Source organism: Erpetoichthys calabaricus, chromosome 4, assembly GCF_900747795.2.
Source record: "Erpetoichthys calabaricus chromosome 4, fErpCal1.3, whole genome shotgun sequence".
Taxonomy (NCBI): domain Eukaryota; kingdom Metazoa; phylum Chordata; class Cladistia; order Polypteriformes; family Polypteridae; genus Erpetoichthys; species Erpetoichthys calabaricus.
Window position 1 is genome coordinate 306,526,261 of NC_041397.2, and position 72,089 is coordinate 306,598,349.

General features: G+C 39.2%; 2 protein-coding genes across 2 annotated transcripts; both read right to left on the reverse strand.

The window, feature by feature from the left end:
• Window positions 1–11,954: 11,954 nt before the first annotated feature.
• On the reverse strand, window positions 11,955–12,884 carry LOC127527597 (olfactory receptor 1468-like). The gene has a single exon (XM_051926705.1). The coding sequence runs from the start codon at window positions 12,882–12,884 to the stop codon at window positions 11,955–11,957; it is 930 nt and encodes a 309-aa protein (XP_051782665.1).
• Window positions 12,885–33,964: 21,080 nt separating this feature from the next.
• Window positions 33,965–39,387, reverse strand: LOC127527355 (olfactory receptor 9Q1-like). Its single transcript, XM_051925909.1, has 2 exons — window positions 39,155–39,387; window positions 33,965–35,001 (listed from the first exon to the last, which is right to left on the reverse strand). The coding sequence occupies exons 1-2, from the start codon at window positions 39,219–39,221 to the stop codon at window positions 34,040–34,042; spliced, it is 1,029 nt and encodes a 342-aa protein (XP_051781869.1). The 5' UTR covers window positions 39,222–39,387; the 3' UTR covers window positions 33,965–34,039.
• Window positions 39,388–72,089: the final 32,702 nt, after the last annotated feature.

Here is a 72,089-nt window from a genome sequence, read left to right on the forward strand (position 1 = left end):
TGTTTGGTGGCTAGTGCACATAAAATCGAATTTCTGTTTGACAATGTCCTACTCTATTTGTTTTCAGTCAACCCTGATTTTGTTAGGTTAAATAGAAATGTGTCCGTATACAGTAACTCGGACACACAGAACAAGTAATTTACAAAAATCAAGAACACCATAAGAGGAGGGTAGACTTGTTTTCCAGCTGTGCCAATGATTTTCTAGCTTAAGTAAGCAAATTATTCTTATGGGGTGTTATTTCTAAACATTGCAGCTGTATTTAGTAAATGAACTACAGTATAAATGTCTAATGTTATATTTCTCACTATATAGGGAATAAATCATACTTTACACAGCCAGGGAAACTGAATGATAATTGGCCAGTCTGATTACAAACCTGTTAAAAAAATAAATAAATAAAACTTAAAACACTTAAACGAAAACACTTATTCACTGACTGTATTAAACAAATATATAAAGGTACCTTTAGGATGCTTCTTACAGTTTCCAGTTTCTTTACTGAGTCTGCCAAATGCATGCAGCTTGTTCATCTTCTAAGTATAAATTGCCTTGGTAAGTTTTGATCCTAATTATAATCTTTTATTCTTTGTGCCTCATTGACTTTTAAATGGCTATGTTTGAAGAATATGGGATTAAGTCAATGGATGCAAAAGAAAATTATTGCATTAGGTATTTTTCATTTTTTCATTTATTGATAAAACTGAAAACGACAAAGCCCGAGACGTCTTAATATTTTTACATATCTCTCTCTGTGTTCTGGTTTAGTGCTTTTATTAGGAGAAAAGCACTCAAGAGGGTTACTGCTCTCTTTTCTCTTGTGACTTCTTCAATGACACTGGGATTTCTACTAATAACGTAAACTGATTATATATACTGTAGGGGGCGCAAATCCTAGATATAACCTCACAGACACAAGTCCTAGATACAAAGAAGAATTTATTTGTAAAGAAATGCCTCAACAAAGGCTTATTTTCACATTAAACAATTCATCCCAAAAGGTATAAAAACACTCGATCAGTCTATCAAGTGCTTCCGGTAGAACTGTTTGTACTTAGAACTACAATTACCTCACTGTAAAATTTCATTACAGTTGCAATATTGCACAACCTGAGGCACTTTATGAACCATTTGCACTATCTGCACTACATGTACACATATATTGTACTTATGTTTTCATATTGTATATTTTTCATTGTTTTTTTATCATATTATTATTATTATTATTGTTATTTTATAGGAAAGTAAGTTTATGGAGAGTTTGCATATTGAATCTCACTGTACCATACAATAACAATAAAGGAATTCAATTCAATTTGATAGAAGATCGCATCACAGATGATGATGACTGGCTTCTAAGTCGATTTAGATTTCCACGAACTATCTTCTTGGAGCTCTTGTAAACAATCTTAATACATAATTCGCCAGTCTCCTCACTCACTCACTCACTCACGTCCGTCCGAAGCCGAATGCGCAGTCGCCTTCTGCGCAGCTGCACGAAAAAACTGACGAGACCGACATTGCGGCAGGCGGCGGATTTACGGCCGCGAAAATTCAAAGAGAAAGGCGACTTCGATTAAAGCTCTAGAGGCCTGAAAGCCGATTTCGACTACAGCTCGAGGCATAATTACGCATTCATACCAACATCGCGGCAGGCGGCGGATTTACGGCCGCAAAAATTCAAAGAGAAAGGCAACTTCGATTAAAGCTCTAGAGGCCTGAAAGGCGATTTTGACTACAGCTCAAGGCCTAATTACGCATTCATTCAATACACCTATATCAGGTTTGTGGTGCTTATACTTATTACTGTTCAACTCACATACATAAAGCACATAGAAGAACACATACAATATGCAGCATTTAACGTGCTACTTTAGTTATGATGGGATCTGAGAAACTTTAGTAAATTTAACATTGATTTTACGATTAAGTTTACAACATTCTATTTTAATGACAAAATAAACTACGAGATTAAAGTGGACATTTCAACCTTTTCTTTTTCTATTCTCTGTACGCTAATACACTTCCGTAAAACACTCAGACAGTAGGCTATGACTTGCCTTTTCACAACAACTTTGATAGCTGACCACTTCTTTTTTATTTCGGGCACTGTGCGACTTTCTGAAGTTTTCTGTAGTTTTAGGAGATTGTCTTTCTGAATTCTGGCATGACTTGTAAGAACAGTGTAATATAGGCAATAATTTCAAAGTGCCATTCCTTCAACTTAACGTTCGAAATCAACAATGGGAAATTCTAGAAAGTTGATTCTGTTCATCTGGACATCGTTTTTTTTCCGATATGTTTCATCACTCATCCAAGTGACTTCCTCAGTCTCAGTTGACTGCAGGTTTCTCCAACCTTATAAATAGTACAGTACCTTTGCATAATGACCAAAACTAGCACCATTGACTAACAATGGGCCATGTGATCAATGATATGCAAATTGTCCATTGATCAATGGCCATGAGTATCATTCACAGAGAGTTGGGGAATGGCTGCAATCACAGCATTGTAAGATGGTGAAAGATGTACCCTTAGGCTCCCTCTTCGGTTCAGAGATGGCCTCCTTGACTCCTCGCTCAAACCAGCGTTCCTCCCTGTCCGGGATGTGCACATCTTCATCACTGAAAGAGTGGCCACTGTCCTGTAGATGTAAACAGACTGCGGAGTCCTGGCCTGAAGAGGTAGCTCTTCTGTGTTGTGCCATTCGCTTCGCCAGCGGTTGTTTGGTTTCCCCGATGTACGATTCACGGCAATCCTCTTGGCACTTAACTGCGTAAACTATATTACTCTTTCTGTGCCGGGGCACCCAATCCTTGGGGTGGACCAATTTTTGCCATAGTGTGTTTTGAGGTTTGAAAGCCACCAAGACCTGGTGTTTTGAAAAAATGTGTCTCAGCTGTTTCGATACTCCTGACACATAAGGGATCACCAAAGATTTTAGTTTAGACAGCAGTTGTCCTTCCTCTCTCCTGGATTGCTTAGAGCATTCTTTAGGTGTCTTCCCTGCTTTGACAAAATGGGAAAGTGTGGCAGAATAATTCTATTTGTGAGGCTGAAGGAAAACTCCCTTGCTCTTAAGACTGCTCCAATAAGAATTTGTTAAGAATGATCTCAGCCAAACCTTTGTAAGATTTGTCGCAGAAACTAAGTGTGTAATCCTGGAAGTGGGCCTGTTCGAATATGGCAGTGTTGATTAGGAAGAATTACTAGAAATCCTGGAAGTTTACAGTTGTATAAAAAAATCCTTCAGTAAACAAGATTTTAAAAATCCTGCAAGAACCGACTCATATAAAACACTCAAGAACCAGCATATGTAATTGAACAGTAGACAAACATGCTCATATCTATAAATGGTCAGATGTAAGACCTCTCATCCATATATAACTTGCTTGTGGCTGAAATGGGTTATTAAAGAACACTAATTTTTCAGATAATTTAATAATAATACATTAAAACTCAGTTTTAATGAAGTCCTCATCTTAACAATTATTTTTTTGATCCTGGCCAATTTCCTACGCAACTAATGTTAAAAAAAAAACTCATTACAGCGAAGTCCACTCTATTTGAATAATTCATTAAAACAAAGTAGTATTTCATGAGAAGGCAGCAAAACACACATCTTTGTTCTGTATTTAGCCCAAAAATCATGATTCAGGAGCTCCGTTAAACAGTCAATTAGTTTGCACATTTATGTCCATTGGTTAACTTGACCATTGTCACACTCTTGCAGCTGCAGAGCTCACAATGACACTGAATCTAGGGTCAGGATAACTGTCAATCAAATTTGACTTCAGCTGTACTTGCGGAGCTATGGAGATTGAGGATTCATGTTTGGCTCGACCTTCGGCAAAAGTGCTGAATGCTGAGCTTCCCTTGTGTCTATGCTTCTTAAAAAGATGTTTCATCTATTTGTCCACATTTTACCCTGTGATTTGAAAGCATCTTTGACTTTTGTGCTCACAAATTTATGCATATCATTGTTATTTATGAAATGCAATCTTCATTTCCTCAAACTTCTTATTATCATCTTTTTAAGTAAAACTTTTCCAGCAAAAAAAAAGTGACACACAAAAGAACAAATGACAGACAGAGAGTAAGTTGCTCCCTCTGGACATACTGTATTAAAAAAATGTAAAAGGATTCATTAAAAGACCTGAAGAGAATTAACTCATCACTTATAATAAATCTCTCTATTATAAAAAAAAAATCTTTCGACGAGACGTGATCTTTTGAAAAGAGACAGCGAGACACTTTCAAGTCCCGCGCGACGGACAAGTCACGTCATACTTACAAGCTTTGGAAGCAAGTCCCGTGATACACATGCAGAGCAGGTTAGAGGTAATGGAGGCAGGAAAATTCAAAAGTCTCAAAAAAAATGAGAGTAAAGATTGCATTAACGCAAACAAATGGAAAATATTACTTGGTGAAGAGAAAAGAGATCGCATAGTGTTTAAGGATGTCTGGGGGACAAGAGAGACAACCCAGAGAGACAAAAGGACAGGTGCTGTACAGGCTTTTAAACATTTGAAGTGCCACACGAAATGCAGATCACGTGGCACAGCAGCAGCAGCAAGCCAGCAGCTGATCGAGCAAAGATGAGGTTAAAAAACAACTGTTATTTGTTTCCCATTGTAACACCATTTAAGAGGGGTTTCAGAGGATCAACCGCGTCTCCTTGGAGTGTGTTCAGCCCACCTCTTTACAATGGCACGTAGTGATGGCGGGTTAGGCCGGTGAAGTGCAGATCACAAGGCATGGAAATAGCAGCAAGCCAGCAGATGATCAAGCAAAGAGGAGGTAAAAAAAATGTATTTGTTTCCCATTGTATCATCACCATTTAAGATGGGTTTCGGAGGAGCGGCCGAGTCTCCTTGGGGTGTGTTCAGCTCCCCTCTTCACAACGGTGTGTAGCACTGGCGGGGGGGAGGGGGGGGGGTATGGGTTGGCGAGTGAAGCAGGCAGGGGGCAAAGGTAATCTAGCTTGCTGTACCTTTATTAACCAGCAAAGGACTCTGCCCTCGCAGCAAGAGATCATTCAAGACTGGTCATAATATAAGCTCTATGTAGGTGATGTGTTGTGGCCTCACAGGGGCAACTAGGGAGAACAACCAATCTGTCCCTCTATAGTACACCTCTGTAGAGGGATTAATATGCAGGAATTTCTGGTGGTGGGGCTTCTTTAATCAATGCAGTCATATTTACCTTGTTTTAAATAGATACTTTATATTACATTTGGGAACCCCTTTCTGCCTGCATAATAATTTAGATAGATAGATAGATAGATAGATAGATAGATAGATAGATAGATAGATAGATAGATAGATAGATAGATAGATAGATAGATAGATAGATAGATAGATAGATAGATGTAAAAGGCACTATATAATAGATAGATAGATAGATAGATAGAATAGATAGATAGATAGATAGATAGATAGATAGATAGATAGATAGATAGATAGATAGATAGATAGATAGATGTAAAAGGCACTATATAATAGATAGATAGATAGATAGATAGATAGATAGATAGATAGATAGATAGATAGATAGATAGATAGATAGATAGATAGATAGATAGATAGATAGATAGATAGATAGATAGATAGATCTTTATTGTCATTGTCACTTTTTACAAAGGAACAACGAAATTGAAGGTGCAATCGACTCAGTGTGAGGAATAAGAGTAAAAAGACAAAAAGACAAGAAGAAAGAAAAATAATAACAAACCAAATAGTAATAAATATACAAATTGCACTTGTTGACTTAAGGTCTATATTGCACATTGGTAGAATAATATGGAGCAGTTTTATTCTGAGTTCAGGGCCATGATTGCTTTCAGATAAAAGCTGTTTTTAAGGCGGTTTGTCCTGGCTTTCATAGCTCTGTATCTCTTGCCCGATGGCAAAAGCTGGAAGAGGCAATGACCATGATGTGATGAGTCCTGTGAAATGTCTATTGCTTTTTTGCGGCTACGGAATGTGTAGATTTGTTCCAGAGTGGGGAGGGTACAACCAATTGTTCTCTCCGCTATCCTGACGACCCTGTGGAGCGCTTTCTTTTCTGAGGAAGTGCAGCTGCCGTACCACACACATAGTCCGTACGTGAGCACACTCTCGATGGAACAATGATAAAAAGCAAGGAGCAGATTTTTTGGGAGGTGGTTCTTTCTGAGAATTCTCAGAAAATACAGTCTCTGCTGCTCCTTCTTTAGCAGTTCCTTGGTGTTGGCGCTCCAGGTCAGGTCATCCTCCAGCTCCATACCCAGAAACCTGAACGCCGGGACCCTCTCCACACAGGCCCCGCCAATGATGAGTGGCTGGATGTCAGTTTTGTTTTTCCTAAAGTCAATAACAAGCTCCTTTGTTTTTTTGTTGTTGAGGAGCAGGTTATTGACTGTGCACCACTCTGACAGTCGCTCCACCTCGTCCCTGTATGCTAGCTCACCCTCCTTGCCCGAGATGAGTCCGACCACCGTCGTGTCATCCGCAAACTTTATAATCTTGTTGCTATGGTGAGTGGGGACACAGTCATATGTGTAGAGGGTGTAGAGGAGCGGGCTGAGCACACAACCCTGCGGCGTCCCAGTGTTGAGGCTGAGAGCAGTGGAGGTGTGGGGACCCAGCCTGACCCTCTGGGAGCGACCCGACAGGAAGTCCAGTATCCAACTGCAGGTGAGTGATGGAAGTCCCAGATATGCCAGTTTGGACACCAGTCGTTGTGGGAGGATGGTGTTAAACGCCGAGCTGAAGTCTACAAAGAGCAGTCTGGCGTAACTCCCCTGCTGCTCCAGGTGGGTCAGGGCAGCATGAAGGGCTGTGGCCACAGCATCCTCCGTGGATCTCTTTGCTTTGTAAGCAAATTGAAATGGGTCCAGGTCTGCTGGCAGGCAGGCGATGATATGACTCCGCACCAGTTTCTCAAAGCACTTCATGATGACAGATGTGAGTGCCACTGGGCGGAAATCATTCAGACTGTTCGTGTTGGATTTTTTCGGCAGCGGAACAATGATTGAGGACTTGAGGCAGGATGGGACAATGGCCTGGGACAGGAACTGGTTGAAAATCCTGGTGAAGATTCCGGCCAGTTGATCTGCACAGTCTTTCAGCACCCGTCCAGCCACACCGTCGGGTCCTGCAGCCTTCCTCGGGTTCACCTTCCTCATCACCCGCCTCACCTCACACTCTTCCACTGTGAGTATATTGCTGTTGTGAACAGGCTGTTGTGATGGAGCAGCTGTTGGTGTCGCCTCAAAGCAGGCAAAGAAGATGTTCAGCTCCTCTGCCAGAGAAGCGTCTCCCTCAGCGGCCAAGGAGTTGCTGGATTTGTAGCCGGTGATGTGCTGGACACCCTGCCACACCTGCCTGGTGTTGTTACTCCTCAGATGATCTTCTATCCTCCTTCTGTATGCTGCCTTGGCTTGTCGGATGCCTCTCTTCAGGTTCTCTCTGGCTACACTGTAAAGAGCCCCATCCCCAGACCTGAAAGCAGTATTCCTAGCTTTCAGCAGACTCTGGACATCCCTCGTCATCCAGGGCTTCCTGTTAGGATAAATCCTTATGCGTCTGTCCCTGGTGACGTTGTCCGTGCAGAACCTGATGTAATCCAGGACTGCCGTAGTGTGGTACTCCAAGTCTTGGTGATAGAAAACCTCCCAATCGGTTCTCTGGAAGCAGTCCTGCAACTGTTGGGAGGCCTCCTCGGGCCATATGGTAACAGTCCTGGTCATAATGGGAGCTTGTTTCCTGAGGGGAGTATATGCAGGGATTAGAAGCAGAGATGTATGATCAGACTGGCCAAGGTGTGCTAGGGGTTTAGCCCTATAGGCCTGTCTGATGTTTGTGTACAACTTGTCCAGTGTTTTTACTCCCCTGGTTGCACACTTTATGTGTTGATGGAATTGAGGGAGAACTGCTTTCAGATCTGCATGATTAAAGTCCCCAGAAATGATGTGAACAGCCTCAGGATACTTGCTCTGTTTACTGCTGATGGTGTCATGCAAAAGCCCCAGAGCCGAGTTAGCATTTGCATCTGGTGCTATGTACACAGCAGTTAGCAGTATAGCATTGAATTCACAGGGGAGGTATATGGGTCTGCATTTAATTGTCAAAAACTCCACATTTGGAGAGCAGTGTCTGGTGACTATGGTGGAATTTGTGCACCAGCTATTGTTCACAAAAATGCACAGCCCCCCTCCTCTCTTCTTACCGGAGTGCTCTGTCCTGTCTTGCCTGTGTGCTGTGTGGCCTGCTATCTCGATCACCGTGTCCGGTATGAGTGGATTAAGCCATGTCTCCGTGATCAGCAGAATGCAGCAGTTCCTGATGATCTTTTCCGTTGCAATCCGCAGCTGCCAGCGACCTCACATTTGAGGAGAAAATGCTTGGAAGCAGTGGTTTGTGTGGCTGCTTCCTTAGCCTCACTAGCATCCCGCCTCGGCACCCCCTCTTTTGTTTACGTTCTTTGCGCCGCCGCCGGCTCCTTGAAGCTGGGGAGCCCGGTGTTCGTGCAATGTCGTCCGGAATGTTGTGGACGCAGAGAAACTCGGAGGTCGAGCAACTCTCGCTCCGTAAACCGATAGATAAAATATCCTGCCGGCTATACGTTTATTTATCCAGGCAGGGTGGAAAAAACACAATCTGAGTCGGAGAGCACACAGCCGCAGCGTCTAAGCGCGCCGCCATGATCATGATCACCAATCTACTTTCAACAAAAAAGATAACAGTGGCATGTCTTTCATTTCCTAGGAACATCTGAGTACTAGGGTGTTTTTCGAACAAAGATTTTTAGTGAAGAATTCTTTAGTTATGTGAAATTAAATCAAATGTGAAAAACTGGCTGTGCACAAATTTGGGTCCCCTTGTAATTTTGCTGATTTGAATGCCTGTCACTGCTCAATGCTGATTACTTGCAACACCAAATTGGTTGGATGAGCTCATTAAGCCTTGAACTTCATAGACAGTTGTGTCCAATCATTAGAAAAGGTATTTAAGGTGGTCAATTGCAAGTTGCACTTCCCTTTGACCCTCCTCTGAAGAGTGACAGAATGGGATCCTCAAAGCAACTCTCCAAAGATCTGAAAACAAAGATTGTTCAGTCTCTTGGTTTAGGGGAAGGCTACAAAAAGCTATCTCAGAGGTTTAAACTGTCAGTTTCAACTGTAAGGAATGGAATCAGGAAATGGAAGGCCACAGGCACAGTTGCTGTTAAAGCCAGCAGGTCTGGCAGGCCAAGAAAAATACAGAAGCGGCACATGCGCAGGATTGTGAGAATGGTGACAGACAACCCACAGATCACCTCCAAAAACCTGCAAGAACATTTTGCTGCAGATGGTGTATCTGTACATCGTTCTACAATGCAGCGCAATTTGCACAAAGAACATCTGTATGGCATGGTGATGAGGAAGAAGCTCTTTCTGCACTCACGCCACAAACAGAATTGCTTGTTGTATGCAAATGTTCATTTAGACAAGCCAGATTCATTTTGGAACAAAGTGTTTTGAACTGATGAGACAAAAAAGCGCTTTGCATGGTGGAAGAAGAATACCGCATTCCAAGAAAAACACCTGCTACCTACTGTCAAATTTGGTGGTGGTTCCATCATGCTGTGGGGTTGTGTGGCTAGTTCAGACACTGGGGCCCTTGTTAAAGTCGATGGTCGGATGAATTCAACCCAATATCAACAAATTCTTCAGGATAATGTTCAAGCATCAGTCACAAAGTTGAAGTTATGCAGGGGTTGGATATTCCAACAAGACAATGACCCAAAACACAGTTGGAAATCTACAAAGGCGTTCATGCAGAGGGAGAAGTACAATGTTCTGGAATGGCCATCACAGTCCCCTGACTTGAATATCATCGAAAATCTATGGGATGATTTGAAGCAGGCTGTCCATCAAATGGAACTGAACTGGAGAGATTTTGTATGAAGAATGGTCAAAAATACCTCCATTCGGAATGCAGACACTCATCAAAGGCTATAGGAGGACAGCGTCTAGAGGCTGTTAGATTAGCAAAAGGAGGCTCAACTAAGAATTGATGTCATATCTCTGTTGAGGTGCCCAAATTTATGCACCCGTCTAATTTTGTTATGATGCATATTGCATATTTTCTGTTAATCCAATAAACTTAATGTCACTGCTGAAGTACTACTGTTTCCATAAGGCATGTCATACATTAAAAGGAAATTGCTACTTTGAAAGCTCAGCCAATGAGAAACAAAAATCCAAAGAATTAAGAGGGGTTCCCAAACTTTTTCATATGACTGTATGTGATAACTAACAAATTCCTAATGCAAGAAATTGCATTAGGCAAAATAATTCCTAATACAAGAAATTGTATAAGGCAGAAGAAAGAACAAATGCAACCATTTTTCAAACAAAGAATGTTCTCAAGTGTTGATCTGTGTCTTGATATTGCATTAGTTGTGAAACTCATTATTTATGGGAAAAAACATATTTATATATGTATTAGCCATCCCCCGCAGCTCTGCCTGCGTAGTAGTAGTAGTAACAGGAAAGTGAGGAGGGTCCTGCCCAGCCCCCTACTCCTGATGTCTCTGTCTCGGATTAGCGAGATTATATCACTCCTGCAAGCAAACTATGATTCTTAGCGCGATGAGAGAAGTTGCAAAATCAACGAGAATGTTCAATCAAATTAACAAAAAAAACCTAATTTAAATCCGTTAAGTAGTTCTTTCGTTCGCTAACTAAGCAGAATTAAAGTTACACCCCGAGGCTGTCGCATGAGTGAGAAGAGCCCTGCCCCCCTCGCTGCAGCCTACTGTGTCTCTCTTGGATTCACGCAAATAAATCGGTACCGTAATCGAACTATGATACTTAGTGTGATGAGAGAAGTCGCAAAATAAACCGGAATGTTCAAGCAAATTATAGAAAAAAACCTAATCTAAAGCCATTAACTAGTTCTCTCGTGAAAAGCAGCCAGACAGACAGACAGACAGACAGACAGACATATATATAATAAAATGGTAGAAAATATAGTCAGAATGAGAGTTCTTTAGGGCAAGTCAACAGGAGCTCTTTATTGTTTTGAAGGTGCATTTTATAACCCAGAAAATGGAACTGACATTAGGACACTATTTATTATGGAAGACAGCTTAAATGGAAAATATTTAAACACTAAAGCAGCTTTGAGTCCTGTGTGTCTTTATTTTCGTAGTTTACAACATCACTAAAAATGAACAAGCATATCTTTTTAACTATGAATAAAAATAACAAAATTTACAATTAAAGAAGAAAGATTTAAAAAGCACATTCATAAATGAAATGTCATCAAGACAAAGATAAACAGTCAATCTAAAAATATTTAATGAAATCCAAAAGGCAACACATTTGATTATACAGTGCTCCAAGGCTGTTTGGTTAGCTAACACCTAAAAAGGCTTAATCTTGCTCCAGATGCATTTTAAAGGTTATTACGACTTCCACTTAAAATCCACAACTTGGCAGTTTCCTCCACAATCCCACAGTCCTTCCTGTGATTGCTTTAGTGCACTTCCTGCTAATTTCTATCAGCATCCTTTAGTCGATGACTCACCAGTTAACCGATCGATGCTTTTAACAATTTTGGAAACAGGCAAATAGTCTTCTGTGATCAACCAGGCAGAGGTTTAATTTCCTTTGATTGTCCATTAGTTAAGTGATGATCTTGCGTGCAATTCTGGTCACCATGCTTTTAAAAGAGATGTAGTAACTCTAGAAATTAGAGAGAGAAGAGCAGCCAATACTACTAATGTGGACTCACACAAGATGTGTTTTAAAAATAACTTACACTTGTATTTGCCAAGGATTGGTTCCACAGATTAGTTGGCTTTAAAACCCAATAACATACTATCTTACGATCTTCAATATCAAAGAATCTTTTTATCATTTTATAAGAAACTACAGTTCTATCAATTTATGGACTATGTATTTTTTTCCTTCTTCTAGGAGTTTACTGTTTCCTAGTAAAAAGTCTATGAATGCTGTTATTAATTTCTTTATTCCTAAAGCTGTAGATAATGGGGTTCATCATAGGAGGCACTACATTTCCAAGAATAAACATAACATTGTAAGTTTCTGTTGATATCGTTACTCCTACTCCTGTCAATATGTAAGACAACGAAAGTGGAACATAAAAGAGTCCAATCACTAGCAGGTGGGTCACACATGTACTGAAAATCTTACTTTTCCTACCTGGTGAAGAATTACCCATTGCTGCCATTGCAATACGACTGTAAGAAAGGAGAATTAACACAAGTGGGAAGACACCAGTGGTAGCTACAGCAGCAGTCATGAAGGTTAAGTACTTGGGATCTTCAGTACATGACACACGGACCATTGTACTATAATCACAGAAACATACAGGGAGGATATTGGTGCGACAAAATGAAAGCTCACCAACAAAAAAGAGGGCAGGTGATTTGAAAATGATTCCAATGATATTTGACACTAAGACACTAATGCCAACTTTTTTATTAGTAATGGCTGAAGCGTATTGCAAAGGGTAAACAACAGCTATGTAGCGATCAATGGCCATAAAAGATAAGAGAAAGGACTCCATATCTTCAACATGAGGCACAAGAATCATTTGCAACACACAGGCTGCATATGGCACCACTGAAGAGCCGAGCAGAAGGACAGACAGCATCTTTGGGATGAGAATTGAGTTGTTTGCCACGTCTATCGCTGCCAAGGTGCCGATGTAAATGTACATTGGAGCATGGAGTTGAGATCTCAGGATTACTGCCACAATCACCAGTATATTTCCAAATGTGGATATGAAGTAGACAAGTGTGAGAACACAAATCGTAACGTTTTTCAGGTTTGATTTGATGGCACACTGCAGTACAAATTCTGAGACAATGATGGAGGTGTTAACCATCTTCGTAGAATCTAAAGAATAATAAATACAAAGTTCATGATATCCATCATATAACCTCTGGGAATTGCAGTGCTGTATGAATCATAGATCAAATATTAAACACTGAATTAAAAATTAACGGTATATGGCGTGTAGCAACAATGTAAAATATGTAACTGATTGGAAAGTTAAATATTTCAGAATCGAATATCACTTCATTATCCAAAAGTTAATTTCAGACTTTCTCAAGTAAAAAGCTTTAGGATAATTTAAATGGTTTTACTTATTTGAGGACTATTAATTAAAGGGAAATTTAGGAAATCCTTGATGACAATGACCTCTCCCAGTTGCTTTTGCCAGAAAGAAATATTAAAATAAACTCTTACGCTTAACATCAGCAACCTGTTAGGTGTGCTATCTCTCAATAGCTTCAGGGAAGTATAAAGAATTGGAATGAAAATAATAAATATTGTATTATCTATGGATACAATGAAGTATATTAAGTTGAAAATAAATAAATGCATGGAGATGATTAAAATGTATAATTAACAAAATAAAAGAAATGAAAAAGTAAGACCGTTCTGAATATTAACAGTCCCTTTTATCTCCAGAAATGATTAAATGGTAGCTTTCTGGTCCCAAGCTGAGAGGTAGATTTGTGGCTCATGGGGCCCTATGACCAGGCTTTATTGTGGTCCTATTTATTTACCACAAAAATAAAATAATAATAATATATATATATATATATATATTTTTTTTTTTTTTTTAATTTTACTGAATTTATTAAAATCAAATAACATTCCATAAGAGCAAGTCAAGTTTTACAAAGCTAGGTTCAAAACAAATCAACCCCAACCCATGAGAAAGACAGCTAGGCCAACAGAGTAAAACTTTAATAGTTGGAAAAATAAGTAAATTAATAAATAAACAGAATTAAAAAAAAGGGAAGAGAATCTGCTTCCTCAATTTAAATGATTATTCTAAAATGTTATTGATTAGATCTTGCCAGGTTTTGAAAAAGTTTTGTAAAGATCCTCTAAAGTGTGAATTAGATTTTTTCCAATTTCAGATCATGTAATATATATACAGTACCGTGGCTGTTTGTTTGTCTGTCCAGAATTTTAAATCACCTGTTGCTCGCAAACTGTTTGAACTATTGACCTGAAATTTGGTACACATATACTATGTGAAGTCTACTATCCGCTTTCAGGGTGATAACTGACCTCCAAGGTTATTCCTCTTTTTATTTTTATTTTATTTTATTGTAGAATCAACTCTCAGCAGCGGAAAGCCAGGTGGCCGTGCAGCACATGCGTACGGGCACCATTCTCATCTCTATCACCTTCACTGTCACGTCCTCTACCTCTTCATATCTTAAATCATTCTTGAGGCAGATTGAAGACTTAAGTGTCAGCTTAAGTGAAAAATTAAGGAAAACAGACTAAGTAATTGCAACGCAAACACTGGCTTAATCAGTTTTAATGAGAAAAGATGCCGACGAAAGAAGAGATGAAGCGGGCCGCTAGGGTGGAGAAAAGAAGAGCTGCTCAGGAAGCAGCAAGTGCATCAACCTCTGAGCAAACGAATGATAAACGTACATAAAATAGGAGGATGAAGACTAGGAATGCTCAAGGCAAGTGTATTCACTGCATACTGGTATATAATAACATCAGTTACCCACTGACTTAAAAGAGGTCCAGGATTAGGACTAGGATTCTTCCATTTGAGCAAGATAAGTCTATGTGCTGATAATAAAAATAATTTTAACAGGCTTAATAACAGCATTATAGTAACATTTCAAATGAAATGTATTATAAAAACACTGAACTGTACATTTTTCCATAATTCAACCATCAAGGAAAGAATTATATACTGCTGTACTGTATATATGAGTACAACTAATGTAGTAAATCATTAAAAAATCTGTCATCATTGACATTAGATTGAATGTTTCAATTTAAAACCAATATCTGACTAAGCCACTTAAACTGGCTTAGGAGATGTTAAATTTACCTAATTGTAAAAATTAAATGGAATTGTTTTATTCATAGATCCACTCAGTAACATATCACAATGTTTAGCACTGATTTTTTTATTTTTGGAATATAAGAAAAAAATCAAATGAGGTGGATCAGAAATTTTTAAATAAAATACAATATTTTTGATATTACATAAAACATTTTCTAACTTTAGCTTGACCCCCCCTCGTACTTTCCACTTTGTTGTCCACTTCATTTGTCACACACGTACGCATGGGAGGCAGCTAAAGGGCTTGAACGAGAGTAATTGCAAACCAGACAGAGAGGTAGCCGAGTGCACTGACTCTTTTTCTCACCTTTCTGCAGAACGTTCATGGGAAATTCCGCCTGGTCCTGATGACATCAATTCTGGTTCCGACCCCTTTGATGTCACTTCCGGGCAAGAGCCTATGGATGAAGACCCTTCTGGTTTTGACCCCTTTTGTGGTCACTTCCTGTACTGGCCTTTAAAAACTGCCACCTTTCCTCTATCCCCTCAGTTCTGTTCGGGACTCTGATCTGTACACTTCAGTACATCAATTTATTCAATTTTGCAACCAGGAAACAATACATGGGTGGCTGCCCCAAACCTTGCTATGGCTCTTTGTTGAGTTTGTGACACCTTATATGTGTTAGTTCTGTATTTAGTGAGTGGTATCATCTATTCTTGCATTTTTGTCTTGTAGTTTGTACTGTTTTATGTATTGTATTTACCCCATTTTTGACACCCACTGCCTGGAAAGGGGGTTTGTCTCACTCTGAATTGCATTTCCCAAGATTTCTTCCATTTTTCCCTACAAGCGTTCTTTTTTTTGGGGGTGGGGGGCGGAGGGGGTTCTTGTCTTCTTTGGGAAACAAGGCTGGGTGGAGCTCTCAAAAAAACAGGGCCTATTAACGCCCATTGAGGTTTTCCTTGTGTGATTTTGGGCTATAAAAGAAATAAGTTGTCATTGTTGTATACTCAAAGTTGGCTTTTGTTATATTTTCAAAACACCAAGCGCATTGTATTTGCATTGAATAGTGCGTTTTATCTTTAAGATAAAGGGTTTGATGAATCATAATAATAATAATAATAATAATCACCAGTGGGCGGCACGGTGGTGCAGTGGGTAGCGCTGCTGCCTCGCAGTTGGGATATCTGGGGACCTGGGTTCGCTTCCCGGGTCCTCCCTGCGTGGAGTTTGCATGTTCTCCCCGTGTCTGCGTGGGTTTCCTCCCACAGTCCAAAGACATGCTGGTTAGGTGGATTGGCGATTCTAAATTGGCCCGTTTGTGTGTGTCTTGCGGTGGGTTGGCACCCTGCCCAGGATTGGTTCCTGCCTTGTGCCCTGTGTTGGCTGGGATTGGCTCCAGCAGACCCCCATGACCTTTGTTCGGATTCAGCGGGTTGGAAAATGGATGGATGGAAAATAAAACAAACAAAAATATTTTAAATGAGCCTATCAAATTCCTTAAATATTACAAAACTTACCTACTGACCATTCATTCAATTTGCAGAGTTTCTAGTTAATTTTTGCTGAAAACAAGCAAATCATACTCATTCTATTAGTCAAAAACTGTCCTTAAATAATGAATTAATGGCATGATAATTACTTTGAACATGCTACACATTTATAAGAAATGCAGTCAATGGTGATAAACCTTCAAACTGGATACATGCATTGATTAGTTAACTCTGATTAGTTTTTTTTTTAATTAAGAATCTTACTTTAATAAAATAGCTGAATCACTTTAAGATTAGTGTTAAATTATCCAGATGCATTGACATGTATTAAATACAAGCTGAGATACCATCTATTCAGTAGATCCTTGTCTTACGTTAATACGTATTGCAAATAAAGACCTAAACGTACAGCAGAAGTAGCAGTATGTGAATACAGCATGCATCAATATACAAACAGCCTTAAAGACAAAGTACCCACCACCAGTAAAGGCATTTAGCAGGCATCTTGAACTTCGGGCATGGTGCTGCATTTTTCCCGTCAATTAGCAAAGAGAACTATTTCTTTGTTTCAGCAGGAGAAGCAGAAGAAGTATTTTCTTTTGGAGTCATTAGAACAACTGTGATGAGTATAGGCCATTCAGCCGGCATACTACTTGGTCATTATTCCATGTGTCTGTGGTTCTTCGTATGCATAAAAACCTTCCAGTATTTCTGTAAAATCCGTCCTTAACAAGTTTAAAACATGTAATACACTAGTAGCATCTAACATACAAGTGACACTGATCTGGTTGTGTGGTACACGTTACATGATATTCATGAGGAATAAGTGAAAGTACAGAAGGAAAGCATCTCAGTCTTTTTTTGAAAAAAGTATGCCTCTGCCTGCTTATGTCAATTTTCAACATTTGCATTGCTTGGTGAGTTTATATTTAGCTGCCAGTCCACATAAAATGGAATTCCTGTACATCAATGTCCTACTGGACTTGTTTTAAATCAACCCCGATTTTATCAGTTTTAAATGAAATGGGCCCAATATAAGTTTTTGCCAAATGAATTTACATAAATTAAAAACACAGAAAGAAGAACAGCCTTCTTTTCCAGCTGTGCCAATGATTTTTTCTAATTTATGCAATGTGCAAATTGTTCTTATAGGATTTTAATTAAGAATGTTGCAGCTGTTTTCAGTAAATGAAATATGCATGCATAATAGTATACTTTCCACTATATAGGGAAATAAAATACTCTTTAAACTCACAGAGAAACTTGGTGATAACTGGACAATCTGAGTACACAACTGTTAAAAATAAATAAATAAAACTTAGATAATTAAATGAAACATAACTAATTATTAATTCTCTCTATTGAATAAATAAGTAAAGGTACCTTTAGTATGTTTCCTACAGTTTCCAGTATTTTTCCCAAGTCTGCTGAATTCATGCAGTTTGTTCATCTTTTGAACTTGAATTGTCTCAGTGAAGGTTCTTTATTCTTTGTGTCCCCTTGTCTTTTAAATGGCTATGCTTGACAAATATAGAATTAGGTCAATGGATTCACAAGAAAAGCATTTGATCATATATTTTACATTCTTCCATTTAGTGATGAAAATTAACACAAAACAGTAAAGCCCGAGAGATCTAAGCTTTCTGATTATCTCTCTGTGAACTGGTTTAGTGCTTTTATTGGGAGAAGAGCTCACAGGAGACCTGAGTCACTGATCTGTTTTCTCCAGTGACTTCTTTATTGTTAATGACACTGTGACTTCTACTAATACCTTTTATATATATATATATATATATATATATATATATATATATATATATATGTGTGTGTGTGTGTGTGTAATTTGTGCCCCCCTGTTTACCCATGGTGGCCCTAACTCCCCTCACTATCTGTCCACAGGTATATTTCAACATGGTCAAAACTCTGACCCTGATATTTATTTATAGTTATAGCAATTGCTAAAACTACTCGAAATTGTTGTCTATGCAAGATGAATGATAATCTACTTGCTGAAGAATCACCAGTATCTAACTCAATACACGGAAGGAATGTTATTTCTGCTGCATGATCACCTGTCATAAATTTTCCGGGAATTAAATGCTTATGCAGATTTTACAGTTTGTAAGCGTGTGTATATTATATATTGTCACACACGTGCACATAGATTCAAAAGAGGGTAATTCCATGCCAGGCCAGGGGGTGGCAGAGTCCAATAATCCTCTCTTTATTATCTCTGCAAGACCAAACATGGGAAATCCTGCCTGGGCCCGATGACGTCACTTCCGGATTCTGTGCCAATGATGTCACTTCTGGTTCTTGTTCCTGGTTCCTGACATCACTTCCCCTTATCTACCTTAAACCCCTCCAACTACCTTCAGTTGATCAGTTCTGTTTTGAACTCAAACCTGTACACAACTGGGCACTTTATTTTGCTGTTTTGCAGCAAGGCTTAAATATACGGGTGACTGTCCCAAACCTTTGATTATTTCACAATATGGGTACATGTGCACCAGGGGATCATCTTCATGGCACTGTTAACACTAGAATTCCTGAAGCCTACAAAAAAACTTCTAATCCTGGGACACCTTAAATTCCCTCACACCTGCTCATCAGCGTCTTTTGTTTTGCAAATGTGCCAATCAGCACAAGCAGCAAGCAGCCTGCTATCCCATCCTGCACCAACGCAGTTTAAGTTGAACACAAAGTTCTCCCAGCTCAAGTCTGTTTATCTGGGTGTGTGGTGCCTGGAGTTGTATAGGGTAATAATAAATTGTTATTTGGAACACATACATTTCACGTGTGTACTGTGTCTACAATGATATGCGTAAATGTAGGGTGACAGGAGACGTGAAGCAAGAAATGTTGAACACATAACTAGAACATAAACTTTTTTCATGTTCTACTAATAATTGGCATAATGCTGATATGAAGTATGTAATGTGTGAAGACTGAAGCCCAAATATCAAATAAATACTTTCACAAAAGACACAAGTATAACAAAACAAGTGCATTTTTTTCAAGAATTTAACCAAAGTAAAAGAATTTGGAATAGGGTACGACACATACACACCCAACATATATGTCTGCTTGGCAGGTGCAGAGGTAAGAACTGCTATCTCCAATTGGAGAGGTTGTGGGTTCAATCCCGGGTCCTTCACGCATTATCTGTTTTGAGTATCGAACAGCTATTATTAGTACTATTATAGAATAAAAACATGCTTTTGATTTATTTGAGTCTGTAACAGCCAGTGTAAATTTATGGTACTTGTAAAAGATAATGTTTTGTTTCATTATTCACTTTTATCCTCTTAGTCACGTTCACGCTCCTGCCCATCTGACACTGCTAGTTTTCAAATAAAGACTTGCTATAACAGAGGTGAACTCAGAAGAGGAAAAGGGTTCTACATCGGAGAAAGAGAACAGAAGCTCCACACAAGAAACATCCACTGACACATAAGAACAACAAAAAAAATGAAACAATGAAAAAAATAGCATTTTAAGGAAAAAAAATAAAATATTTTTAAAATGGATTATTTAGATTTAAAAGTAATACATTACACATATAAGATATAATTGTTACATACAAACAGTAGCATATTGCTATTTTTTTTTCCTTTTATAATCCTCTGAAGGTGTTTCACAGTGGATTGACAAACAGATGTCTGCTTATATTGACTCTCTTCACTTTCTTCTATAACATCTCTCCATCTGAGTGATGTCCTGGTGGAACCTCTTCTCATGTTCATTACAGACTGCTCCCATATTTTCAGGAAAAAAATACAAATGGGAGTGTATGGAATTGGATTTTAAAGACATTTTCCACCTATGTGTTTTTTTTCTGCCTGTGTATTCCTAAGAAAATTGTGACACTTCTTTTTCAATAGAGGAAAGGTTTCTACTGTTTGCTTACCTGTTACCCAAACCATTCAGCCGTACAAAGCTCAATCATGTCATCTCTTAATCTCCATTTGCTTAAACCGAAAAGGTTCACCTCTTTTAATGTTTCCTTATAACTCATCTCCTGCAGGCCTGAAATCAGCCTAGTCGCTCTTTTCTGGACCTTTTCTAGTGCTGCTATGTCTTTGTTATAGCCTGAAGACCAAAACTGCACACAGTACTCCAGATGTGGCCTCTTCAGTGCATTATAAATCTTGAGCATAACTTCCATTGTCTAGTACTCTACATTTAAGGACACTATATAACCTTACATATAGAACATAGCCTAAGAAGAGTGACTACACTGATTCTATGTCTACAGGAGATGAGTTACGAGTTTTTTTTCTTTGGGTATATTTTTGAATAAAAGTGCACTTGTTTTATTACACCTTTTGTGAAAGTGTTGATTTGATATTTGGACTTCAGTCTTTACACATTATACACCTCACTTCGGCATTTTGTCATTATTACAGTAAGATGAAAAATTTTCTGTTTTAGTTATGTGTACAATGTAGACACAGAACACACATGAAATGTGTGTATTCCAAATAACGATATATTATTTACCCTATACAATTCCAAACACCTCACTGCCAGATAAACAGACTTCAGTGTCTGAGTTGACTTCAGCTGCCTCAATGGGGGGATGAATGAGCAGGTTGCCTGCTACCACTGCTGATTGACACATTTGCAACACAAAGATGCTGATGAGGAGGTGCAAAGAAATTTAAGGTGGCCTGGCATTAAAACTCTTTTTTGTAGGCTTCAAGGATTCTAGTGTAAAACAGTTGAGCGTTTTCAGTTTAAGCAAACAGAGATTAAGAGGAGACCTGATTGAAGTGTTTAAAATTATGAATGGAATTAGTCCGGTGGATTGAGACTGTTAATTTAAAATGAGTTCATCACGAATACGGGGACACAGTTGGAAGCTTGTTAAGGGTAAATTTCGCACAAACATTAGGAAAATTTCTTCATATAGAGAATCACAGACACATGAAATAAGCTACCAAGTAGTGTGGTAGAGGGGATGGCTTAAGGGTCATTTAAAACTAGAATTACCAGAGCCTACGAAAAAACTTGTATATCCGGCCCACCTTAAATCGCTTCTTAAAACCTTTCTCACCTCTCCGCCAGCGTCTTTTGTCATCTAAATGTACTGATAAAGACAAGCTGCCAGCAGCTGGCTATTCCATCCCCCCCAACGACTTAGAACGTAAACACGCTTTTCCCAGCTCTTGCCTTGATTGATTACCTGGGAGTGAAGTGGAGTTTTAGAGTAGAAATAATAAGATTGTTATTTGAAACACACGCATTTCATATGTGTTGCATTTCTACAGTAATCTGTGTAAACACATTGTTAAAACAGAAACGTTTTATATATTCTAGTAGCAATTGACAAAATGTAGGCATAAACTATATAATATATGAAGCCTGAAGTCCAAATATCAAAGAAACACTTTCACAAAAGGTACAAAAAAAAAGCCACCGCCAAAAAAACCTGCCTTAGTGTTATTTTCACTATTTTAGAATAAAAAGATACATTTGATTTCAGTCTGTAACAGCTGGTGTAATTTATGATATTTGTAAAGGTTAGCTTTATCCATCCATCCATTTTCCAACCCGCTGAATCCGAACACAGGGTCACGGGGGTCTGCTGGAGCCAATCCCAGCCAACACAGGGCACAAGGCAGGAAACAATCCTGGGCAGGGTGCCAACCCACCGCAGGACACACACAAACACACCCACACACCAAGCACACACTAGGGCCAAGTTAGAATCGCCAATCCACCTAACCTGCATGTCTTTGGACTGTGGGAGGAAACCGGAGCGCCCGGAGGAAACCCACGCAGACACGGGGAGAACATGCAAACTCCACGCAGGGAGGACCCGGGAATCGAACCCAGGTCCCCAGATCTCCCAACCGCGAGGCAGCAGCGCTAGGTTAGCTTTATTTTTTTTAAATTCACTTTTCATTGTCTCAGTCGCGTTCAGGATCCATCCCTACCGCCCCCCACCTGACACTGCGGTTTTTACATAAAGACGCGCTATAGTTCTGCAGTGTATCACGATACATACGACCGCGTGTTTTTTCCCCCCAGTATTGCCAGTCCCCACGTGTTGCTGTATTCTGTTTCTTTTGTACTCCAGGACATGCAGAGGAAAGCATAGTAAAGAGCAGTAACTTCAGCGCTATATGCAATCATCAGACACTCCCCATCTGATACTACTGTTTTCACATAAAGACGCGCTAAAGCCCTGCAGTGTACTTGTGACTGCATTGTCGTACCAATGCTTGCGAACTGAAGTGTCTGCATGCACTTTTCGTGGCATTACATGTGTATTTTTTGAGCATGCCCATGTAGCTCAAACACAGGAACATATGTTGATGTAAAAGTATAACAAAACGAGTGCACTTTTATTCAAGACTATAACAGAAGAAAAAAGAAAGCAAGTTACAGCAGGCGGTTGATATGACAGCTTGCATGGTGGAATGCTAAGAACTGCTGATTTCCATTCTGTGCTATATAACTTAACATTTGAATCTAATGATTGCATATAGCGCCGTCTTGTTTAGTGTGCGCAAGAACATGCAGGTGGCCAGTTGCTGAGTGCTACAACGCACATTTTAAAAAAAGAAAGAGACAAATATATGTGACGTTTTGAAGAAATCATTTTATGACGTGAATAGTACCAATCAGAAAACATCGTCGAAGTAATGCAATATTATTTGAAAACGAACAGCGTCAGATCGGGTGTGAAGTTATACTGGCGCTGTTTGAGTCAGATCAGAAGCTGAATAAGCTGAACAAGCTCCTGTTCTGACTCTAAGTAAAAAAGCATGAATTAATCAACAGAAATAACCGCGATTGACATTTTAAAGTTAACGATTTACAGTGCATACCAATTTATAAATTCAATGTCCGTTTGAGGAAAAAAAAAACACTTTCTTCAAAGCTGGGAATTGAACTCGCGTCTCTGTGGCACAGTAAGGCAGTGGTGCTCCAAGTCAGCAAACCGTCCTTATAACTTATTTTTTTTCAAGATCCATAACACACAGACAGACAGAGCACTGCGTAATACAGAGACAGACAGGCAGAGATATACAAACAAACAGGGAAGGCACATGTACTGAAAGAAAAAGCACTGAATAAGCTCATCCGCTCTAACATCACCCCTCCCCCCGATCTGACTCTCTAAGTAACAGCGCAAGTACAGACACAAATCAAGTGCATGTGTGTACTGTATAATATTAACAAAAAGAGCAGCTTACTGCTGAAAACGGCAAATATAGGAGTGAGTGGGGATCGAACCAGTACTCTTGATCACACTTGGTGATATCGATCGCGGTTATTTCTGTTGATTAATTCATGCTTTTTTACTTAGAGTCAGAACAGGAGCTTTTTCAGCTTATTCAGCTTCTGATCTGACTCAAACAGCGCCAGTATAACTTCACACCCAACCTGACGCTGTTCGTTTTCAAATAATATTGCATTACTTCGACGATGTTTTCTGATTGGTACTATTCGCGTCATAAAATGATTTCTTCAAAACGTCACATATATTTGTCTCTTTCTTTTTTTAAAATGTGCGTTGTAGCATTCAGCAACTGGCCACCTGCATGTGCTTGCGCACACTAAACAAGACAGCGCTATATGCAATCATCAGATTCAAATGTTAACAGTTATATAGCACAGAATGGAAATTAGCAGTTCTTAGCATTCCACCATGCAAGCTGTCATATCAACCGCCTGCTGTAACTTGCTTTCTTTTTTCTTCGGTTATAGTCTTGAATAAAAGTGCACTTGTTTTGTTATACTTTTACATCAACATATGTTCCTGTGTTTGAGCTACATGGGCATGCTCAAAAAATACACGTATAATGCCACGAAAAGTGCATGCAGACACTTCAGTTCGCAAGCATTGGTACGACAATGCAGTCACAAGTACACTGCAGAGCTTTAGCACGTCTTTATGTGAAAACAGTAGTATCAGATGGGGAGTGTCTGATGATTGCATATAGCGCTGAAGTTACTGCTCTTTACTATGCTTTCCTCTGCATGTCCTGGAGTACAAAAGAAACAGCATACAGCAACACGTGGGGACTGGCAATACTGGGGGAAAAAAACACGCGGTCGTATGTATCGTGATACACTGCAGAAGTATAGCGCGTCTTTATGTGAAAACAGCAGTGTCAGGTGGGGGGCGGTAGGGATGGATCCTGAACGCGACTGAGACAATGAAAAGTGAATTTTAAAAAAATAAAGCTAACCTTTACAAATATCATAAATTACACCAGCTGTTACAGACTGAAATCAAATGTATCTTTTTATTCTAAAATAGTGAAAATAAGAACACTTCTCAAATGGGAGTTGTGCAGGATCGATCTCATGACTTTCTGATTCCCAGTCAGCGACTGATACTGTTGCGCCACGGAAGCAGTGATAGCTAATGAGTGTCAATGTCACACACTAAGGTGAGTTTTTTTGGCGGTGGCTTTTTTTTTGTACCTTTTGTAAAAGTGTTTCTTTGATATTTGGACTTCAGGCTTCATACATTATATAGTTTATGCCTATATTTTGTCAATTGCTACTAGAATATATAACACGTTTCTGTTTTAACAATGTGTTTACACAGATTACTGTAGAAATGCAACACATATGAAATGCGTGTGTTTCAAATAACAATCTTATTATTTCTACTCTAAAACTCCACTTCACTCCCAGGTAATCAATCAAGACATGAGCTGGGAAAAGCGTGTTTACGTTCTAAGTCGTTGGGGGGATGGAATAGCCGGCTGCTGGCAGCTTGTCTTTATCAGTTCATTTAGATGACAAAAGACGCTGGCGGAGAGGTGAGAAAGGTTTTAAGAAGCGATTTAAGGTGGGCCGGATATATGAGTTTTTTCGTAGGCTCTGGTAATTGTAGTGTTAAAACTTGACTTGATGTTATTTTGGAAGAAATGAGTGGATAGTACTGGTGAGCTTTGTTGGGCTGAATGGCCTGTTCTCATCAGGATTGTTCTAACATTCTGTTAAGTTTTCTTAATTGCTTCTGAGCACTGCCAAGACGTTGATAGTGACAAGTTCATGCTGACTACTAAGTCCTTTTTATAAGCAGTACGTTCAAGTTTCAGACCCACCGTTGTGTATTCAAACCTAAACCTAACATTTTTACTTCCTTTTCCTTCATTTACTTCCACTATACTTGGTTTTGGGTTCTTTCCACCTCTGTTGGGTACTATCACTGCCAAACTTGTGTTGGTCTCTCAATCGAAAACCCACTGCTTCTATCCGTATTGACTCTTAGAAATCATTTTTCTTTAAGCTAACTATTCTTGAACTCTCAGCATTAAGAATTATTGGAGAGTCTGGCCATAATATCAGGGAATGGCTTTAACCAAGATTTTTTGGGTGATCAGTTATCTAGTGTGTTGTGATAATGGAATGTTCTCCTTTTCAGTTTGACTGTTGAGTGCTGCCTTTTGTGACCAATCACACAGGCTCCATTTTAATCAATTCCTCTATTTATGTTTATTATTGTTTTTCACTGGGTTGAGGTGGGGAAGGGGTTGCAGTATGTTTTTATATTGTAATTTCATACATTTTGTTCCTTTTGGTATTTTACTTATTCTCTCCAATCAAAGTTTTTTTCACATAAAAGGGTTCTGATAGTAATATGGATTTCTTTCTTTATCTTGCCTTTAAGATATTAATTGTGTTTTTTTGTTTTTGATTTGTTAAGGAAATGTTTATTCTTTGAGGGTATCTTTAGTCATTTTGTTTTAGTCTGCTACTTCTAGGTTTAAAGTTCTGCGTTTGATTGTTAACCCTACTCATACCATTTCTCATCTCATAAGTACTCCCACTGTGTACTTTATGCACTAGTGTTAAAATGGCCATTTCTATATGCACGCTGTGAGATTGTAATATAAAATATTGCAATAATTTTAAATTGTACATGTTTTTAATGTAATTTAACGCCATATTACTGAATAGTATGACATGGTCTAGGACTATCTGAAAATAAACCTGATCCACTTCTCCAGAACTCATTTGTCACCGGTCACACTTTCATCAACTGCAGGATTTACACATGGATCACATTTCAGTTCAGTTGTTGAATGTTCTTTGCAGACAAAGTCATCGCAAGAAGAACATCTGATACGTAAGTACCCCCGCGGTGTACCAAATGCACCATATGGAACTTGCGACTGTGCATCCACTCATAAAACCAGCCGGGGGCACACTGGAAGGAAACCATTGTACTTGTAGTGAATCAAGCTGAGGATAGCTGCCAGTAGGTTAAAGTAAAAGGACATTTGACAAAACTACCTGAGATTGGAGTACAAAATACAATAACATGAGTAGTTATGGGTTAACTTAGTTTGGGTAGTTTCCCTTTGTAACTTCCTATTCCTGTGTCTTTTAGTTTTGTGATTTATTGATTACTCCTGCGTGGAGTTTGCATGTTCTCCCCGTGTCTGCGTGGGTTTCCTCTGACAGTCCAAAGACATGCAGGTTAGGTGTATTGACGACTCTCAATTGTCCCTAGTGTGTGTGCTTGGTGTGTGTGTGTGTGTATGTGTGTCCTACGGTGGGTTGGCACCCTGCCCGGGATTGCTTTCCTGCCTTGTGCCCTGTGCTGGCTGGGACTGGCTCCAGCAGACCCCCGTGACCCAGTGTTAGGATATAGCGGGTTGGAGAATGACTGACTGATGACTGATTACTCCTTATTTAATGCTTAATTAATTACTCTCATATTAAATTAATTTAGAATCAATTAGTTGCCCTTGAGTACTTTTTAAGGTTTTGTTCTGCCTTTTGGGTATAAATTACAACAGTAGTTTATCCTAGTGGCTTCAATGCTCTGTTCAAGGTTTGTCAAAATGGTTTGATTCCTTGAACAAAGTCAGCATCATATGACTGAAATTTCATTAAATTGTGATGAGTAACATTCTGGATAAAAGGCTTTCCTGCAAAAATGTGATAGAATCTTGAATATCACAAACATTTTAATGTCTATACAGCTCCTTCATGCAAGAAACATCAATATGTTGCATTTCAAGCTAAACAAAACAATTGTTCACTAATGTCATAATATCACAATATTTTTAAACTGTTACTAACGCTCCTCTATTCTGTTTCTCTTCTCAGTTGGTGGTACTACTGCTCTACTGTCAGGCTGTTCTCCTGTATATGGAAAAGTCATCTCATATAAAGGAGCATTGGAATCACCAGATGGAAAGATTCTTCCATCAGATTGGAGAGCCAGTACATACTCTGCAATAGAAAACCCAGAAGTGGGTAGGTGGCGAGTCAAGGTCTCCAGGACTTTATTTTTGTTTTTACTTTTTCTGGTACGGTTTTAATCTCCATTGTTGTCATTCTGGCCAGAGCTCATCAATTAATTCATGTACATATGTCGGTTAGCTTCCATTTATGTCTAATCAGTTTCTACCTTGTCTGCATTTATATGTGAACCAGTTCTGTATTTAGTAATAAGTATAATCTGTTATTGTACTTTAACTGAGAATTGCTAACAACACTCAGTGCCTGCATTCAGTGAAGAGCTCTGTACAAAAAATAAGTTGTACTGTGTTGTATTTAGCATAAATACATGGATGTATTTGTGGCATGTGGCATGGATCGTGGACTATCTTACAGACAGACCTCAGTATGTGCATCTCGGGAACTGCAGGTCTGACATTGTGGTCAGCAGCACAGGAGCGCCGCAGGGGACTGTACTTTCTCCAGTCCTGTTCAGCCTATATACATTGGACTTCCAATACAACTCGGAGTCCTGCCATGTACAAAAGTTCGCTGACGACACTGCTATCATGGGCTGCATCAGGAGTGGGCAGGTGGAGGAGTATAGGAATCTAATCAAGGACTTTGTTAAATGGTGCGACTCAAACCACCTATACCTGAACACCCGCAAAACCAAGGAGATGGTGGTGGATTTTAGGAGGACCAGGCCCCTCATGGACCCCGTGATTATCAGAGGTGACTGTGTGCAGAGGGTGCAGATCTATAAATACCTGGGAGTGCAGCTGGATGATAAATTGGACTGGACTGCCGATACTGATGCTCCATGCAAGAGAGGACAGAGCCAACTATACTTCCTTAGAAGGCTGGCGTCCTTCAACATCTGCAATAAGATGCTGCAGATGTTCTGTCAGACGGTTGTGGCGAGCGCCCTTTTCTACGCAGTGGTGTGCTGGGGAGGCAGCATAAAGAAGAGGGACACCTCACGCCTGAACAAACTGGTGAGGAAGGCAGGCTCTATTGTAGGCACGGAGCTGGACAGTTTGACATCTGTGGCGGACTGACGGGCGCTGAGCAGACTCCTGTCAATCATGGAGAATCCACTGCATCCACTGAACTGTGTCATCTCCAGACAGAAGAGCAGCTTCAGCAACAGACTGCTGTCACAGTCCTGCTCCACTGACAGACTGAGGAGATCGTTCCTCCCCCACACTATGTGACTCTTCAGTTCCACTCGGGGGTGGGGGGTGGGGGTAAACGGTAACATTATACAAGATTATTGACTGTTATTGACCTGCCTCGCACTCTACACCTTGCACTTTTTAACTTGTACTGTGTTTTTATCACTCTTTTATTAATATTGTTTTTATCAGTATGCTGCTGCTGGAGTATGTGAATTTCCCCTTGGGGATTAATAAAGTATCTATCTATCTATCTATCTATCTATCTATCTATCTATCTATCTATCTATCTATCTATCTATCTATCTATCTATCTATCTATCTATCTATCTATCTATCTATCTATCTATTGAGAACGCAAACATTATTAACTGTAATGATTATAAGTATCCATCTATCCATCCATTATCCAACCTGCTATATCCTAACTACAGGGTCACGGGGATCTGCTGGAAAGGAATTATGTTTATGCACAGAATATCCATCCATCCATTGTCTCCCGCTTATCCGAGGTCGGGTCGCGGGGGCAGCAGCTTGAGCAGAGATGCCCAGACTTCCCTCTCCCCGGCCACTTCTTCTAGCTCTTCCGGGAGAATCCCAAGGCGTTCCCAGGCCAGTCGAGAGACATAGTCCCTCCAGCGTGTCCTGGGTCTTCCCCGGGGCCTCCTCCCGGTTGGACGTGCCCGGAACACCTCACCAGGGAGGCGTCCAGGAGGCATCCTGATCAGATGCCCGAGCCACCTCATCTGACTCCTCTCGATGCGGAGGAGCAGCGGCTCTACTCTGAGCCCCTCCCGGATGACTGAGCTTCTCACCCTATCTTTAAGGGAAAGCCCAGACACCCTGCGGAGGAAACTCATTTCAGCCGCTTGTATTCGCGATCTCGTTCTTTCGGTCACTACCCATAGTTCATGACCATAGGTGAGGGTAGGAACATAGATCGACTGGTAAATTGAGAGCTTCGCCTTGCGGCTCAGCTCCTTTTTCACCATGACAGACCGATGCAGCGCCCGCATTACTGCGGATGCCGCACCGATCCGCCTGTCGATCTCACGCTCCATTCTTCCCTCACTCGTGAACAAGATCCCGAGATACTTGAACTCCTCCACTTGAAGCAGGATCTCGCTACCAACCCTGAGAGGGCACTCCACCCTTTTCCGGCTGAGGACCATGGTCTCGGATTTGGAGGTGCTGATTCTCATTCCAGCCGCTTCACACTCGGCTGCGAACCGATCCAGAGAGAGCTGAAGATCACGGCCTGATGAAGCAAACAGGACAACATCATCTGCAAAAAGCAGTGACCCAATCCTGAGCCCACCAAACCGGACCCCCTCAACGCCCTGGCTGCGCCTAGAAATTCTGTCCATAAAAGTTATGAACAGAATCGGTGACAAAGGGCAGCCCTGGCGGAGTCCAACTCTCACTGGAAACGGGTTCGACTTACTGCCGGCAATGCGGACCAAGCTCTGGCACCGATCGTACAGGGACCGAACAGCCCTTATCAGGGGGGCCGGTACCCCATACTCTCGGAGTACCCCCCACAGGATTCCCCGAGGGACACGGTCGAATGCCTTTTCCAAGTCCACAAAACACATGTAGACTGGTTGGGCAAACTCCCATGCACCCTCCAGGACCCTGCTAAGGGTATAGAGCTGGTCCACTGTTCCGCGACCAGGACGAAAACCACACTGTTCCTCCTGAATCCGAGGTTCGACTATCCGACGGACCCTCCTCTCCAGGACCCCTGAATAAACTTTTCCAGGGAGGCTGAGGAGTGTGATCCCTCTGTAGTTGGAACACACCCTCCGGTCCCCCTTCTTAAAGAGGGGGACCACCACCCCAGTCTGCCAATCCAGAGGCACTGTCCCTGATGTCCATGCGATGTTGCAGAGGCGTGTCAACCAAGACAGTCCTACAACATCCAGAGCCTTGAGGAACTCCGGGCGTATCTCATCCACCCCCGGGGCCCTGCCACCAAGGAGTTTTTTGACCACCTCGGTGACCTCAGTCCCAGAGATGGGGGAGCCCACCTCTGAGTCCCCAGGCTCTGCTTCCTCATTGGAAGGCATGTTAATGGGATTGAGGAGGTCTTCGAAGTACTCCCCCCACCGACCCACAACGTCCCGAGTCGAGGTCAGCAGCGCACCATCCCCACCATATACAGTGTTGACACTGCACTGCTTCCCCTTCCTGAGACGCCGGATGGTGGACCAGAATCTCCTCGAAGCCGTCCGAAAGTCGTTCTCCATGGCCTCCCTAAACTCCTCCCACGCCCGAGTTTTTGCCTCAGCAACCACCAAAACCGCATTCCGCTTGGCCTGCCGGTACCTATCAGCTGCCTCCAGGGTCCCACAGGACAAAAGGGTCCTGTAGGACTCCTTCTTCAGCTTGACGGCATCCTTCACCACCGGTGTCCACCAACGGGTTCGGGGATTGCCGCCACGACAGGCACCGACCACCTTACGGCCACAGCTCCGGTCAGCCGCCTCAACAATAGAGGCACGGAACATGGCCCATTCGGACTCGATGTCCCCCACCTCCCTCGGGACATGGTCAAAGTTCTGCCGGAGGTGGGAGTTGAAGCTACTTCTGACAGGGGGCTCTGTCAGACGTTCCCAGCAGACCCTCACAACACGTTTGGGCCTACCACGCCTGACCGGCATCCTCCCCCACCATCGAAGCCAACTCACCACCAGGTGGTGATCAGTTGACAGCTCCGCCCCTCTCTTCACCCGAGTGTCCAAGACATGTGGCCGCAAGTCAGACGACACGACCACAAAGTCGATCATCGAACTCAGGCCTAGGGTGTCCTGGTGCCAAGTGCACATATGAACACCCCTATGCTTGAACATGGTGTTCGTTATGGACAATCCGTGACGAGCACAGAAGTCCAATAACAAAACACCGCTCGGGTTCAGATCGGGGGGGCCATTCCTCCCAATCACGCCCTTCCAGGTCTCACTGTCATTGCCCACGTGAGCATTGAAGTCTCCCAGCAGAATGAGGGAGTCCCCAGAAGGTATGCCCTCTAGCACCCCCTCCAGGGACTCCAAAAAGGGTGGGTACTCCGAACTGCTGTTCGGTGCATATGCACAAACAACAGTTAGGACCCGTCCCCCCACCCGAAGGCGAAGGGAGGCTACCCTCTCGTCCACCGGGGTAAACCCCAATGTACAGGCTCCAAGTCGGGGGGCAATAAGTATACCCACACCCGCTCGGCGCCTCTCACCGGGGGCAACTCCAGAGTGGTACAGAGTCCAGCCCCTCTCAAGGAGATTGGTTCCAGAGTCCAAGCTGTGCGTCGAGGTGAGTCCGACTATATCTAGCCGGAACCTCTCAACTTCGCACACTAGCTCAGGCTCCTTCCCCTTCAGAGAGGTGACATTCCACGTCCCAAGAGCCAGCTTCTGTAGCCGAGGATCGGACCGCCAAGGTCCCTGCCTTCGGCCACCACCCAACTCACACTGCACCCGACCTCCTTGGCCCCTCCCATAGGTGGTGAGCCCATGGGAAGGGGGACCCACGTTGCCTCTTCGGGCTGTGCCCGGCCGAGCCCCATGGGTGCAGGCCCGGCCACCAGGCGCTCGCCATCGAGCCCCACCTCCAGGCCTGGCTCCAGAGTGGGGCCCCGGTGACCCGCGTCCGGGCAAGGGAAAACGGCGTCCAAAGTTTTCATTCATCATAGAAGGTTTGAACCGCTCTTTGTCTCATCCCTCACCTAGGACCAGTTTGCCTTGGGTGGCCCTACCAGGGGCATAAAGCCCCGGACAACAGAGCTCCTAGGATCATTGGGACACGCACAGAATATGAGACTGATTTAATTCTGTTATGTGAAAATGCTAACCTCTTGATTTTAACAGAACACCCTGTGATATTATGAATCAATGTGATCGTTTTCTTCACTCTTGCTTAAAAATATAAGAGAATTGTCATTTATGAATTAATAAATAAGGATTATTAATCTAATCAAACAAATATAATCTAGTGAAGATATTAAAATTATAAGAATGTAATCTCTTTATAACTAATGCAATGAACTTTAAGAAAACTGCTTAAAATGGGTTTGTGTGGGTACTGAGAAGGTCACAGTCTTTAGATAATGTAGGCGCCTGGTACTGCTTTGTTTTTCTGTACTCCTATGTCATAAATTAAGATGTCCCCTAATCTATGTATGACCTCAAAATGAACTGTTATGTTTTTTTTTCTGTTCTCTCTTTGGCTAATGAACAAGCTAGGTGATAAAAGGGTGAACAGTTTTTTCTTTTTTCAGTCTACCCAAAACTCAAATCAGTTAGCTGAGCCTTGGGGCAGTCTCACAATCTCTCACCAAGAATAAAAGAATAAAGAAATTGTTTTTATTAAAATTGGTTTTAGACTCCCGTTGTTGATTTCGACTTCAGCACTCACACTATCTATCTAATGAGAATCACAATGAATTTCTTCCTGGTGCCAATGTAAAATCTAAAAGTCTATTTTTATTATTCTAATTAAATGTATTTTGTTATTGAGCGAAACAAGTATTTTAAAGGTGTTTTCTCTAAGTCACCTCATACTTTTGTGTACAGTAGCTGTGCGATAATTCAACTGAGTCTAATAAGTTTAATCTTGCAGAATACGCTGCAATTGGATGTCCCAGTTTCCATTTGAAATTCAATGTGGTGATACACTAATCTTTGAGAAATATTCAGATGGTTGTGAATCTACATATGTAATTATTTTGGTGAAAAATAAATGTTATCCAAATTATGTCTAATAAGAAAAAAAAAATAACTGAATGAGAAGTATTCTGTTTTGTGACGCCACACTGATTTTTCATTTGTGTTTTAAACTCTCACCATCTTCTATTTTCATGTGCTACTCACAAATATGCATGTAATTGGCACAACAGCCCTGAAGATGGGTAGCAACTGTAACTTGTAGATGCCAATCGTCTATAGATCACCTAATACAAGTGACTGTAACTCATATTTAGCAGACAACATTATCATTAAGAAAACCTTCAGAGTTCAATTCCTCAGTGTGTTTTATCAATTTCAGAATACACTTCTGTACTGGTGTGGTTGCCACACAACAAAAGATGTGGTCTTATGTGGTCTCCCACAGGCTTTGTAAAGTCTCAGCATAATATAACTTGATTTCAGTTCAACAGCTTTTCAAATATAATCTAACATTTTATTTATATGTTTCATTGTTTCAACACATTACTTGGAGTTAATATTGAAAAATGACTATTTGACAATCTTAAATGTTCTAAAGTCTAAGCATTAATTTATATTGCAGCCATATAAAGGTATCCATAAGTTTACTAAATTTCAATGTGGGATATTTATTTTATTCTCTCCTTTTAGGAGTTAATGTTTTCCTAGAAAAGAGTTTTTCAATGCTTTTATTTATTTCTTTATTTCTAAAACTGTAGATAATTGGGTTCATCATAGGAGGCATTACATTTCCAAGAATAAACATAATATTATAGCTTTCTGTTGCTATTGTTGCTCCTGATCCTGACAATATATAAGACAGTAGAAGTGGAATATAAAAGAGTCCAACCACTACCAGGTGGGTCAAGCAAGTGCTGAAAATCTTACTTCTTCCACCTGCCGAAGAAATCTTCAAAGCTTCTATAACAATTCGAATGTAGGACAGAAGAATTAAAAATAGTGGGAAGGCACCAGTGGTAGCCACACCAGCAGCCAAAGATGTTAAATATTTGGGATCTTCATTACATGACACTCGGACAATTGTACCATAATCACAGAAACAGAAAGGAAGGATGTTGGTGTGGCAAAATGAAAGTTCACCAACAAAAAAGAGGATTGGAGATTTCAAAATTAGGCCAACAATATTTGTTACTAAGATACCAATGCCAACTCTTTTATTAGTAATAAGTGAAGGGTACCACAAAGGGTAGATGACAGCTACATATCGATCAAAGGCCATAAACGCTAAGAGAAGGGATTCCATCTCCTCAACATGAAACAAAAGAAACATCTGCAACACGCAGGCTGCATAAGGCACCACTGAAGAGTCAAGCAGAAGAACAGAGAGCATCTTCGGTATAAGAATTGAACCATTTGCTAAGTCTATCACCGCCAAGGTGCTGATGTAAATGTACATTGGTGCATGGAGTTGATGGTTCAGGATTACTACCAAGATCACCAGTAGATTTCCAAACACGGAGGTGAAGTAAATGAATCCAAGAACATAAATCGTAATGGTCTTCTGGTTTGATTCAATGGCACATTGAAGTATAAATTCTGAGACACTGGTGGTGGTGTTGCTCATCTTTGCAGATTCTAAAATAAAAAGTATATCAGTTATATAACTTTTATGACTTATACTGCTGTATGAATCAAAGATGAAATAGTAAATGCTGAAGTAAAACTTAACAGTACATTCTGCACACATATACTATACAAAAAATGTGACTAATTTGAAAGTAATTGATTTAAGTATTTCAGAATATGTTATCATTTCTGATTTTTATGTCCATTTCAGCTTCTTCACATGCAAAAAGCTTTAAGATGAGTTTAACATTGTTAGTTGCGAAATGGCTAAGGTTAATGGAAGTCTGAAGTTATTCAATAAAAGTGTTAAGAACTCCTTGAATACGCATTTAGCTCCAACTCAGAATGACCTCTCACCAGTTGCTTTTGTCAGAAAGAAATATTAAAATTGCAGCAACACCCAGGCCTGTGTGATGTTGTAGTCACTTTAGATTAGTACAAGGAATTTGTAAAATAAACAGTAATGGACACTATATCATGTATGGATGCATCAAAAAAAGAATAAATGTTAAAATAGAATAATATATACAGAGAAATAATTTAGTCAGGGGTGGAAAAGCTACCAAAAGTCTACTCAAGTATTATTATTATTATTGTTGCTATTATCATCTTAGAAGAAATATACTTAAGTAAAAGTAACTAACATGAAGATAAGGCATGAAAAGGTAAAAATTTATATCCAGAAAAAATAACTTTGGTACAAGTACAATTTACTTATTTTGCAAAACAATTTACCTGAAATTATTAAATATCCTTAAATTTCCTTGCTGTGAGTAGGAAAGCATAAGCAGAATATACATAGTAGTAATATGTATTTTATTCATTCAAAGGCATATTGACAACATTTTATATATGCCACTAGGGAACAGAAGCAGTGTATTGTACTCTTTCATTCCTTCATTCATTTTCCACAGAGACTTGGTCACCGGGGCAGAAGTCTTAGCAATGAGGCCCACATGCTACATTTCCCCAGCTACACTTGAAAGCTCTCAGTGTGGCATCCCAAGGCATTCTCCAGGACATCTGGGACATATAAACCTCCCAGTCCTATGATCCTGGGGCCTTCTCCTAGCTGGTCATAGTCATAAAACCTCCACAGGGAGACATCCATCTTTATCAGATCCCTGAACCTCCTCATTTGGCTAATCTCGATACGGAGGGTCAGTGGCTCCACTCTAAGTCTCTCCTTGATGTCCGTTCTTCTCACCCTATCTCTAAGGGAGAGCCCAGCCATCCTGCGGAGAAAGATTATTTCAGGTGCTTGTATGTGTGATCTCATTCTTTTGGTCATTACTCAAAGCTCATGACCATAGGAGACAGTAGGGCCACAGATCGACTTGTAAATCGTCAGCTTCACCTTCTGGCTCAGCATCTACAGATCATTACAGCGACTGCAAAACTGCACTTACTGCCCCATCAGTTGAATTTTAAACAGATTCAGTATGCACATACGTACCTACAAAATACTACAATACTTAAAAGAAAATATAAACATTCCACACAGCCTTCTTGGTTTCAAATTGTAAATATTATTTTACCCTCCTGAAAAAAAAATCAATTGCAAAGCGTGTTTTCCTCCTGGAATGACATTTCAAATTATGAAAGCAGGCCAAATATCTTATTGCAAGAAATACACAGTAATATTGGTTTAACCAAAATGTCATTCACACTATCAGTAGATGGGACATTCATTTAACTACTTTAAAAGGTGAAACCCTTCTTTGCCTGTTACAGATTTAGTTTCAATGTATGCCATAAAGGTATCAGGCACTGAGCAGTTGTTCATGGTCAATAAAACTGCATGAAACAACACTGCCATATATATTATATATATATATCCATCCATCCATCCATTTTCCAACCCGCTGAATCCGAACACAGGGTCATGGGGGTCTGCTGGAGCCAATCCCAGCCAAAACAGGGCACAAGGCAGGAACCAATCCTGGGCAGGGTGCCAGCCCACCGCAGGGATTAGCGAAATGAATAATAATAATAATTTTCGATATTAACTAGTTATTTTTATCTGAAGTAAACATTTTAACCTATTTTAATCTTCTAAACCATGTAGAAAAAATCCAAGAGCATTACAATTAAAAAGCATGGTCTCCACTTTTTAAATGGAAAAAAACGGAAAAAATAAACTGATTGACAACAATGTTTAATAGAAAGCTACCAGATATCTTAAACATCATGGAACTTACTTACATTCATTCACTTTTCATATTTTCTACTTAATTTTTTTCCAAAAACAACCAAATCATACTTATTCTATTAGTCAAAATCTGTCCATAAATAATTATTTAATAGAATGATATTCATTTTGAAATGCTACATATTTATAAGCAATGTAGTTAATAGTGAGAACCCCTCAAACCAGACTTAAATTTATCTAATTTAATTAATTTATCTTTAGTGGCAATTTTTTCTGATTCAGTAACATTGATTACTTTATCACTGACTTCATTTATTTTAATTAAATTAAGGACCTTATTTTTTTAAGAAAAATGCTTTAATAATAAACTTTATTGAAAAAATTTCCTGATTTAATCATAAGGAAAACTTTAAATTACATTTTTTTAAACTTAAATACCTTATTCTTAAATAAAATCGCTGATTCACTAGCATTGATAACTTTATCACTGATTATATTTTTTAAAGTTAGGCACCTTTTATCTTTAATGAAAATGCTTAAATAATTGAACTTTGGTGGCAAATTTTTCAGATTCAGTGATATTGATTACTTTAACATTTATTACATTTATTTTAATAAAGTATTTTATTACTTTAATAAAATTGCTTAAAATTTTTAATTGTAGTGTTACATTTTCCTGATTCAGTGATATTGATTACTTTACCCTGATTACATTTTATTTTTAAATTTAGGTACCTTTTTCTTTTAATAACAGTACTTACATAATTAAACGTATGTGTTAAAATTTCTTTTTGTGATACCATTAATTACACCCAAGTTTTGTAATCTCTATTTAGTATATCCTCCTTTCTTTGATCCTAAAAGTACACCAAACTTGCCAGCATGTATACTTTTGCAATATATCAGTGGTGTCCCGAGCTTTGCGCACGAGGCTGCAGCAGAGGCAGTCATTCCACCTCACTATACAGTCAACAGAATTAGCACAAAAGGGCTGTTCTGTATCCAGTGCAGCACAAGCAGCACCAGAAGCCTTTTCTTTGGGTGTCAGGTCACATGTAAATGCAGTATAGTCAGTGCTTGAAGTCGACACATCTTAGTTAACTTTCACGATGGATCCCACCCCAATGCTCTTCGATCACCTGTCATTGTATTGAAACAATGCAACATTGTTTCACTGTACTGGCAGAGTACCAGTGAGTATTAGCACTTCTTCAGGATTCTTAAAGAGGGATCCACCAATTTTTTTATCAAAATTTTACTGTATCATCATAAATAAAGTATTGCTAGTAATTTGACTCCACTTCAAGCACTGAATACATTAATAGTGTTCAAACACTCAAAACTCCCAATGGCCAGATAAGACTTAAACAAGACAAAAAGAGAGTGAAAGTACATAAGGAGAGCATCTCAAACATTCTTTGATCACACAAGTAAAAAAGCATGTCGCTGCCCTCCATGTCGTACTTTTTACATTGCCTTTTCTCTTAAGTATGGCTACTAGTCCACTCATGTGAGTTTAATTGCATCTTACAACAACAATGTGCTGCGGTCTTTATTTTTAGTCAACCCTGAATGAAGAATGTTACAGTGAAATGTGGCCATATAGCTCAGGCACACACAACATGTTTGCCAAATTCATTTACAGGAAATAAGTCAAGTGCCTGGCCTTGTATTTGTCCCTCTGATTTTCTAATTTGAGCAATCAACAAGTTATTTTCGAAGGAATATTTTTAAAAGTTGCAACTGTATTTAGTAAATTAGTTGTGTATGTATAATGACATATTGTATGCTATACATAATAAATATCATTCTTTTATCTCATAATATTGCAACTGCCCCTTGTTTGTCACGGCAAGCTTTATGCACGTCTTGCTGTTCCAGCACTCTCAAGTTAAATGATACAAAGTGAAGGAAGTGAAACTGGGTGACCAGGTTAAAAATAAATAAATAAAATTTTGACATATAAACTAATTATATCTTTCTCTCTATTAAACAAATATATAAAAGTACCTTTAAGATGTTTCTCACAGTTTCCGATGTCTTTCCTTAGTCTGTCTAATGAATGCTGCTTGTTCATCTTCTGTATTTGAGTTGTCTCAGCAAAGGTTCACCCAAACTACAATATGTTTTTCTTTGTGTCTTCTTGACTTTTAAATGACTATGTTTGACAAAAATGAAATTACATCAATGGAAGAGAATTGTTTTCACATATTTTCCATTTCATGATAAAAATGTGTGCTAAACAAGCCATGTGATCTAAGACAAGACGTCTTAGATTTGCACGCATCTCGGTCTTTGTTCTAACATAGTGCTTTTATTATGAGAAGAGCACACAGGGGGCCTGAGTCACTGATCTATTTAAAACTATTTTCTCTAGGGACTTCATTGTTTGTGATTTCTTCTAACAAGATAAACTGCTGTATGTATATACATATATTAATTTTTTTTTTAAATCCCAACTGCCTTGTGTGAATTGGCCATGTTGACTCTACCACTTATTTATTGTGCTAATTGTCATTTAGAGCAGCAAAATGTCACATATACTGTTTATCCCAAATACAGGTAACTTCATTTAAAGTCTAGGCAGTCATTCCACACACCATGAATGACAAGTACCAGAATGAGTCCTTGGTACATATTGGCATCATTCCATTAACTCACACATTTCTGAAAATATTGATTAATAATAGTGGATACAATTTGATGTTTTTAGTTTATTAAGCAGGGAGTTAAACATTTTATGTAATTATGTAATATTCTCTGAGGATAGCCCTAAGGTGAAACCACTTTTGTCTCTATTTGAAAAAGTAGTCAATAAATATAAAATCCATATGATTTATTTTATTATTGGATGAAAACTTCAAGTTTATTGTTGTACACATTGTACAATGAAATTGCTACTTTCATGTCTCCTCAAAACTGCCAAAATTATACAATATCAACAAAAACACCAAAAAACAAACTATTTATATACGTATACACACAAATACAGGGCCCTCCATAACTTTTGGGACAAAGACACATTTTTTCCTTGATTTCCCCCTCTGCTCCGCTGTTTAAAATTACAAATCAAACATTTAGTACATGATTATAGTGCACATTGCAGACTTTCATTTAAGAGGATTTGCATACATTGCGGCCACACAACACTTTTTCTACCCAGTATCCTCATTTCAGGGCACCTAAATGTTTGGGAAAATTGGTGTCATAGGTGTTTGTGATTTCTCAGGCTTCATAAGACACCTCGGCTTGCTTCTACACTTTGGAGTCTGTAGTTGCTATTGTTCAACATCAGGACATGAGTCTTGCCAATGAAAGTCAAAGAAGCCATTATAAGGCTGCAAAACAAGAATTAAAACCATTGGAGACATCGAGAAAACCTTAGGATGACCGAAATCAACTGTCTGTAACATAATGAAGAAGAAAAAATGCACTGCTGAGCTCAGGAATCACAAAGGGACTAGTAAGCCAAAAAGGACCTCTACTGCTAATCCATATTATTAACCGAGAATGGTAAACCGGATATGGATGCAGGGACCTGCCCGTGGACGCAGGAGACATAGTGCGCAGGCGCCACACAAAGCCCCCCTCCCCAGAGTGAAATGGGAGAGACTACGAAGCGTCTGACATGCCGCAAATTAGGCACGAAACACATGCACAGCGAGATACAGAATATAAAAGCAGAAAACACGACAGTTAAACGTCCATACCACACAGCGGGGGCAGACCCGGAAGGTGCAGGCGCCTACATTGCGCGTCAGAAGGCGCGGGACAGTACGAAAGGCAAAGGCGCCTACACAGCATGGTAAAACCCGACATAATATGGAAGGCGCAGGCGTCGCCGCCATATTGTGAGTGGCACTACTGCGGAGTGAAGTTAGGAATAATGTGCTGCTTGGGATCGTACAAAACGCCGAACGCGACCCACTGTCTGAAACTGCGGAGGCAAAGCAGGCACGGGTTCAAACCGAACGAGCTCGACTGACGGATATACGCCTACAACGCGCGTCTCAAACCGCAGAAGCAAAGCAAGCACGGGTTCAAAATAACGCAAGCTCCTACAACGCGCGTCTGAAACTACGGCTGCCCAGCAGGCACGGGTTCAAAACGCCGGGGGTAGGCGAGCGAAGCAAGTAGGGGGCGGAGCCCCCTTGTGACATAAGAATTCTCACTGTGGTAAAGAAAAAGCCCCAAATGCCTGTCCGACAGATCAGAAACAGTCGTCAGGAGGCACATGGATGCTTCAGAGGCAACTATCAGCAGAAGACTTCATGAACAGAAATACAGAAGCCACAATGTAAGAAGCAAACCACTAGTTAGCCACTGTGATAGACAGCCAGGAACCCTGCCCCGCCGGTACGCCTGGAAGAAGGACGGACTGGGACAGCGGCACTTCTCTTCTCTGGGCACCTGGGCTGTCCTTGATCCCTGGGGGACAACACTTCCGGTACACCAGGAAGTGATGACAGACCAGGGATGGTGTATGCCCGGAGTGCTTCTGGGTGCAAGGGCAGCACTTCTGCCACACTGGGGAGTGCTGCTGGAAGTTCATCAGCAGGCACCTGGAGCACATCCGGGGCATTATAAAAGGGGCCGCCTCACTCCATTCGAGGAGCCGGAGTCAGGTGGAAGAGGACGGAGCTTGTGAGACAGGAGTGGAGGCGGCCCGAAGGACCAAGGACTGAGTGCAATTGTGTAAATAGTTATTCTAAATAGTGTAATAAACGTGTGTGTGTTTGGACATTCCGGTGTCATGTCTGTCTGTGGCCGGGCTAACTGTTACACCACCAAAACAGAATGACCAGATTACAATTTACAAAAAAGGAATTCTGGAAAAAGGTCTTGTGGACAGACGTGACAAAGATGAACCTGCTTCAGAGTGATAGCAAGAGCAAAGTGTGGAGATGAAAATGAACTGCCCGAGATCCAAAGCAGACCACCTCATCTGTTAAACAAGGGCACTGGGGGTGTTATGGCTTGGGCATTTATGGTTGCCAAAGGTCCTGGCACACTTCTCTTCATTGATGATAGAAATGCTGACGGCACAATGAATTCTGAAGTGTACAGAAACATCTGCTTAATTTCCAATAAATGCCTCCAAAGTCATTTGGAGATATAAAGATAATGATTAAAACACACTACTGAGGCAACACAGGAGGTTTTCAAAGGTAAAAAATGGAAAATTCTTGAATGGCCAATTCAATCTAATTGAGCAGGCCTTCTATATGCTGAAGAGAAAACTTAAGGAGACAAGCCCCCAAAACAATCAGGAGCTGAAGATGGTTGCATTAGAGGCTTCACCAGAGAAGATGCTCAGCATCTGGTAATGTCTATGAATCACAGACTTCAGGCAGTCATTGCATTTGAGGGATATTCAACAAAGAACCAAATATGACTACCTTAATATACTGGCCATTTCTGTGTCCCAGAGTCTGGATAGCCAATGGAATGAAGCTGATGCAGAACTTGACAGAATGGGCTTGAATGGTACAGTTCCTTCTGCCAAATGAATGTGGAACAGACAGACTGTGGAAAGGATGGGAGCATTCCTTCAAAATATTACAGGTTTTGCGGATGCTATGCAGTGTGTGAACTATCCGTTACAGACCCTTGTGTTCTGAAACACTTCAGTTCAAAAAACCATGTGGTGATGCAGCTAGTCAGTAGGCTCTTGATGCTGCCTGTTGGCTATGGAGGTATTGATGCTAATTGAGTAAATGGTGCTCTTAACAAATTTCTAAGCAGAGCCCTCTGTTGTCCAGTGGGTTGAGGACAGTATGGGCCATTCTGAAATCAACAATCATATCTTTCTTCTTGTCCACATTAAAAGGCACATTGTTGCACTTGCACTATTCTGCACACCAGTCTTCTTATCTCTCATTCCTATTGCTGATAAGACTTGCCACCATTGTGTCATCAGCAAACTTAATGATAGTATCAGAAGTTCAAGATTCAGTTGCACAGGGAAGTGTTATAGCTTAACAGTCTCAACTTCCCTATGAGCTTCTGGGGGTCGATGGTGAATGCTGAACTGAAGTCTATGTACAACATTCTAGAATACATTAAATGTCTCCATTGTTCATGGAGCCAGATCATGAGTAAATGATATGGTATCCTCAGTGGAATGGTTTGGGCAATAGGCAAACTGGAGAGGGTGGTGTGGTGATAGCGTAATTACGTGGTCATTTTTGAGGATGTACTTTAATAGTATTTAACAACTACCCTGTGAGCTTCTCTCTGCCAATGCACTTTGTTCATGTTTGACTTATGCCGTCATTATTTTTTAAACTGTTCAGCCTTGAAAGTAAAATACTTTTGGTTGTTTTGGACATATATTAATCATCTCAGGTTTCTCTAAAATCTCCCTTCTCTTATCAGACATTGAAAAATTACTCACTTTTTTGCAGATGCACTTTAACTTGTAAGTAACCAAATCACAACCATAAACTCCTTTTCCAAGTGATGTTTTCTTTGTCCACTCGGTGTAATTTGTCAAGGCAGTAAGAACATTAACTTTAATTTCGATAGATGGGAGACCACTCTTGATGTCTGGCTAAAGTTCTGGCCAAAGCTGTGATGAATCCAATTGTCATCGGCCAAATCAATATAATTGGCATAGCTATGAGTGGGCTGCCAGTGTTACACACATAAAGTAAAGAGCTAGGTGTTACTGTCAAGGAGAAAATGGAAAATGTGTTGCTTTTTCCTACAATTCTGACTGAGCTAACACCAATAGAGAAGACTGATGAGATCAGGAGGCTGTTAATTTAGACTAGGTGGGCACAGGCTTATAGAAATTTTGGGAAATATGAGACTTTTACTTCTTGGATGGATTACATTTGAACAGGAGGTGGATGGGCATATGAGTTGATTAGCCGGAGTCTGTTTAAACTAGGTGTTTAGCAGAGGCCTGGCATAAAATTTCATGACTTGACCCATTAGAATCCAAGGAGGAATTCAAGGATGAAAGGATGACCTCTTCTTGTCAGACTGCCAAGGATAAACAAACTATGGATTCAGGAAGTATTCATAGCCCTTCATTTTCTGTATACTTTATTGTGTTGTAGATTTCATTTTAAATTAATGGATAAATTTGCCATTTTTGACCATCATTCTGCACATAATTGGCAGTGAGAATATGTTTTCAGAAAGATTTGCAAATCTGGATCCTTTTGAAGCCTTTGCGGTGACACTCCAGGTTGTATTCAGGTGCATCCTGGTTCTCTTTGAGATTTGTCTACAACTTGATTAAAGTCTACCTATGGCAAATTGAATCGATTGGCCATCATTTGGACATCTCTCAGGGGCTGTGGTTTTTAGGGCCACATTTACCTGAAAGGCCTACAAAAGACAAATACCTGCCATCAGTGGCATAGCTTGGGGGTGCAAGGGGGGACATCTGTCCCCGGGCGCAGCATCCAGGGGCACCATTTTAAAATTTTCTTTCCCTTCCCCATTGCATTTTGGCAAACAGGAGGGGGCGCGAAATCTTCAGTTGTCCCCAGGTGCTGAAAACCCTAGCTACGCCTCTGCCTGCCATATCCTCCTCATTACTTAGCATAATCTTGTTCCATTTTAGGCCATTTTTCAGAGTTTGTCTTTTATTGTGTTTTTTATTTTATTGAATTGGAACAAGAATTTTTGTGTTTTTGTCTTTCACTGAGTTTATGGTTAATGTTCTATTTAAAGTTTGTTATTTAATAAGGAATAAGGATGAATGACTTCTTGTAAACTTGAAGATGTTAATTCCGGTTTCTTCATTTTTGATTTGCTAAGGAAAAGTTTATTTTTTGAGATTGATTGTTGATAGAGTTAGGGTCTTCCTTTTTGGTTTAACACTAGAATTACCAGAGCCTACGAAAAAACTTGTAGATCCGGCCCACCTTAAATCGCTTCTTAAAACCGTTCTCACCTCTCCGCCAGCGTCTTTTGTCATCTAAATGTACTGATAAAGACAAGCTGCCAGCAGCCGGCTATTCCATCCCCCTAACGACTTAGAATGTAAACGAACTTCTCCCAGCTCATGCCTTGATTGATTATCTGGGAGTGAAGTGGAGTTTTAGAGTGGAAATAATAGATTGTTATTTGGAACACACCCATTTCATATGTGTTGCATTTCTACAGTAATCTGTGTAAACACATTGTTAAAACAGAAACGTTTTTTATATTCTAGTAGCAAATGACAAAATGTAGGCATAAACTATATAACGTATGAAGCCTGAAGTCTAAATATCAAAGAAACACTTTCACAAAAGGTACAAAAAAAAAGCCACCGCCAAAAAATGACGCCTTAGTGTGTGATATTGACACACATTACCTATCACTGTTTCCGTGGCACAAGTGTATCAGTCGATGACTGGAAATCAGAAGGTCATGAGTTCGATCCTGCACAACTCCCTTTTGAGAAGTGTTCTTATTTTCACTATTTTAGAATAAAAAGATACATTTGATTTCAGTCTGTAACAGCCGGTGTAATTTATGATATTTGTAAAGGTTAGCTTTGTTTTTCTTTTTTTTAAATTCACTTTTCATTGTCTCAGTCACGTTCAGGATACTTCCCTACCACCCCCCACCCCCCAACTGACACTGCTGTTTTCACATAAAGACGCGCCATAGCTCTGCAGTGTATCACGATACATATGACCGCGTGTTTTTTTCCCCCCAATCTTGCCAGTCCCCATGTGTTGCTGTATGCTGTTTCTTTTGTACTCCAGGACATGCAGAGGAAAGCATAGTAAAGAGCAGTAACTTCAGTGCTATATGCAATCATCAGACACTCCCCATCTGACACTGCTGTTTTCACATAAAGATGCGCTAAAGCTCTGCAGTGTACTTGTGGCTGCATTGTCGTACCAATGCCTGCGAACTGAAGTGTCTGCATTCACTTTTCGTGGCATTATACGTGTATTTTTTGAGCATGCCCGTGTCGCTCAAACACAGGAACATATGTTGATGTAAAAGTATAACAAAACAAGTGCTTATTTTATTCAAGACTATAACCGAAGCAAAAAGAAAGCAAGTTACAGTAGGCGGTTGATATGACAGCTTGCGTGGTGGAATGCTAAGAACTGCTGATTTCCATTCCATGCTATATAACTGTTAACTGTTAACATTTCAATCTGATGATTGCATATAGCGCGGTCTTATTCAGTGTGCGCAAGAACATGCAGGTGGCCAGTTGCTGCGTGCTACAACGCACATTTTAAAAAAAGAAAGAGACAAATATATGTGACAAGTATATGTGTTTTGAAGAAATCATTTTATGACGTGAATAGTACCAATCAGAAAACATCGTCGAAGTAATGCAATATTATTTGAAAACGAACAGCGTCAGGTCGGGTGTGAAGTTATACTGGCGCTGTTTGAGTCAGTTCAGAAGCTGAATAAGCTGAAAAAGCTCCTGTTCTGACTCTATGTAAAAAAGCATGAATTAATCAACAGAAATAACCGCGATTGACATTTTAAACTTAACGATTTACAGTGCATACCAATTTATAAATTTAATGTTCGTTTGAGGAAAAAAATACACTTTCTCCAAAGCTGGGAATCAAACTCGGTTTCTGTAGCACAGCAGGGCTGCTGTGCCCCAAGTCAGCAAACCGTAGCGTTAAGCCACGGAAGTTGTTGTATCATCCTTCAACCTTTTGTGAAAGTGTTTATTTGATGTTTGGACGTCAGGCTTCACATATTCTATAGTTTATTCCTACATTTTGTAACATTTATTACTAAAATATGAAAAAGTTTCTGTTTTAGCAATGTGTTTACACAGATTACTGTAGAAACGGAACACGCATGAAATGCATGTATTCCAAATAACGATCTATTATTTCCATTCTAAAACTCCAGCAATTCAGTCACTCCCAGATAATCAAACAAGGCATGAGCTGGGAAAACTTAGTGAACGTTCTGTGACGGTGGGGGATGGAATAGCCGACTGCTCGCTGCTCCTCTTAATCGGCACATTTAGAAGATAAAAGAGGTGAGAACGGTTTTAAGGTGGGCCGGATCTACGAGTTTTTTTGTAGACTCTGGTAATTCTAGTGTTAACTTCCAACTCCTGTGTGGTTTATTTTTGTGATTTATTGTGATTTCAGAAAAGTATTCAAAATCTCTTTCATCTGTAGTTTTAGTATATAAATCTGTAGTTTTAGTATATAAACCTTTATCATGGTGTGCGTTTTTTTAATGTTAAATTCAAAATTGAAATATTTGTACTGCTGTTTACGAATATTTTATAAATAACTAATTTATATATCCTGCGGTGGGTTGGCACCCTGCCTGGGATTGGTTCCTGCCTTGTACCCTGTGTTGGCTGGGATTGGTTCCAGCAGACCCCCGTGACCCTGTGTTCGGATTCAGCGGGTTGGAAAATGGATGGATGGATGGATGTTCTATGTAAGATATTAATTTTCTAGGATGAGTGAGACTAAGATTAAAGAAGGAGTTTTCATTGGGCCTGAAATTAGGGAATTTGATTCAAGATGAGAATTTTGATGACTAATTGAACCACAGGAACTTCTTGGGGAATCATAAGGCTGACAACTTCCAAGAAATACTGAATGATATTTTAAAATCGTACAAAGCCATGGGATGTAACATCTTTAAAAAATTTCTTTCTTGGATTTTCACCTGGACTTTTTTTCTCTTCATTTTTCTACTGTCCTGGGTGGAAAGTGAAACAGAGATCCCACACTTAGCCTATGTTTAACTTTATGTCCCTTTGGTATCTTGTTGATTGTTTAATTAATTACCAGCAATACTGAATGTAAAAATGATAATTTCACCCCACTGTACACCGGAGCATCCCCAGAAAGCCCACACAGACATGGGGAAACACTGCACAAAGAGGACCCAGGATGCGAGCCCTGGTCTCCTTACTTCAAGGCGGCAGTGCCACTGCGCTGCCTGAAATATTGTAAGATGTTATATTTATTTGTCTATGTTTAGCAATTTTTAATTCAATTTGCATATTGAATCCTATGAATTTCACACTTTTTTCATATGCAATATAGTTACTTAGCCAAAATCTTGTTGGTCATTTCCTTGTCCTCATAATTAGAGTGTTTTGAGTTAAATATTAGCTATTTGGTTTCTCTTATGGCCAATAACTTGAATTCTGCTTGCAATGCTATCATTTTTATGTAACTTATTAGAGGGGGATTTTACACATTCATAATCAAAGATTTCAGGAATTAAATCAAGCTAAATAAATGAACAAGTTCTAACTAATCGTAACATTAACCAAAAAAAAGCACTTTTTTAAATTGAGTTTATTGTAATCATTCCATACAAATAGATCAATTTTTACAAAAAATAGGACTGAAAACAAACCCCATCCCTGAGAAAGAGAACATGGCCAACAGAGTAAAACTTAAATCTAGTAAAAATAAATAAATTAATGAGTTTAATAGGCGGATAAAGATAAATGGAGAAGAAAAAGAAATTGGAAGAGAATCTACTTCTTCAGTGTTTTAAGAGTGTATTCTAAAATATTATTGATTAGATCCTGCCAGGTTTTGAAAAAGTTCTGCACAGATCAAAAAGAGGAGAGTTAGGATTCTTCCAGTTTAGCAAGATAAGTCTACGTGCCAATAGTGTAGTAAAGGCAATCACAGTTTGTTTGTCCTTCTCCACTTTAAGCCCATCTGGAAGAACACCAAACACAGCTGTTAGTGGGTTAGGAGGGACTGTGACACCAAGGCTGTCTGAAAGGCACTTATAAATTTTTATTCCAGAATGATGTTAATTTGGTGCAGGCCCAAAACATGTGACCAAGTGAGGCTGGAACTTCATTGCAGCGTTTGCAGGTTGAATCTTGCCCTGGAAACATTTTGGGCAGTTTTAAGCGAGACAGATGTGCTCAATATATAATTTTGAGTTGAATAATTGTATACTTTGCACATATGGAACTCGAGTGAATTCTCTGCATTGCTACCTCCCACTCCTTTTCTGATATGTTGAGTGAGAGATCCTTTTCCCACTGTCCTCTTGGATCTTTGAAAGGGAGGGACTGTAAAATAATTTTATATATTGCAGAAATGCTGTCTGAGTCCTCGAAACTGAACAGTATTTTTTCTAGCAGAGAGGAAAGTGGGAGATGAGGAAAATCGGGCAGGTTCTGTTTAACAAAGTTTCTAATTTGGAGATAGTGAAAGAAATGTGTTGCTGGAAAGTTAAATTTGGAATGTAATTGTTCATAGGATGCAAAGATGTTGTCTATATAAAGATCTCTAAGTAATTTAATCCCAAATGTTTTCCAGATATTAAAAACTGCATATGTTTGCTAGGGTTGATAAAGGTGGTTCTCATGCAGTGGTGCCACAGATAAAAGATTCTCCATCTTAAAATGCTTTCTACATTGGTTCCATATTCTGAGTGAGTGAAGCATAATTGGGTTATTAGTATATTGGCGATAACTTGCATTTATAGGGGCACAAAGCAGGGAATATAAAGAAGTACTGCGGGATTTTGTTTCTATTGCGCACCAAACCTGTGTATGTTCATTTATAGCTTGTATGTTTGCTGCCCAGTAATAAAACTGAAAGTTAGGTAGAGCCATGCCACCTTCTGTCTTAGGTCTTTGTAGGGTCGCTCTTCGAATACGTGGATGCTTTAAGTTCCAAATAAATGAGGTTATGGTTGAATCTAACTGCTTAAAAATGATTTATTGATGTATATTGGAATGTTTTGAAATAAAAAGAGAAGCTTTGGAAGGATATTCATCTTAACAACATTAATTCTTCCAGCTAGAGTGAGATGAAGGGTTGACCATCTATGCAAGTCTTGCTTAATTTTTTTCCATACAGACGGCAAAATTTTGTTGATAAAGAGCTTTATGTTTACTTGTGATATTTACCCCTAGGTATTTAAACTGATTTACAATGATAAAAGGGAAGGTATCCAATCTAATACTGTATGCTTGAGAATTCACTGGAAAGAGCACACTTTTATTTAAATTAATTCTGAGACCAGACTGTTAGGACTGCAGGCACAGTATTTTGTGGGTCTGATATATACAGTACCATATCATCTGCAATTTTCTGTTCAAGTCCTTCTCTAATAATCCCCTTTATCTGATAAGCATTTCGACAGTGAACTGCCAGTGGTTCAGTGGCGATTGCAAAAAGTAGTGGTGACAGGGGTCATCTTTGTCTGGTACCACGTTCTAGTTTAAAGTAGTCTGAATTAATGTTGTTAATACAAACTGAAGCTTCTGGATTGGTATACAGCAGTTTGATCCATGCACAAATGTTCAGGCCAAACCCAAATTTCTCTAATGTAGTGAAAAGGTAGTTCCATTCATTCATATCAAATGCTTTTTCTGCATCCAACGATTATAATATCTCTGGGGTGTTTGACTTTGGTGGTGAATATATTACATTCAACAGGCGTCAAAGATTGGAAGCTAAGTGTCTGCCTAAATCCAGTTTGATCTTGTGATCTATCTATCTATCTATCTATCTATCTATCTATCTATCTATCTATCTATCTATCTATCTATCTATCTATCTATCTATCTATCTATCTATCTATCTATCTATCTATCTATCTATCTATCTATCTATCTATCTATCTATCTATCTACTGAAGGCAGCACTTTCTCCATCCTTCTAGCGAAGACTTTGGAGAGTATCTTAATATCATTATTCAGAAGTGAAATTGGTCTGTATGATGCACATTGTAATAAGTACTTATTTTTTTAGGAAAGACGGTGATTAATGCTTGGCGAAAAGTTTGAGGTAGAATTTGATTGTCTCTAGCTTCTGTAAATGTTGCTAATAAGAGGGGAGCTAGCTGAGTGGAGAATTTCTTATAAAATTTGACAGGGTAGCCATCGGGGCCTGCTGCTTTCCCACTCTGAAGTGACTTTATAGCATCTAGTAATTCTGATAGCACCAGAGGTTTATCCAATTCCTTTGCACTAAGAGTATCTTTTTGTGGTATCTGTAATGCATCCAGAAATGCATTAGATTGTGTGTTGTCTTCTTAAAACTCAGTAGAATATAAGGATTTATAGTAGTCTCTAAATGTGTGCATTATATTTTTATGGTCAATGATTTTATCTCAGTTCGTGTTGGTGATTGCTAGGATTGCATTCTGAACTTCTTGCTTGTGGATTTGTTAAGCTAAGAGCTTTTCAGCTTTCTCTCCATGTTCATAGTAATTAGTAATGATGTCTTGATTTAAAAATGAGTTGTTCAGTTTCTTTGGTTGTTAAGAGATTGAGCTCTGAATGCAGAGCCTGTCTTTTCCTATGAAGAGCCTTACTTGGACACCTGGCATGTTCTTGATCTATTCTAGTAATTTCGCTGGTTAGCTCTGATACCTTCTTGGTTTCTAATTTATTTCTGTGAGAAAGATATGAAATAATCTGTCCTCTTAAGAAGGCCTTTAGAATTTCCCAGAGTATTCCTGCAGAGACCTCTGAGGATGTATTTGTCTCTAGAAAGACACTTATTTGTTTTGATATAAATTCTGTACAGTTCTCGTCTGCTAATAGAAGTAGGTTAAGACGTCATCTACAAGATAAGTATGTGGGGCATAATGATTTTATCTCCAAGATCAAAGGGGCATGGTCAGAAATAACAATTGCAAGATTTAATCATAGGCAAGAAATTATTGTCTATAAAGAAATAATCAATTCCTGAGTAGCAATGATGCACTGGTGAGTAGAAGGAATATGTTCTTGAGTTTGGTTTTAGAAACCTCCAGGGGTCTGATAAGTTGTTGTCAGTTAAAAATTGTGTAATTGTCTTTGCAGTGTTAGATGTCATGACCCCTGTGATAGGAGACCTATCTAAGAGTGGATTTAAAACACAATTAAAGTCCCCAGCCATTATAATTTTGTGAGTGTTCACATTGGGAATGGATGCGAATTTTGCATGAATTCCCTATCATCAACATTGGGTGCATAAACATTTATCAAAATCACTTTACAGTTAAATAAATTACCCATGACGATCACATATCTCCCTTCAGGATCAGATACTACATCTGATGCTACAAATAAGACTGTTCTATGTATAAGAATTCCCACACCTCTAGTTTTCTATGTAAAGCTGGAATGGAACATTTGGTCAGTCCAGTCTTTTTGCAGCCAGAACTGATCCTTACTTAATAAGTGGGTCTCCTGTAAAAATACTATTTTAGCATTTAGACCTGTTAGGTGAGAGAATTCCTGATTCAGGCCTTTAACATTTCAGCTCACAAAGTTAACTGTCCCATCATGGAGACATTAATTCTGAATTTTTGATGTCATTTTGTAGTCTTAACCGGAGCTGAGACAGCTTTAACCTTATTTTCCAAATTTCCCACAAGTTATTGCCATGCAGCTTATTGTTATGGTAGTAATTATAAGGATTAAAAGGATAGATTAGATATAGCTTGCTCTCTTTCTAAAAAAAGCAAAATTAAACAAAAAAACCATGCCATGAACGATCAAAAAACAGATTCATAAATTTAATTTTATCATCTTAAAAGTAAATAGACAAAGTGAGGCATATTCAAGATGAACATTAGACAGCAAATGATGCAACTATTCAGTCCATCAAGCTTGCTTTTTAAAAGTTATCAATGTTTCCACTTCACGTTACTTAACTTAGTAACCTGCTCTACACTCCCACAGCACTTCCTGAAATCCTGGATTCCTTCGTCATTGTAGATTCCACTAATGTCTGCCAGCATCCTTATATATGTGAATCACTACATCATTGAAGAATTTCTTCTTAATTCACTTCATCAATTCCATTATCTGTTTTGGAAATATGGATGTAGCCTTCTGTACTCAAGACTTAAGAGGTTTATTTCTCTTACTATGGCAGAGTAGCATGCGTCCATTCAGAAGAGAACACACTTCTGTGCAAAAGACGCTGGGCAGCTCTTTCAGCTGGACAGAGAAGAGCAGTCAACACTCCTGATGTGGCCTCACACCAGCTTTGTCTGAGTCCTTATATGTTCAACAGTTTAACAATGTAATCTTTTTATTTGCGTTTTTGATTTGTTTTGAGGACTTAATTTTAAAACTTTAATGGTCTATGGATTAACTTAAAATGTACTACAATTCTTTTAATTTATCAATTAGTTTACTGAATGTCAATATAGAATATATATTTTATTTGTTCCGTTTAGGAGTTTATCTTTTCCTAAAAAAAAGTCTATGAATGCCCTTATTTATTTCTTTGTTTCTAAAACTGTAGATGATTGGATTCATCGTAGAAGGCACTGCATTTCCAAGAATAAACATAATATTGTACGTTTCTGTTGGTATCGTTACTCCTGCACCTGGCAATATGTAAAACAAGTAAAGTGAAACATAAAAAAGTCCGACCACAAGCAGGTGGGTCACACAAGTACTGAAAATCTTACTCTTCCCACCTGCTGAAGAAATCCTCAGGGCTTCGATAGCAATCCGAAGGTAGGATATTAGAATTAAAAGGAGTGGAAAGATGCCAGTGGCAGCCACAGTAGCAGGCAAATTTGTTAAATATTTGGGATCTTCATTACATGACACACGGACAATTGAAGCATAATCGCAAAAACAGAAAGGAAGGATATTGGTGTGGCAAAATGAAAGCTCACCAATAAAAAACAGGATAGGAGATTTCAAAACTATGCCAAAAATGTTTGACACCAAGATACCAATTCCAACTTTTTTATTAGTAATGGCTGAAGGGTACCGCAAAGGGTAAACAACAGCTATGTAGCGATCGAGAGCCATAAAGGCTAAGAGATAGGATTCCATTTCCTCAACATGAGGCACAAGAAACATCTGCAGCACACAGCCAGCATACGGTACCACTGAAGAACCAAGCAGGAGGACAGAGAGCATCTTTGGGATAAAAACGGAGCAGTTAGCTAAGTCTATCACTGCCAAGGTGCCGATGTAAATGTACATTGGAGCATGGAGCTGAGAGTTCAGAATTATTACCAGAATCACCAGTAGATTTCCAAATGTGGATAGGAAGTAGATGAGTGTCAGAAGACAAATCGTGATGGTCTTCTGATTTGATTCAATGGCACATTGCAATATAAATTCTGAGACAGTGATGGTCGTGTTGCTCATCTTCAAAGACTCTAGAGAATAATAAAGCCAAAGTTCAAGATATCCATTATAACATCCTTGAGGCTTATAGCACTGTATGAATCATAGAATAAATAGTTAATACTGAGGTAAAAATGAATAGTAAATAATGCACCACAACACTATAGGTGTATATATGAGTGATCTATCTATCTATCTATCTATCTATCTATCTATCTATCTATCTATCTATCTATCTATCTATCTATCTATCTATCTATCTATCTATCTATCTATCTATCTATCTATCTATCTATCTATCTATCTATCTATCTATCTATCTATCTATCTATCTATCTATCTATCTATCTATCTAATTAATTCAGAATAAAAACCATTTTAGTTATCCCAAGTTCCATTTCAGCCTCCCTTATAGGAATACTCCACACAAAAAGTATATCTTATTATATGTTACTTACCCTACATGGTTTATTTTATTGGGCGAGAATTTTTAATGTTGTGTTTTCATGGAGAATGAAGATTTAAAAGTTTATGATAATATGGGTGAACGTGGAGACCAATACTGTACAATTGCAAATGACATCAAAAACCTCAACGAAAAAATATAATATCTTACTTTACTTGTGTTGCATAATCCAGTCATATGCTCACAATGTGCAAAACGCATGCTAAAATATTGTTACATAAATACTTTTGGAAAAATCAAGTACAGGGCACGAACATGACACAGCAGAATGAGATTTTGAATCGATTCGAAATGTCGTTCCCATATGAATGCATTTCTTCTTTGTGCCCTGTACTGATTTTTTTCAGAAGTATCTATTGAACAACATGTGACATGTGGGTTATACAGCACAAGTAACGTGAGACTTTTTTCATGGATGTTTTTGTATTGTTTGCAGTTGTTCAGCGTTGGTCACCATAGATGCCCATTCTGCCATTAATTGTTTATCTCCTTTCTCCATGAAAACATAACATTACATTTTTTCTCAGCCATCATGACAAACCAAACGGAGTAACACATAATAAAATATTGTTTTTGATGGGAGTATTCCTTTAAGGAAAATCCTTTAAGATGACTTTGATAGTTATAAAAGGGCTAAGATTAAAATAAATTTTATTTTATTTTGCTAAAGGACTTAAAAAAAACTAGATGTAGCAAAACATCTCTCAGAGCAACTTCTCTCCATCTGGTTTTGTCAGTGCAAATGTTCAAATCACATCAACACTGTGTCATCTCTCAGTAGCTTGAAGGAAGGAATTTGTACAACAGATTAATGGCTACTGTATCATCTCAGGATGCAATAAGAAAGTCTAAATGTTAATAAATGTAATACAATTAGAAAAATAGGTAAAACATCCATAAATATAAAAAAATTCAACATTCTACTTGCTAACTGTACCGATTACCTCTAGAAACATTTAAACATAAGTTATTTCTGTTTTCTCACTCCAAGCTATAAAGAGAAGTTCGTAGGCATGTCAAGTGTTTTTTCTACTCTACACTGGTCTGCAAAACAATTTTAATAGATAGATAGATCTTTATTGTCATTGTCACTTTTATGAAAGAACAATGAAATTGAAGATGCTGTCGACATAAGAGTTAATTTAATTTAATTTGCTTGTGTCAAAAATTTTAGATGTTCATCAATTTGAAGGTGCTGAATCCACAACTAGTAATAGACTTGCTTTATCACATCTAGTCATTGGAAGATGAATGTTTAAAATGAAAAAACACTCAGAGATAAAACATTCTGAAAATTAATTTAGATTTGAAAAAATATATATAAATTACACATACAATTGGTTTAAATATTACTATAACTTACAAATACTTGGTAGTATTTTTCCTCTTACAATCCTCCATCGTGGTCCTGGGGAATGTTATTCAATGCCACCATACTGTGTATGGATTTTATGACAATAAAACCACATGACATGACGCTTGACTTGACTCCGAAGGCGTTTCACAGTGGAATGACCAACAAATGTCTGGTGAAGTAGGGGTACTGCTATTGTTAAGGATGAGCTAGTAGATCTTTTTGGGATGATGATGGACATCTTACAGCATTCATTGATAAACAAGGTTTCGAGATATCACAGTGGAGAAAGGAAAACTGGGTGACAACTGGCCCATCTGTATGGAGCACCTTAAGTGACATAGGGGGAAAAAATGTTGATGGTGAAAAGAAAATTTTAATGAAAGAAAAAAAATTAATGAGAGGGGGAAAATGATATGGACTACTTTTGCATTCTCTTGCAAAAGTACTTTTGTAAAAGTACTTTACAACCTAATCGACAAGTTGACTGAAATACAGCACATGAATACACTCCTCTGCTATGAGAATGATGAAAATTGCTCTAATAGCATCACCACATTTGGTCATTCCAAGTACATCTTGTGGCAATCCGAAGTTCAACGCGGAGCAGGGCAGAGCAGGGTGTTGGTGACTCTCAGTCTCAGTGATATTCACAGCCCAATCACACAATAAGTTGACTGACACACAGCACAACAACATTGCATCTGCTAAGATGATGACTGGGACTGTGAGTGCAGGACACTAACACCTAGCCCTGCTTCATTTTACTTTTCTCACTCCCATCAAAAAATTATTTTTTTCTCCCTTCTAATTTTTTCCATCCATAAAAAATTTCTTTTCTTAAAATTTTTTCCTACCGTCAGTTTTTTCCTACATTTTACTTAAAGGATAAGTTCACCATTTTTCAATTCAGAATTAATTTCTTCGTACTCGTATATATTCATTTGCCTTGTGAAATTGTGTTTTAAAATGAAGCAATTGTAATCATTAAAAAAAAATAGCCTTTTCTTGTGTTTTAAATTGGAAGTCATGGGGCAACGGATCCAAACCTAAAAACAAAAAGCCTTAAAACTTAACAAATTTGTTCGATTTTCAAGCCAAAAATGTTATCAAGTATTGATTTTGTGTCATGAGACTGCACACATATTGCAAAGCATTCAATCTATGTTGTTTTAAGACGGTAGAAAAGGCAACTGAGAAAGGCACACTTGCGATCGCTTAAATTCTTTCACTATATGGAAGCTTATTTTATTAATTCAGCATCCACTTTCACCATGCGACACGCACTCCCACCTATTAAATATATTTGTTAAATTACCTTTAAGATGTTTCCTGCAGGTCCTGGTATTTTTTTGGAGTTTGCTTAACACATACAGCTTGTTCATCGTCTCATTGAAAGCTGATTCGAATTTTAATTCTTTATGCTTTATGACTTGTCAATGGCTAGGTTTGACATAAAAGAAAAGCAAATGTAAATACAAAAAATATTTTATAAAATACTTTACTTTCGATTTATAGTAATAAAAGCTCACACAAAACAGAACAGCACAAGATGTCTTAGATATGCACATGTCTGAGTTCTTGCTGTGTTCTTTTATCGAGAAAAGAGCACACAGGAGATGTAAGTCACCACTTTATTTAAAAACCTTTTTTCTCCAGTGAATCCTTCGTTGTTATTGACACCATGACTTAAACTATCACAATTAATTGAAATATTTTTCTCTCAAAAACACAATTTCCTTTTGTTAATTAGGCATTGAGATTGTAGCAAGTATTTTCCATCCTAATTCTTGTTCTGAGCAGCTATATGTCACATATGTTTGTTATCTTATATCTATATAACTTAGTGTTAAAACCAAACCAAAGCACAGAAGTCACACACACACAAAGAGGGCAAGAAATAACATGGTGCAAAGCATCAGGTTTATATTGCTTACATTATTCCATTAATTGACATTGTAGGCACCTAGGCAATTGGACTGGCATCCCGACTGGAATGCAGGAGAGCAATCCCTTAATCCACCTGGTGGCCATAATGGAAGAACAGTATGGAAAGAGCTACAGCTCGGCCAGGATGGTTAGCTATCCTTATCCCAGTTGGGGTGAAAAGATAATGAATGAACTGGGCAAACAAGGATATTAGAGGCACTTCATTCCCCCACACAATAGGTGGCAGTGTCCCTTCAGGCTGATCCCAGTTAGGACTCCTGCAGAGCTGCATGAGAGTTGGAGTTTAAAAGAGCAACCCGGTCGTTGGATGCCACAAGAGGTTGCTGCTGAGTGAAGACTGCCCTGGTTTCCATACGTGTAGACATTACGGATGAACACTACTGGAAGCATTCCTGGGTCCGACTTAAAAGAATCCTGCCACATCACTTCAGGAAATCAATGTTGGGATGCAGCAGGCAAAACTCACATGGAGGAAGGAAGGAGAGAAGAACTTATTAGTTGTGTTCATTCTTGTGTTAATTTGACTAGTGCTCAATTGGAAAGGTGCTTATTATCAAATAATGTACTTTCCTTGAGATCAAGGGTGCTGGATGCATTTATGTCTGTGGTTTGGGGCTCAGTGGCACCCCCTTGTTATAAGATATTTATGAATACTGCAATGTGATTAAACTATAAGATATCCTGAAGAGTGTTAAACAATGCATTCAGTTTAGTAATCTTCTCTGAAGACAGGCTTAGATGTCAGACACAAATTTATAAATATGGAAAAGCAGTGAAATAGTATATAATTGACATGATTCAGGCTGGCGTCCTTCAACATCTGCAATAAGATGCTGCAGATGTTCTATCAGACAGTTGTGGCGAGCGCCGTCTTCTACACGGTGGTGTGCTGGGGAGGCAGCATTAAGAGGAAAGACGCCTCACACCTGGACAAACTGGTGAGGAAGGCAGGCTCTATTGTTGGCATGGAGCTGGACAGTTTAACATCTGTGGCAGAGCGAAGGGCGCTCAGCAGGCTCCTATCAATTATGGAGAATTCACTGCATCCACTAAATAATGTCATCTCCAGACAGAAGAGCAGCTTCAGCGACAGACTGCTGTCACTGTCCTGCTCCACTGACAGACTGAGGAGATCGTTCCTCCCCCAAACTATGTGACTCTTCAATTCCACCCGGGGGGGTAAACGTTAACATTTAACATTATACAAAGTTATTGTCTGTTTTTCACCTGCATTATTATCATTCTTTAATTTAATATTATTTATTGTATCAGTATGCTGCTGCTGGAGAATGTGAATTTCCCATTGGGATTAATAAAGTATCTATCTATCTATCTATCTATCTATCTATCTATCTATCTATCTATCTATCTATCTATCTATCTATCTATCTATCTATCTATCTATCTATCTATCTATCTATCTATCTATCTATCTATCTATCTATCTACTGTATTTTTGGACAGCTTATTTTCAGGAGCACATTTTTACATACAGTACTGTGCAAATGTTTTAGGCAGGTGTGAAAAAATGCTGTAAACAAAGAATGCTTTAAAAAATGGAAGTGTTAATCATTTATTTTCATCAATCAACAAAATGCAGTGAATGAACAAAAGAGAAATCTAAATCAAATCAATATTTGTTGTGACCACCCTTTGCCTTCAAAACAGCATCAATTCTTCTAGGTACACTTGCACACAGTTTTTGAAGGAACTCGGCTGGTAGGTTGTTCCAAACATTGTGGAGAACTAACCACAGATCTTCTGTGGATGTAGGCTTCCTCACATCCTTCTGTCTCTTCATGTAATCCCAGACACACTCGATGATGTTGAGATCAGGGCTCTGTGGGGCCATACCATCACTTCCAGGACTTCTTGTTCTTCTTTATGCTGAAGATAGTTCTTAATGACTCTGGCTGTATGTTTGGGGTCGTTGTCCTGCTGCAGGATAAATTTGGGGCCAATCATACGCCTCCCTGATGGCATTGCATGATGGATAAGTATCTGCCTGTATTTCTCAGCATTGAGAACACCATTAATCCTGACCAAATCTCCAACTCCATTTGCAGAAATGCAGCCCCAAACATTCAAGGAACCTCCACCATACTTCACTGTTGCCTGCAGACACTCATTATTGTACCGCTCTCCAACCCTTCGATGAACAAACTGCCTGCTGCTACAGCCAAATATTTCAAATTTTGACTTATCAGTCCAGAACACCTGCTGCTATTTTTCTGCACCCCAGTTCCTATGTTTTCATGCGTACTTCGCTTGGCCTTGTTTCCACGTCGGAGGTATTGGTTTTTGGCTGCAGCTCTTTCATGAAGACCACTTCTGGCCAGACTTCTCCGGACAGTAGATGGGTGTACCTGGGTCCCACTGGTTTCTGCCAGTTCTGAGCTGATGGCACTGCTGGACATCTTCCGATTTTCGAAGGATAATAAGCTTGATGTGTCTTTCATCTGCTGCACTAAGTTTCTTTTGGCCGACCACTGCGTCTACGATCCTCAATGTTGTCCATTTCTTTGTGCTTTTTCAAAAGAGCTTGAACAGCACATCTTGAAACCCCAGTCTGCTTTGAAATCTTTGTCTGGGAGAGACCTTGCTGATGCAGTATAACTACCTTGTGTCTTGTTGCTGTGCTCAATCTTGCCGTGACATGAAACTGTCTTCCACAAACTCACCTTGGTAGCAGAGTTTGGCTGTTCCTCACCCAGTTTTAAGCCTCCTACACAGCTGTTTCTGTTTCAGTTCATGACTGTGTTTCCAATAGAAAATGGCTCATCTCCATGCCTACAGAAAAGATGCAAAACATGTGCCCACATCTATGATACAGACTGTATAATTATACCACACTGCTGACTAGAACATCACATAAAGGGATCATTTTCCTGCAGATCATCTAATGTAGTCTACCTAGTTTTCTGCATGAAATGTCCTGACACTGCACTCTATGTGGGAGAAACTGGACAAACACTTTGCCAGAGAATGAATTTACACAGGGTCCACATTAAATGTGGCAACACAGATGTTCCTGTAGCAGCCTGCTTCATCAGCTATGGACACTGTGAGAAGGACTTTAAAGTCACAGTGCTTATGGGCAACTTCAAAACACAGCAAGAGAGAAAAGAATGGGAAGTTAAACTTGTGCTAAAATTTAATACTTTACAACATGGATTGAACAGAGACAAGAGTTTTATGGCCAGATATGAGGATTGTTTACATCTCTCAGAATGACAGACAACCTGTCTACAGACCCACATTGTTTTGAAAAAACTCATTACAAACTTCAAAAGACTTTGTGGGACAGTTATCTTATTCAGAGATCTTGACAATACATTGTTCTTTTCTCTCTTGTTAAATTAACCCTAGCCTGAATGAATCTATTAATTTTTTACATTTAAAATTTCTCATTTAAAGATTTACCAATGTTGATTCTTGTCCTAGAGTGTGTATATATACAGTAAACATAGGGAACTCCAGTTTCTGTATTACATCTTGCCGGAAGAAGGGGCCTGAGTTGCCTTGAAAGCTTGCATATTGTAATCTTTTTAGTTAGCCAATAAAAGGTGTCATTTTGCTTGGCTTTTCTCTACATTCATAATGGCTAACACGGTACAACACCCTAGTACTACTAGAAGATTTCTTTAAATAGAACAGAATAATGCAGAGCTACTTACATTTAAATGTATCTAATGATTAGTATGTGTACCAAAGTAAGTTACCGAGTTTTATACTTGTGGCTAAGTGACATCAAATGTGGTGCCAGTTGCCGACACATGAGAGCAACATACATGGCAGCTGTCAGCAAGATATTTGTGACCATACAGAAACTGGAACAATTATAGATAGGTGAATTTTTCAAGTGAAAGTTTTGTCTTAAGTGAATATTTGTTTGGGTTCTATTTTATATTTATAGTTTGCGCCAGTGTTTTTCTAAACATTGTGGTGTCATGACCGGTTTTTCAATTGCCAGTTTATTCACGACGCATGAAGGGGATTTAACGTAATGCTTTTTCTCTTTGGTGAATCAAGCACAATTGTCACAATGGGGTTAGGGAGGGTCATCCAGGATTGGCTGTGATCTCTCTGCATTGCTGCCATTATGAATCAAGTGTGATCATCATAGTGGTGGTGGTGGACGGGGGTTTGCAGGGTTTCTTCCGGGGTCAGCTGTGGCCCACCTGCAATGCTGCTACAGCTCACAGATTGGGAAATGCCGGTTTACTCTATCACAGTTGTTCACCCCTGATATATAATGCGTTGAATTCTGCCTAAAGAGTTCGATTTGTTTTTAATCAAACCAGAAAATCTTTTCCCTCAAGCTCTCAAAGTAAAAGCAAGCTGTCATGTGTCTTTTACTCAAGAATGGCTTACTTCCAGATATACTACCATAAACAACTGATTGATGCAGTGCTACTGGGATGGTTGTCCTTCCTAACAAGTTCTCCCATCTCAGCAGTGGACTTTTGAAGCTCTGTTAGCGACCATTGTGTTCATAGTCACCTCCCTTCTTCTCTAGTTTCTCAGTTTGGCCAGACAGGCCAACTCCCATTTGAAAATTTGTGAGGCCACTGTGCTCCTGGGAACACTAAAAGCTTTCAAAATGCTTGCATGTCCTTGCCACCACATATGCCTCAACCCACTTTGATCTTGGAGGTCTACAGAGAGTTTCTTGGACTTCATGTCTTGGATTTCCTTGTGATGTGCAGTGTGAATTGTGGGACTTTATATACACAGGTACCCGTGTGCCTTTCTGAAAGATGTCCTGTCAATTTGTTTGCTGCACATGTGGACTCCAGTCAAGTTCTAGACTCATCTCAAGGAGAAATAAAGCAAACAGGATACACCTGAGCATAATTTTGTGTACCACAGCAAGGGTTCTGAATACTTCTAGAAATCTGAGATTTCAGTTTGTGATTTTTAATAAATTTGTTTACCTTTCTTTCAGCATGTTATCACTTTGTCGTCCTGGGTTACTGAGTGTAGATTGATGGGCAAAAATGGCAAATTTATCTATTAAAAATGAAATCTATAACACAAAAAAGTTGCACAGAAAATGAAGGAGTATGAAGACTTTTTGAATCCACTTTATGTTAAGTGATGGGACTGACAAAGAGTTGATCTGTAAAGAGTAGAAAAACTTCGTAGAAGATGAGTGATTGGGAGAAGGAGCAGAGGCGTCATGGAGTCAGGAGTCAAGGGACTGGAGAGAGCAGGTGGCAGTTTGGAATTATTTCTGTAACCTATTAATGTTTCAGAGTCTTCCGGACAAGTTACCCATGAGGTCAAGCACTTTATTGATGTGGAGATGTGCTCCACAACCCAAAAAGTGGAGCTGACAGTAGGACACTATTTGTTATGCATGTCAAGTTATTAGTGAAACACTGTAGCTTTACTGCAGCTGAGAATCCTGTGTAGCTTTATTTTACTTCAGTATAAACTTTTTTTCTAAACTATCCATTAAAGCAACAAAAAATGAGCAATGAAGAAAACAACTCCTGTGACAGATTGAAAAGTTCATTCATTACATTTACATGTATGTTTATTTGCTTAGAAGAGACTTTATTCCAAAGCGACTTACAAAAGAGGTCAACATAATCGAGTAAACATCAGTCTTTGGTACTGTTTGGGAACAAATGTTACAGGACAAAGTGACAAGATTGATCATCATAAGTGAAGAGCTCAGAAGAACATACAAGCAAGTTACATTTCCTAGATTATAAAACATAAGAGCTAATAACAGACAGAAATTCAGCAAATGCTTCTTAAATACATGGAGGGACTCAGAAGTTGAAATGGAGGTGGGTGACTCATTCGACCAGCTGGGAGGTACACATGAAAAGAGTCCAGACTGACGTTTGATGCTTCACCGAATGCCACTCATTAGCAGACCCAAGGTGTGAAAAAGGAACTTAGAATCTCAAAAATGTCTCCATATATACAGGCGCTGAGCCACGTACATCCCGAATCAAGGATTTGAACTTAATTTGCACCGCTACAGGAAGCCAGTGTATTGGTTTGAAAAGAGGAGTGACATTAATGCATGAATTACATTTCATCTTCTCAAAGGTAAACAAACACAAATAAAACATAATCAAAGACAAACATGAGACATCAAAGTAGATTTTTTAGTCGATCAAACCTCTTTGTTTAGCTAATTGCTTAATTGTCCAAATCTTATCCAAATACTTTTTAGAAGCAATGAAGGCTAATATTTCATGTACAAGACTTGGCAGTTTGTTCTGAACTCCCACAGTCTTCCCTGAATTCCTTCTTGAATGTACTTTACACTCATTTTTACTTGAATGCTTCAATACATGAACCACTACTTAACTGAAGAAATTCTGCTGGATTATTTTCATTAATGCCTTTAATAATTTTAAAATGTAGGTTAGCTGTGCTCTGCACTAAACTTGTTTGTTTTCCTTACCCTATCCTTTAAATAAAGTGGTGCCCTTTGTGAGCAGTTCTGGTCACTATGCTAAGTGCAGGCCTAGAAATTTGACCAAGATTTCTAATAATTTAGTCTTATAGAAACTGTGTATACTCTGATCATAATATCCCATGATTTATGTTTAACTTTTTAAAAACATTAATCTAACATTTTGGCAGCAGATTGACACAGTACTAGCGCTGCTGCCATACAGGAAAGAGACCAGGGGGCACATCCTGTGTCCTCCCTATGTGAATTTGCATGGTCTTCCCATGTCTGCCTGGGGATTCTCTAGGTGCTTCGGTTTCCTTGCACAGTCCAAAGACATGCAGGTTAGGTGAATTGACAATGCTAAATTGGCTTTTGTGTGTAGTTTGTGAGCGTGTTTCTCTGCCATGAGTCTGGTCTCCTGTTCAGGGGTTTGTCCCTGCCTTGCACTCAGTGCAGACTGACCGTGACAATTATGCAGGTTAGACAATGATATGACCTAACATTTAATTTGCCTTTTTGTTGTTTTCAATACCTTACCAGGACTTAATCGCAACAAAGTATTATTTGTCAATCCTAAATGTTGAAGAGTCTAACCATCAGTTTGTTATAAGCTACAGTTCTATTAATAAAGGTACCCTTGTGGACAGATAAAGTATCTATCTATCTATCTATCTATCTATCTATCTATCTATCTATCTATCTATCTATCTATCTATCTATCTATCTATCTATCTATCATATAGTGCCTTTCACATCTATCTATCTATCTATCTATCTATCTATCTATCTATCTATCTATCTATCTATCTATCTATCTATCTATCTATCTATCTATCTATCTATCTATCTATCTATCTATCTATCTATCTATCTATCTATCTCAGTAAGTTTACTAAATCTCAATGAATGAGATATATTTCATTTATAGGAAGTTTACCTTTTCCTAGTAAAAAGTCTATGAATGCTGTTATTAATTTCTTTATTCCTAAGACTGTAGATAAGGGGGTTCATCATAGGAGGCACCACATTTCCAAGAATAAACATAATATTGTAAGTTTCTGTTGGTATTGTCACTCCCGCCCCTGGCAATATAAATGACAATAAAAGTGGAACATAAAAGAGTCCGATCACGAACAGGTGGGTCACACAAGTGCTGAAAACCTTACTTTTCCTACCTGCTGAAGAAATCCTTATGGCCGCCATAGCAATCCTACTGTAGGAGAGGAGAATTAATATGAGTGGGAGGACGCCAGTGACAGCCACACCAAAAGATAAGAATTTTAAGTATTTGGAAGGGTCAGTACATGACACACGGACCATTGTACCATAATCACAGAAACAGAAAGGAAGAATGTTGGTGCGACAAAATGAAAGCTCAAAAACAAAAATGAGATTAGGAGATTTGAAAATAACACCAAAAATATTTGCTATTAAGATACCAATGACAACTATTTTATTAGTAATAACTGAAGGGTACCGCAAAGGGTAAACAACAGCTATGTATCGATCAAAGGCCATGAAAGCTAACAAAAGAGATTCCATTTGATCAACATGATGCACAAGAAACATCTGCAACACACAGGCCCCATAAGGTACCACTGAAGAGCCGAGCAGAAGGACTGAGAGCATCTTTGGTATGAGAACAGAGCTGTTTGCTAAATCAATCACTGCCAAGGTGCTGATATAAATGTACATTGGAGCATGGAGTTGGGGGTTCAGAATTACTACCACAACCACCAGTAGATTTCCAAACATGGATATGACGTAGATAAATGCAAGAACACAAATCACAATGGTCTTCTGGTTCGATTCAATGGCACATTGCAGTATAAGCTCTGAGATAATGACAGTAGTGTTCATAATCATCATCGTAGAATCTAAAGAATCACAAATCCAAGGTACATGATATCTGTCCTGCGGTGGGCTGGTGCCCTGCCCGGGTTTTTTTCCTGCCTTGCGCCCTGGGATTGGCTCCAGCAGACCCCCGTGACCCTGTAGTTAGGATATAGCAGGTTGGATAATGGATGGATGGATGATATCTGTCATGTAACCTTTGTGGCTTATAGTGCTGTAAGGATCATAGAAGAAATAGTAAATGCTGAAGACAAAATGAACAGTACATCTTGCACACTAACACTATACAAACAATGTAACTGACTACAGAATTATCAAGTTGAATATCTCAGAAACTCATACCGTACAATTTCTTTAGCCAAAGTTTAATTTCAGACTTTCTCAAGCAAATTGCTTTAAAAGGATTGTAACAATTTTAGTTATAAAAGTGCAAAGATGAAAGGAAATGTGATTTTATTGGTTAAAGGTGAAGCATTCGGTTCCACCTCAGAATGTCTTCTCTCCGTAAAACATATTAAAGTCAAGGATCTTGATCTTCACAGCAGCACTTGATCTTGTGTCTTCTATCAATAGCTTTAGGCAAAAATGAGAAATTTGTATAAACATAATAGATTCAGAGATAACCCATAGAGTGCAGTGTGGATGGAACAACTGGAAGAAGGTATCAGGAGTGTTGTGTGATCGAAGAATTAAGGCGAAGGTTAAAGGTCAGGTTTTTAAGACAGTGGTAAGACCAGCAATGAAGTATGGAGCTGAGACATGGCCAGTAAAGGGAGCACAGCAGAAGAAGTTGGATGTGGCAGAAATGAGAATGTGGAGATGAATGTGTGGAGTTACAAAAAAGGACAGAATAAAAAATGAAGCAATGGAGGTACAACAGAGGTGGGAGAGACATCTAAAACAGGACAGGAAAGCAGGATGTGTAATGAGGAGAGACAAGGGAAGAGAAAACCATGGAGGTCAAAGCAGAGGTGGATGGATAAAGTAAAGGATCTGAAGGAAAAGGGCTTGAATGGAGAGGAGGTGCGGGACCGAGATATACGGAGAAGGCTGATCAAGTACATTGATCACACATTGAAATGGGAGAAGATGAAGAGGAAGAAAAAGACCATGTTATCTTACGATACCTTAAACACAAAATCTAAATTTAAAGTAGATAAATGCATTCAATGATATGATTAAAATTTACATTCTAAATGAAGTAAAATAAATAAACAAGTAAGACATTCCAACATATAAACACACCATTCTACCTAATAACTGCTCCTTGTCTAAGTGATTGGAATATCAGCCGGTTAGGAGATTCCTAGTGGTCTTCACACTGGCTGCTAGGTGTGTTAAAACATTTAATACTTCTACTCCCTTCTGGACTCCTACTGCATGGCCTGACCCAACTAACATCCAGTCAGTCAGCCATTTTCCAACTTGCTTATCATACGTGAAGACACGCCTACCACTGCTTTCCATGTCAGTTTTAATGTTTACACTGTTTTCTGTCTCTTCATTTGGTTGTTGGTCCACATTAAGTTGAATTCACATAAGTTTATTTCCTGTATTTGTTTTTAATCAACTCTGACTTTAGCAGATTGAAGTGAAATGTGGCCATATAACTCAGACACACATAACATGTTTGCCAAATGTATTTACATAACTCAAGAACACGGACAGAAGGGTATGTTTAATTTTTAGCTGAAACGATTTTAAGCTATGTCTAAATTATTCTGAAGGGATGCAATTAAATCTTTACTACATGCTGTTGGGTTGTAATAGTTGAAGCTGTACTTGGTGAATTACCCAGGTACTGCATGTCTAATGTAACATTACTCACCGTATGCAGTATACAAGAAAATCATACTTTAAGTTCACAATATGATGACAGCCCCTTCTTTGCTACAGAAAGGTTCTGAGGGCACCTTGCCACCCCAGTATTCTCAAATGGAGTGGTACAAAGAGGAGGAAGGGAAAACTCTGAGACAATTGGCTAATTTGAGTACACACAGGTTAAAGAAACAATTAAATAAAACATGGGCATACAAACCAAACATTTTTAATTACTAGCTACCTCTAGTAAGTACTGTAAATATGTAAAGGTACCTTTAGGATGTGTCCTGCAGTTTCCGTTTTCTTTCTTGAGTCGACCAAAAGTGTAGAGCTTGTTCATCTTCTAAACTTGAATGGTCTCAGTAAAGGTTGCTCATAATTACAATTCTTTATTCTTTGTGCCCTTTTGACTTTTAAATCGATATACTTGACATATAAAGAATTTAGTCAAAATAAATATGTTATCTGATTTTATCAGATCTTTCCTATTTTTCCATTTAATGATAAAAATTAACACAAAACAATAAAGCCATAGGAATCTTATATTTGCACATACAGTATATCTATCTGTCTGTGTTTTGGCTTAGTGCTTTTATCAGAAGAAGAGCACACAGGAGACCTGAGTCACGATCTATTTAAAATTATTTCCTCTTGTGATTTCTTCATTGTTAATCCCACTAGGATTTCTACTAACAAGATGTATTCTATAAGGTCTAGGCTTTGGCTGTGCCACTCAAGGACACTCAGACTCTTGTCCTAAAGTCATTCCAGTAATATGTTTGGAGTTCTTCCTAAATAGTTCAATTTTTGTCTTATCAGACTATAGAATCTTTCTCCTCATGTTGTCATGCTCTCAGTTGTCTAACCCCTCTACTAGCCCCTCTGCTATAAATGCTTAAATGATGGAGTGCTGCCGAGATAGTCATCCTTCTTACAGGTTCTCCAATCTCAGCAGACTTCTGAAGATCTGTTAAAATGAACACTGGCTTCTTGATGACCTCCTGACCAAAGCCCTTCTTGCCTGATTAGTCAGTTTGGCCCAGACAGCCAACTCTAGGAAGTGTCATGGTGCATCCACACTCCTTTCAGTTCACAATTTTGGAGGTCACTAAGCTACTGAGAACATTCTAAATTTTACAAATGATTTTATCCCTTTGCCCTGATCTATGCCTCACCACAATTTGATTGTGGAAGTCTACAGAGCATTCCTGGGACTTCATGCAATGAAGAATTATAGGATCTTCTATACACAGGTACACATGTGCTTTTCTAAACGATGTAAATGAATTCCGTTTGCCAAAGGTGAACTCCAATCAAATTCTATATACATCTTAAGGATAATTAAAGCAAACAGGAGGCCCCTAAGCACAATTTGGAGTGTCGCGGCAAATTAATACTTATAGAAAACAGACATTTCAGTGTTTTATTTTTAATAAATTTGCAAACCATTCTGAAAACATTTCTTCACTTTGTCATTGGGGGTTATTGAGTGTAGATTGATGGGCACACATGGCAAACATGTCCATTTAAAATTAAATCTGCAACTGAATAAAGTGGAGGGGTCTGAATACTTTGTGAATCCACTGCATTTATAATTTAATATGAAGTCTAAACAGAGCACTGAAGTTACCTTAAACATAATAAAATATCACAAGCAGTAAAGTCTACGACATGAAGACAGGAGTGTATCGCGTCAACGTTTTTGAATTCTTTGCGACGTTCTACTTTGTCATCTACTCTTTGTCTTTTATTTGCGGTCCCGGGCGTAGTTAAATCTCTTGGCACAAAGTCTCGTCTTGCGGGACGTGAAAGTGTCTCTCTGAAAAAGTCACATCTCGTCCCAGGATTTTTTTATTATAACATCTATCTATCTATCTATCTATCTATCTATCTATCTATCTATCTATCTAAAATTACATTTCAATGATTATCAAGAAGTGTAATAGACATTTCATCCATCCATCCATTTTCCAACCCGCTGAATCCGAACACAGGGTCACGGGGGTCCGCTGGAGCCAATCCCAGCCAACACAGGGCACAAGGCAGGAACCAATCCCGGGCAGGGTGCCAACCCACCGCAGGACACACACAAACACACCCACACACCAAGCACACACTAGGGCCAATTTAGAATCACCAATCCACCTAACCTGCATGTCTTTGGACTGTGGGAGGAAACCGGAGCGCCCGGAGGAAACCCACGCAGACACGGGGAGAACATGCAAACTCCACGCAGGGAGAACCTGGGAAACGAACCCGGGTCCCCAGGTCTCTGAACTGCGAGGCAGCAGCGCTACCCACTGCGCCACCGTGCCGCCCTAGACATTTCATGTAATTCAGTAATCTTCTCTGAAGACAATCTCACATATTTTCAAATTTGAAAAAACAGTAGGAGTGTAAGCTTTATTTGATTTATTTTATTGTTAAATAGCACACTTTGAAGACTGGAAGCATTCAAGTTCATGTTTATTGTGACATGTACACAGTACGATGAAAGTCATACTTATACAGTATGCATACTTAGAACAGTGACCATAACAAACCAACAAGGAGACACACAAAAGAAAAATAGAATGCAAAAGTAGTTAAATAATTATATACAATAGACAGTTGATTACAGGACACATTCTGAACACATTCACACTCATCTCACACCAAATTCATTTACAGTCAGAAATGTGCATATCTTTAAAATGCTGGAGTAACAAACAGAAATGTATTGTAACAGAGCAAGAAGCAGAGGACAGAAAGATGTGGAAGAAGATGATCCGCTGTGGCACCTCATGCTATAAAATGGCCTCATATCCCTTAGCCTTTATGACTGTTGCCACACACGCAAGCTTTAAGAACAGCTCATTGCTTCTGATAAGGTAAATAAGATTTTGACTGAGGAGAGGGCAACACGATCAGTAACTGTGTTTCCTTGTTTCCATTTAGAATAGACGAAGACAATTCTGCCAGACACAGACATCACAGTCTGCCTAATCGCCACAAGTCCTACTCCTTCCAGTTCCTTCATTATATAAGCAGAAATCAGACAGGAAGCCAATATTCATTATTGAAATAGCTTGGACACCTCGAAACTACTTCTAATTGAAGACCCCTTTGTTAACATGGACCATGTGTCCAATTTTCTTTATTTTGAACCCAAATGGGGAAAAAAAAATGACCAACAATTAGACAGGATACCAGTCAGGCACCCCAGTCCTTTGATGTCATCTTGGCTCTTTTATGAGACTATGTAGAGCATTAATAGGATATAATGACTCGCATGAGATGGCTGACCATATAATTAAAAATCTGCCACCTCTTTTCACAGCTGATGACAGAAATTGTGACCTGAAAGTGTTCTTTATACTTTTCTGGAAGCAGCCTCAAACCCACAACCCATACAAAAAGCCTTCAGAATCAGCCTCCCTGTCAGTATGAACTAAAGCAGTAACTTCCCTATCTCTAGGTTTAAGGACAGGCTTTAACTAGAGTGCCTCATGGTGATGTGAACTGCACTCTCTTTCTTATACACCCTGCCAACTCTGCTGTGCAGCTCCACACCAACTCTGCACCACACTCCATCCCCACCTTAATGCAAAGACTGCCGACTATGCCAGATATTCTGTCCTTGGAATCACACATGCACACACCACAAGCCTTCTAAGTTTGCATATTTGTGCTGTGGTAACTACTGGTGGTCAACTACAAACCCTGGATACTTAAAGGCCTTCAGAATCAGTCTCCCTGTCAGCGTGAGCTAAAGGGGTAACCTTCTTTCCTCTAGTTGAAAGGGCAAGCTGTAAGCAGAGCACTTCCTAGTGATGTCAGATGTTTGTGGATACTTGACCAGTACACCTAATGTATATGAACTTGTTGGACATCCTACTTCAAACCCATGAGCATTAATATGGAATTGTCTTCCCATAACATCCATCACTCTTCTGGGAAGGCTTTCCACAATAATCTAGAGAGTGTCTGTGGGAATCTGTGCCCATTATGCCAAAAGACCATTTGTGAGGTCAGGTATTGTTGTTAGACAAGAAG

Bases quoted from the DNA above. Each gene is read 5' to 3' on its own strand.
- LOC127527597 (XM_051926705.1), bottom strand. From the start codon at position 12,884: ATGGTTAACACCTCCATCATTGTCTCAGAATTTGTACTGCAGTGTGCC.
- LOC127527355 (XM_051925909.1), bottom strand. From the start codon at position 39,221: ATGAACAAGCAGCATTCATTAGACAGACTAAGGAAAGACATCGGAAAC. The intron at 35,002-39,154 runs GTACTTTTATAT...TTTTTATTTTAG, and splicing joins CTGTGAGAAACATCTTAAAG to AATCTGCAAAGATGAGCAAC.